We start from the raw sequence: 72,089 nt of genomic DNA on the forward strand, positions 1-72,089 counted from the left end.
CCATCTCCTAATCTTGAAGTCCTTGTATCTGAGGCAGAGGAAGATGATGTTGAGGGGATTCCTGACGAGATTACCCGCCTTCTTGAACACCAAAGAAGCTCATTCAGCTGTATATTGAGAATCAGCTAAACAGTCAAACTGGGACATTAAAAAAAAAAAAAAAAAAAAAAAAAAAAAAAAAAAAAAAAAAAAAAAAGAAAAGAAGAGGGTGAAAAAAAAGAAGAAGAAAAATAAAAAATCAGCAAATTTTTTTTTAAGATTTCTTCAAAAGAAAAAAAGAAAAGTATACCCTCCAGTCCCTAGTTGACTGATGCTGAATGGATTCAGAATCGTTATGACCAACTGAATTTGATTGAAGAAAAAGCGTTTAACTGCCATGTGCCATGGTCAGTTATATCAGCAAAGAATGAAAAAAGCATTCGATAAGAAGGTCAAGCCTCGTGTGTTCCGAGAAGGAGACCTCGTGCTCAAGAAAGTTCTGTCTTTCGCGCCCGATTCCAGGGGCAAGTGGACTCCAAACTATGAGGGTCCATATGTTGTTAAGAGAGCCTTTTCAGGCGGTGCTTTGATGCTTACAACAATGGATGGGGAGGATTTCACTCGTCCTGTGAATTCAGATGCAGTTAAGAGATACTTTGCCTAGAAAAAAAAGTATATGCAAATGAAAAAAAACAAATGAAAAAAACAGAATAGCTCGCTAAGTTGAAAACCCGAAAGGGCGGCTTAGGCAAAAATGAGCGTCTCGGTGGAGAATCCGCAAGGGTGATCCAGGCAAAAATTAGAGACTTGAAAAAAGATACATTTGCATCCCGCTAGATTGAGTACCTCACCCTGGGGCAATCTAGGCAAAAATTAGGGATTTGGCAAGTAACTGCATCCTGACAAGACTTTCTGTTCATCAGTCGTCATTTCGTCAGAAGATTCTCGATTCGTCGTCAACTAAAGCTTCTGATACATCGAGATTCAAATTGGTAGAGAAAGGATCATTATGTTCAATGTAGCCCTCTTCCAATATATATCACTGATTTCAAATTTGTACAGATCTATGGAGTCTTGCCATTTGCAGACTACCATTCCATCAAATCAATTTGAGCTTTTTATCCAATTATTTGCACTCTTATTTGTTTCAATTCAACAAATGTTTTGCATGTTTTAAATTGATAAAATGTCATTGTTTTAAACAAATCAAATTTTTCAAATTTTTTGTTTTAAGCAAAGTGAACATTCACAAGATTGAAAGGATACTCAAGAATATCTCAGTGCTCTCCCGAGGGTGGCATGATTCCCAACAGGTAAGACATTCGTTCATTTTCCTGGTTTGGTGGTATCTTCTTTCTTCAGACCTTTGTTGAGGTTGTTCCTCAGACAGAGTTGTTGTTGGGGTTGTTCCCCAGTACAGTCGCAAGTGATTTGTTGTTGAAGACTTTGTTTTCTCCAGCAGCAGTTTTCCCAGCATGGGTTTCCTTACAGAAGTTTCGGCGGTTGATGGTTTGTCATCTTGGTGCCCCGTCACTTTCTCCAGTGGGTCGTACGCCCTAGACTTTATTTGTCTCCTCAGCGCAGTCATGAGTATAACTGATTGATTGATACTCCCCTCGGAGTCGCGAGTAGAGCTGTTATTGATATCCCCACCAGGGTTGCAAGTGGAGTGGTTACCGCTTCCCCCCATGCAGTGTTGCCGGCGGAACTGTCTTTTCCTCAGCACGGTTGTTTTCTTTTTGAAGACTCGGTAAGTCAGCGGTTTGATACCCGATACTTTACCCTTTCCCCGGCGAAGTCGTCTGTGGAGTTATTGCTATCTCTCCGTCAGAGTTTTATCTCTTCAGCAGAGCAGGATTTATTTTCCTGAGCAGTTTTGATTTGGGTTGATATCCCAGTATTTCAATCATCTTTTCCTCAGCTTAGTCTGCAGAATGTTTGTTGTGGCAGTTTCGCCTGTTGAATACTCCTTCAATCCCCAGTATGGTCGGATGATGGCTTTGGCCTCCAGTGAACGGATTGATTTCCTGACTGTTTGTGATCCTCAGTAGAGTGACTTGTATTGCAGAAGCTACTTGTTGTGATCAGTTTGCTGTGTATATTCTCCCCAGGTGGAGTGGTTCGTTGCAGAATCTGCTTGTTTGATCTGTCCTCCCTCAGTGGTTTGTGCCCAAGAGAGTAGCCGACAGTTTTCCCCAGTAGAGTTGCTTATGCAGTTAGATTCTATTTGGATGATATCATTCTCCCTCAGTGGGTCTTCCCCCAGTGGAGTTGTGTGGATTTGCTTCTACAGCAGTTCGTGCTTATGCACCTTTTTGTTTCTCAGTTGACACTGGGATCCCCTGCAGATACTTTGGGACTTCTCTTGTTCCCTTACAGATTCGTCTTGGTGGCTGTTTTGCCCGTTGTGACTTTCTGTACCCTGATTGGTTTGTTTCCTGATACCTCTGATTCTCTGCTTCTTCAGCAGTACCTGCAGATCTTTGCTCTACAGCTTATAGATCTCCGCAGATTGGCTCTCCAGTGGGTTTTTCCCCTGGAAGTATAATACCGGACGTTTGTTCCTGAACCTGTTCGTGTCAGAATTGTCTGTTTTGTCAGCATTCATCAAACATAAATTACGCATATTCATGCATATTCATAAACATTCAGATATTCATGTTGCATTTCTTGCCATATATCTTTTGTTTGTCGTGTCTCCTGCTATGGTGATATAGATCTCTTTACAGATCTCCCCAAGCAGATGTCGGGTGTTATAAATCTCTCCATATAGAGTCAGCCCATAAGCAGAAAATGTTGTCTTTCCTTCTGCAGTTCCCCACTGAGATATATCCTCGTGGATGACGGTTTCTTCCGTTTCCTCCCAACACATATACTGGGATGGATTTTCCTATTTGAGTTATATCCTCATTAGGACGTGTCTTTATTCAGTCTGTCTTTTCGGATCATTCCCGAATTGGCTATTTGTCAGATATCTTGTACTTCCCAGTGGGTTGTTCCCCAGCGGAATGTTTTTGGGCCTCTACCCTCATAACCGGTAGTTGTAAGTCCTATCTTTCCTGGCTTCCTTAACAGAATTTGTGGTTATACACCTTTTATTCTCCAGCCAGAGTTTTGGTCTTCTACCCCGTATTCGGTAGATGTAAACCCTAATTTTGTGGTTGTCTTCATCTAGTCTTTGATGTTGATTTTCCTTTGCTTGGATAAGTTGCTCAGATCAGCACTTATATCCCTAGCAAGTCTTTTGTGGATAATTGCCGTATGCTAGCAATTCTATCCCCAGTGGGTCTTTTCACCGTATGCTCGTGATTTGTTCCCCGGATCATTGGTTGTTTACCAATGCATCCCCAGCTAGTCCCTGTCGATAATTGCCGGATGCTTGCAAATTATCCTCAGCAGTTCGCCTTTCATTTACCCTTTTGTTGGTAATGTCTGTTGCTCCTTTTGATTGGTCATCATTATATACCTATTCTGGTATCCCGATGCCTTTCTGTTCGGATTTTTATCCTTAAACAACCCAGTAACCGGTTCAGGATAATTTTCCTTGCGAGTGTATTATTCACGGTCTGCCGGTAATGAATAATATTTCTCATGCGCTCTTTAGTTGGAATCCTTTGTTGATTTTCCCCAACTGAGCAAGATTCGTATTCTTTGTAGAATCGAATATCCATCCTTTAACCAGTTTGCGTTTTGGATGATGAGTGTCTTGGAACACACACCAATTCACGTTTTTTCGGCCATCCTTTAACCAGTTTGCGTTTTGGATGATGAGTGTTTTGGAACACACACCAATTCACGTCTTTTTTATCCATCCTTTAAACAAGTCTGCTGTTCTAGCTTTCTTTCGGATGATGAGTGTTTTGGAACACACACCAATTCACGCTTTTTGCCCATCCTTTAACCAGTTTGCGTTTTGGATGATGAGTGTTTTGGAACACACACCAATTCACGTTTTTTGACCATCCTTTAAACAAGTCTGCTGTTCTAGCTTTCTTTCGGATGATGAGTGTTTTGGAACACACACCAATTCACGCTTTTTTGACCATCCTTTAAACAAGTCTGCTGTTCTAGCTTTCTTTCGGATGATGAGTGTTTTGGAACACACACCAATTCACGCTTTTTTGCCCATCCTTTAACCAGTTTGCGTTTTGGATGATGAGTGTCTTGGAACACACACCAATTCACGTTTTTTGACCATCCTTTAAACAAGTCTGCTGTTCTAGCTTTCTTTCGGATGATGAGTGTTTTGGAACACACACCAATTCACGCTTTTTTGTCCATCCTTTAAACAAGTCTGCTGTTCTAGCTTTCTTTCGGATGATGAGTGTTTTGGAACACACACCAATTCACGCTTTTTTGCCCTCCTTTCGGATGATGAGTGTCTTGGAACACAAACCAATTCACGATTTCGGATTTTATCCTTAAACAACCCAGTAACCGGTTCAGGATAATTTTCCTTTCGAATATATTATTCACGTTTTGACGGCTATGAATAATACATCTCATGCACTCTTGAGTCAATCTTTTTGATTGTTTTCCCCTCAGAGTAAGATTCATTTTCCTTGTGGAATTGAATGTCCATCCTATAAACAAGTTTGCTTTCGCTCTCTTCAGGATGATGAGTGTTTTGGAACACACACCAATTCACGTCTTTGGTCGGTCACCTGTTACATACCTACAACCCGGTATCTTTGGTGTTCCTTCCTGAGTTTGTTACCCTTATGCCGGTAACATCTCTTTTCTTTGTTGCTTCCCTCAGTGGAACTTTTTGTTGCTCCTCCCCAGGAGTCAGCTTGTGTCTCTCCAATGGATTTATTTTCCATTTGGAAGTTTCTTTTCCCCAGTGTGAGTCCTTCACTCCCCAGTGAGTTCTCCAGTCTTTTTCTGTTTTCCTTAATCAGAGTCGTGTTTTGATCACGTTATGTCAGTTTTGTTTTTCCCCAGTTTGGAGTTGTGTATTGTTTACACATTTCTTTTTCTTTTTTTATCCCCATAGAGTCTTGTCAGAATCTCTGTTCCTGGTGAGTGTATTACTCCGATGGATCGTCTTTTCTTCTGTGTGAATCATATTCCCCACAGAATTTGTGTCTTTTGCATGCATACATTTGCATCATGAGGTCTCTTAGGGACCAAAATTTGTCTCATTACTGTTATTTAAGTCCATTCTACCGCGTCGAGATGAAGATTTCTAAACTTCACTTCTCCGGCTAGAATGACCTTAAATAGGGGCATCTGTAAGACCCCAATTTTGGGCCCTAAGATCCCTCATGGCCCATATCATATCATATCATATCATGGCCTCAAGGATCATTGCATACCCTATCTTCCCTCCTAGTGGGTAGATTGCCTTGTGGTTTGTTTCTTGATCACCAAGCATACCTTGCATTTGTATATCTTTGCTTTTCATATGTTTATCATTCAAAAAGTACAAAAATATTGTCAGTCTAACCTTGTTGCTTGCAGTTGAAGCAATCATCAGCAATTAGATCAAAATCAGTCAACAGTCAGTCAAAGCAATGGATGTTGGCCATTCTTGCAGAATTTGGGCACCATGACCAATAATCAAAGGTTCATACAACTTGGGACATCATTTGAAATCAAGTTCTCAAGGAATTAGGGTTTGGAATTCATCAGAAGTGGTCCAGTCAGTGCAAAACCCTAGAAAAGTCAAACTTGGTCAACTGTTGATTTAATCAAGGATTTGATGGATAGAATTGATCTGAAGAAGCTCATTCATGCTTGTACAAGCCTCATCTATCATGTCAAACCTCATCATGGAAGAAAATCAAGTCAATCAGAAATTTTCCAGAAATAGAAAGTGGACCTGTAATTTCAACTGCCAAAAATGGAAACTTCTTGATCCTCAACTTACATCATGATACAAGCTTCAAATGAATTTTTGCCCAACATGAAAGTTGAAGATCTTGTCTTCCCATTTTCAAAAAGTCCAAGAACTCTCAAATCCCATGTGTGGTTGTCAAGATATGATCAAATCATTTTCATCAATTTTTGAACTTCAACAAGCCATATCTCTCAAACCATAAGGCCAAATTTGGTGGGGTTTTTTCCTACAAACCACATTTTTCATCCTCTTTCCAAAAATATAAATTTCATGACCTAAAACCTTACCATTCAAAATGGCATTTTTGGACCTTTTCATTTAAATTCAAAGTTTGACCAAACTTTGACTTTTTGATTTATGGACTTTTTCTTGATTTGGCCAATGGGGAAATGTTCCATATATCATTTGTGATTTGTTCCAAGCCTAAAATCATCATCATACCACCATTATGCTATCACTTTGGACCAAAATGCAAAAACTTGAAAATGTGCAAAATGGCTTCATTCAAACAAGGCAAGTACAGCAATTGTTAAGCAACCACAAAACAGCAATTGGCAAAGTCTGTATACAGCCTGTCCAAGCCCAAACCTGCGCAAATTTCACACCTCCACTTCATTTGTACAAGTTTGGCATTTTTGGCAAAAAGCCTCATGAGAATCAAACAAGTTAACCACTCATGTACAAACCACAAACAGCAAATGGGAATGTCCTGCTGCAGCCTTTCCAGCCCAATTCGTAGCAGCACACACCCTCCAATCTCCACTTACATGCCAATTAGCAAAATTGCAAAATGTGTCATTAAGCATAAACAAGTTTACCATTTGATTAAAGGGCTTTAAACAGACTACATAAGGAAAGTTTTCTGTCATTTGAACCCTAGGGAATCACAGCCACCAAACAGAAAAACTCCATTCTCTACTCTCTTGCAACTTTGCATTTTGGCTCGATTTGAAAGAAACCCTCAAAGACCACGAGTTCCCTTGCATCCTTCAACATCCTGCCAACCTTTGGAAACCTTTTGGGTCTTTAATCACCAGCTGGAGCTTCATTTTCTCACTCTGTTTTGTACCAAGCATCAGCCATGGCATTTGTGAACTCGAGCCGGATTTGAGCTGATTAAGTCAAGTTGCTTCAAACAATCATCATTACCAACTTGGACCTGCATCTTTTCAAGCACAGCAACATCATTCCATCACTATTTCCAGTTTTTCTTCAAAAACAAGTAAGCCCTCGACCTTCTCTTTTCATCAAAACATGCCATGTGTCTTGTAGTCCTTTCCATGCTTGTTCCATTGTAGCTTGAATCATGTTAAATGGTTGACTATATTGCTTTAAATCTGAAATCTCATTTTCATGTACAAATGCATTTTGGTTCGATTTGTTTAGTTTGCATGAAGTTGATGGAAATGAACACCATATTTGTGATGCTTGAAGTATGCTGGTGCTATTTGTATGCTTGTTTGTTATTTCTGGGATTTTTGTTCATGGTCGATTCTTGAAGATGATGTTGAATCCTGCTATGGTTTAAACCTACTCTGCCCAGAAATCCATATGACTCATGTTCAGTTTGTTTGTATTATGTTGCTACATGAGCATTAAGGCCATGACATTGTGTGTTTGTGTTTGAAACTTGTTTGATGTTGATGAACCATAAACATGAAATTGATGCTGCTAATGCCCTGCTGTTATGCTTGAATCATGAATCTGTCCAGAATTTCTCCCATGATTATGCTTATGTTTGTTGTTGGTTAATGATGTTTTGATGTTGGTGTTTTTGAGTTAGTGCTCATTTTGACTGATAATGCTATGCTTTTGTTCTTGGTCGAATTTTGTTCTGATAACATGAACCTTGCTGCTGTTTTGAACCTCATAAATATGCCTATAAAATCCATGTGAAATATGTGGTGTGCTGCTGTTTGGTTGTTGTTTGCACATTGATGCCATGCTAATGCCTGCTGCTGTTTTAAATCATTTTAACCTGACCAGAAGTGCCCTTGTTTAGTGATTGGTTTATTGTTGTGTGAATGGTGCACGAACATTATTGTCCCATTACCTAGCTGTTTGCATAATGTTGCTTGAGATTGGTCTTTCCCTGATGACTGAATGCTGTTTGTTTAAACCTAGCTCTGTTCAGAAAATCTCATGAATATGCCCTGCTGTTTGAAAAACCAGAACTTGCATTTTTGTTGTGTTGTTGTTATGTCATGAAGAACTTTGTTTTACCATGCTGTTTACTTAATGTTTGCATGATAATTACATGATGTTGTTGTTGGGGGCTTGGTCGAATTTTGTATGAATGCTGAATGCCATGGCCATTGCACATGCTGTAAACCCTAGGGTTTCTAAAAAACAGAAAAAAATTGAAGTTTCATTGGTGTTTACTGTTCCATTGGCTGGGAGCCAATGGGAACATTTCGTTTCCCTCATCAAAACGCAGCACTTCAATAAGTGACTGCGCTATTTACACAAATGCCATCGTTGACCTTGGTTTGACCCCATATGCCATGCTTATTTGCTCATGTTTCATCCAAATATCACTCAACTTCCATAATTCATTTCTAATTCATTTTAACTCCAAAAATTGTGGGATTTTTTGCATTAAACTCATGAATGTGTCCTCTATTTTATTGTGAATTTTAATCAATTTTTCATTGGCTGGATTTTTTTTTAGGATAATTATTTTCCCAACATGTATGCCAAAATGACACATTGTGCCATTCCTTTTGTGAAATTGTCATGTTGTATCCAATGAGCCTGAAATTTTTTGTGATGAAACTAGACACATGGACCTTCATTTCCATATAAAGTTTGTGCATTTATCATTTGTGGATTGAGAGTTATGATTTTCTGAAGTTATGTGTTACATTTGGTGCTATACCATGATCATGTATTTTCCCAATTTTTGTTCACATGCTTCCTCTTATCCAATTGACCCCAAATTTTGCATTAATGATCTCTTACATGTCTAGTTTGTGTATGAATTTTCTTGGAATTTATCATGCTGTTTTCCATTTGATTGTGAATTTTCTTCCATGCTTAGTCATTTGTTGACTTTTTGTGATACATGTTGCCAAATCTTTTGTGAAATTCTCAAATCTTATTGTATGACCATGAAATTTCATATGTGATAACTAGACATCTCAAGCTTTGCATTGGTGTTCATCTCATTCATTTCTCTTCTGTTTTCAAATTGATATGATTTTTTGAAGTTGACCCATGTTTGTTGACTTTCACCATGCTTACTTGAATTTGGTTTGACTTCATGATTTTACTTGACTGCCTTCCTCTCATCCAAATGCCATGAAAGTTTACATGTATACCATGTTAGATGTTAGGATTGAGTGTGATTTATTTCATAATTTTTGAGATTGTTGGAGTTGACTTTTGGATGAAGTCTTGCTGTTGACTTATTTGTGCTTCCTATTGCCATGTTTTGACTTCTTTGGTTTACAAAATGACAATGATGCATGATATAATTATGAATCCAATTGAGAATGCTTCTTGAATGTTTAGACTTGGTTTGGGTTGACTTTTCCTTGCTGCCTTGACTTTTTCTTTCATCTTTGACCCTAGGCTAGTCCTAGTGGTCTTCTAAGCTTATGTTGAGTTCATCTGTTTCAGGTTAAGCACCAATGCCTTGAGGATCATTCAAATGTGTTTTAGTTTGATTGTTTCATGTGCTAACCTTTTTTTTGTAGGTGACTCATATGCTTGAGTCTTTGTGCCTTGCACAATTGATCCCTCTGTGGTTGACTATTGGTTCATTTTCTTTTGATTTTGATTGTTGACTTGTTTACTAATAAGTTTGACTTTTTCAGGTACTTTAGTTGCCTAAGTTCTTTGAACTTGCTTGCTTTGCTTTTTAGCGTTTGCTTTGAGGTATATATACTTCTTCTTCATGTAGTCTGGAGACCCGGTCTGTTATTTGACCGGGCAAACTGTCTGAAGTCCTCCTTAAGAGGCAATGCTTGTGTGTGTTTATATTTGTCCCAAGCAGGAAAAGTCCTTCAAGTAAGGCAATTGGTGGAAGGTAGGGATAAGTAATCTATCCCCCACTATTCAGTGTGTCCTCTCTTTGCTCCCATTACATGGTTGAAGCATTGAGATAAATACCCAAGATCTATAGAGTCAATAATGGGGAAAGAGTTCCATCTTTCTGAACTCCCCCACTTTCTATTATTTGATGCTCTCCCTGATTAGGGATAGAAGCAATGAGGCACACCCCTCATTCTCCTTTTCATCTGCTTCACCTTAGCCTCTCAATGGCAAGGTTAAGAGCGACCTTCACCCATTACAGTGGACTTTCATAGTCAAACCCTCTTGTGTGAGCCCCCTTGTTTGGCTATAGAGTGTGCTGTCTGATTCTCATTGATTGATTGATTGCTTCATATGCACTTGCTTGCCTGTATGTTATGCATTTATCATCATCAATTGCCATTAATGCATGATCATCTCATTTGTCTTTGTGATGCTATCATTGTTGCTTGCCCATTGAGGACAATTGTAAGTCCATTGCTTTGGCCTTTGTTCCTGTGATATGGAAGGATAGAGTGTAAGACCTCATTGGTCACTCATATCTTCTGTTTATCTGTTTGTATGTGAGGATACAGTTATAAGTCCCTGTAAGTTGGCATCTGCTTTCCTGTGATCATAAGTTTGTTTTATCTGTTTATGTGAGGAAGCAACTGTAAGTCCCTGCAAGTTGGCATTTGCTCTCCTATGATCACATGTTGTTTTGTTTGTTTGTATGTGAGGATACAACTGTAAGTCCCTGCAAGTTGGCATTTGTATTCCTAGGACCATACAGTGGAGGTTAGAGTAAGCCCAGACAGATTGGCATCTGACTTCCATGTTTTGTTTTTCTTTGTTTATGTGAGGTTGCAACTGTAAGTCCCTGCTAGTTGGCATTTGCTTTCCTATGATCATATGTGGGATATTGGTATAAGTCCAGACAGATTGGCATCCTGTATCCAAGTTTCATTTTGTTTTAGGAGATTAGTGTAAGACCATTGAGTGGCATCTGATATCCATTTCTGTTTTAGGAGACTGGTGTAAATCCATCTATTGGTATCCGGTATCCGCCTTTTATTTCTTTGTTTTAGGAGATTAGTGTAAGACCATTGAGTGGCATCTGATATCCCGTTTCATTTTAGGAGATTGGTATAAGCCCAGTGATTGGCATCCGATATCCGCTTTTGTTGACTTTCTTTGTTTGTTTATTATTATCCATTGCTATTCCAAAGGACACACTTGAATCATCTGCTATATGATTTCAAGAAGTGAACCTTCTAAGAAGTTTTACGATCCATCTTCATCCATTCATCATTCATTGTGTCCTAAACCTTTTCACACTTTGATTTCAAACTTGACATAAGTGTTGTGCAAACATCTTCATGTTTTCAAATTAAAAACCTGGACTCAAGTCCTTGACTTTTTTCAAACTCCATTTCATAATACTTCTTTTGAATCAATCTTAATCATACTTTGACTCCATTTTCATAATCACAATCAATTAACTTCACTCATTCACTTGTTTTGGCTCTGTCCATTGTTAATCTTTTCACATTAGCCATAGGTTTCAATTATCATTGTGGTTGATGTAAATCTTGCCTATCCTTAGTGAGTCGACAGTAAGACTTCCGTACTGAAAACAGGGCTAACCCCTCTAGTACGTCGAAGCTATCCTCGCATGGTGGATGTTGTTTTTGGTTGAGTGTTCTCCCATTGATAATGAAAAGCCTCAGTGCTTGTGTTTAAAACTGAATCCACCAACTTTTGGAAATCTTTTAGCCGAACTACGGTGTTCTGATCCTTACCTTTGATGGAAGGTACGTAGGCAACGGGTTCATCCGTTCGAACCCAATACCCAATAACCCAATAAAAATTGTATATTCTTTTCTCATCATCCCAATCATGTTTGCACAATCTTTATGTCATAACAAATAATAATTTTGCATAACAAGTGTGAAAAGGGCTCCCTAGGAGTACCTAGGACGTAGTGGGTGCCTAACACCTTCCCATTGCGTAATTTACCCCTTACCCAGAATCTCTGATCTTTTTATTAGTTTTCTACGTGTAAAACTTCTTAGGCTTTTGTTCGCTTTTTAGCCAATCCTTTGGATAAATAAAAGTGCGGTGGCGACTCGAAATTTCAATGTATCTCATAGCTTATGATTTAGTCGATAGATCATAGCAATTACTACACGACTTCAGGATCGAGGAGAAGGTCTAATCACGCTTCCCAATGAATCCGTTGCTAATTCGATTCCCCGGCAACGCCAGTTATCCCCCGGAAGAAAGTGGCATCACTAGACTGGTCATCTCTTCTACCCCCAGTCAGGCTCTGTTGAATATCTCTGCCATCGGATAAAAGTCAAATACCCCTAGCTAAGGAAGGGTCACCAATATGAATATCTCCGACCAGAAGACTGAGATTTATTTTCCCAGTAGAGTCCCCTGGAAGAACGTTTCAGACACATAGTGCATTCATTACATCATTTCACATCACATACCTACATACAATTTTCATTCCGCATCATATACATTACATCATTTCATAACATACACATGTATACAATGCTCTCATTTATTCCAGACGCATAATTCACTCATTACATCATTTCACAGCACACGCATGCACACAACATTTGCATCTCATGCATCATGACATGGCATGAAGCTAACTTTATTTAGCAGGTCAATTATCCTCCTGACACAGTCAAAACAAAGGTCCATTCAGACGGGCATCTTTACCTATTACATTCAAGATTTAACTATATCCCCCAGATACTGCCTAGCGCACGACACATTCCGAGGTGTAGTCTAGCGCACGACTACTTTCTTCTTCAGATACATCTTTCAGATATACTCCATGTCAACATTCATTCTGACATCCTCCTAACGATGGCATTTATAAGTACATCCCAGACATTCATTGCAAATACAACATATACAAATACTAGCAGATATAGCCTAGCGTACGGTTCATTCTGATTCAGCTCAACATATGACTCCTTCAACAACTCAGATACGATCTAGCATACGATCCATTCTGACCTTCAACAACTCCAATACAGTCTAATGTACGACCAAGTTAGACCCTTAAGTCAGATTCTGCAAATACAGTCTAATGTACGACCAAGTTAGGCCCTCAAGTCAGATTCTGCAAATACAGTCTAATGTACGACCAAGTTAGACCCTCAAGTCAGATTCTGCAAATACAGTCTAATGTACGACCAAGTTAGACCCTCAAGTCAGATTCTGCAAATACAGTCTAATGTACGACCAAGTTAGACCTTCAAATCCTCAGATTCTTCTCAGTGACAGTCTAATGTACAACCAAGTTAGACCTTCAAATCAGATTCTATTCAGTGACAGTCTAATGTACGACCAAGTTAGACCTTCAAGTCAGATTCTATTCAGTGACAGTCTAATGTACGACCAAGTTAGACCAGATGCGGCTCGAATACAGTCTAATGTACGACCAAGTTAGACCAGATGCGGCTCGAATACAGTCTAATGTACGACCAAGTTAGACCAGATGCTGCTCAAATACAGTCTAATGTACGACCAAGTTAGACCAGATGCCGCTCAAATACCGTCTAATGTACGACCAAGTTAGACCTTCAACGGCTCAAATATAGTCTAATGTACGACCAAGTTAGACCAGATGCTGCTCAGATACGGTTTGAGGTACGACCAAGTTAGACCTTCATCTGCTCAGATGCTACCTAGTGACAGGTACATCTCTGAATTGTAGTCTAGTATACGACTGCTCCCTTTTCGTCAGATTCAGCCTAATGGACGGCTCATTCTGCTCAGATACGGTTTAATGTACGACCAAGTTAGACCTTCATCTGCTCAGATGCTACCTAGTGACAGGTACATCTCTGAATTGTAGTCTAGTATACGACTGCTCCCTTTTCGTCAGATTCAGCCTAATGGACGGCTCATTCTGCTCAGATACGGTTTAATGTACGACCAAGTTAGACCTTCATCTGCTCAGATGCTACCTAGTAACAGGTACATTTCTGAATTGTAGTCTAGCGTACGACTACCCCCTTTCATCATCAGACACAGCCTAACGGACGACTCATCCTGCAACTCCAATACAGGCTAGCATAAGACCCATTTGGATCTTCAACTCAGATACGATCTAGCATACGATCCGGTCTGATCTTCTATCCCCAATGAAATCACCCGCTTAATGGAGGTGTCATTCTGCAACTCAGAGACAATCTAGCGTACGATCCATTCTGATTTTTCATCCTCGGCGAAGTCATCCGCCCAATGAACAACTCACTCTGGTATTCAGATGCGGTCTAGCGTATGATCCATTCTGATCCCTTATCCCCAGCAGCGTATAACACACTCTGACTCTCCAGCGAAGGCGACAGCATAATGGATGACTCACTATCCGGTCTATCGTATGACTCGGTACGACGTCCATGTTTTCAGATATCGTCTAATGAACGACGCACCCTGAAGTTCTCATCATCAAATTCCCTGGATGGCATCTTTAAGCCCATCTCCATCAAGACTAGCTCCTCATTGACAAGCGCAAATTTTTGGGCATTTAGTGTTCAATAATCTTCCACCTCCAGACCACGAATGGTGCACATACCATTCTACTCTCTCGGTTCAAGAATATTGAACAGGGGCAGCTGTCATACCCCAAAATTTGCCCATTAATATTTTAAGACATTCTTCAGGACATTCCGACTCATTTTTATGACACTGATCTCAAAGGAACGAAGGCCCAGCTCACGAATGGCCCAATCCAGAAAATGGCCCAAACTGGCCTGTTCGCTACGCGTTCGCTACACGCTCGCCTAGCGAACGTTCGCTACACGTTCGCCAGCTCGCCTAGCGAAGCTGACAGACAACAGAAAATTTCGGGCTTCATTCTGAGCCCATTAGGTCATGAAAAAGAGCATTATAAATACCAGCACTTCAGTAATGAAAAGGGAGGACGAAAAACGGAGGAAAAAGGACGAAAGGAGAACCCTAGCAAGCAAACCCTCGCGCTCACAGACGGAAAACCCTGGAGGCTAACCCTGAGAATTCCGAGAAACCCTGAAGGAAAAGCCGGCGGCAGCAAGGTCATTTCCGCTCAATTCGATCCGGTCGGCCAATTCAAGGTTACAATTGCTATTACTACCTTATGTTCTTAATTTGCATATGGCATTATGATTAAATTTATGAAAATATCTTAAGTTTGTCATGTGAATTGTAGTGTGCACTTGAATACCTTAAATGATTAACCATATAATTGCTGTAATGAAAGTCATAAGGCATAAAATTGGTTGAAATTGTACTGATATCAAAACCAGAATCCGCAGTCGCTCGCTAGCACGTCGCTAAGCGAGCATGAAGCGAGTATTCGCTAAGCCTTCGCTAGGCGAGGCAGGCGCGAACCTGACAGTAGCCGACTTTTCTATTCTGATTTTTCATTCATGTTTTACCATAGCCAGGCATTATTTATCTGATCATATTACTGTTGTGATTTCTTTTGCGGTGTAATCCTCGATTGCACCCTGATTTGGTATTCTAACCCGTTTGCTGAATGTTGCAAAGGTTCACACACCCCAGGAAAAGATTGTTGTTTAAGTCTTCCACTTTATTTGTGGGATACCCTTGTGAAGAGCTGCCCTAAATTGCTTAATTAATTTTAATGTAATTAATTTTAATGTATTATTTTTAATGTATTGATTTTAATGTGGAGATTCACCCTAATTACCTAATTAACTTTAAAACATGGCCTCTAAATATGTGATCTTGGACCTCTCTTTTGCCCTACGGTATTACGGTATAACGGTCATGTCCCGCGAATGTAGGGATACACTTAGCAACGGCCCTTCGGTTAAATCATCATAAAATAAATCATGGTCCCTCGGATGTTGCCTTCGAAAATACGATTTTGTCCCTCGATGACCCTTCGGTGTAGCCTACGGTTAAATGATGATCGTCCCTTCGAATGCTAAGGTATCCTTATAACTGTTGCCTTCAATGACCTATCGATGACCCTACGATGACCCTTTTACATCCAAAGGATAAAACTACTTACTTCTCAATAGTAAGGACAGTTTTACCCTCATAAGGATAGGAAATGCCCGGAAAGACCTCGGACAGGTATAACCCTTAATTGCTCATTCATAACCTAAAATACTTTCAACACCTCACACCTTTCAAAACCTCTTTTAGAAAATCACCACTTGGCATACAGTCATACTAGAATCATTGCCGAGTTATATTTTTTCTAAACTATTTTCAAAACTAAATGAGATAACCACTTTGTATACATTCATACAAGAATCATTACAAAGTTAAATTCTCCTCTTCAACACATTTCCTACACATTTCTCAAACACTTTTTCAAACTAGAAAAACATAAATGATTGAGCAATTAAGAGCCCATGGATAACCATGGATACAAAGGGTGCTAACACCTTCCCTTTGTATAATGTACCTCCCGAACCTAAGAATCTAAATTAAGGTCTTTCCTGTTCTTTTCCACCTTTCCTTATTGGATAAAAGAAAAGTCGGTGGCGACTCTTGCTAACCGCGACATTGCGATTAAAAAACACAAAAAGTCAGTTCACCGTATGACACACACAAATCATTAATCCACTTTCCATTTTCGATTTCATCCGCCGGATTTTGTAAAAATCCAACCTTTTCACCAACCACTTTATCTTCTTCATCCACATTTCAAGAGCATTCAAATGGAGTTCAACGGATTCGTTCTTCGAGGAGGGAAACCAGGGGAGAGACAAAGAAAAATCATTGAACGATTGCAAAATCGGGAACTTCTCCCGACAATGTATGTTGACGAAGATTGTCTATATACTTTGGGCATCTACCATAGCATTTTCCATTTATTAGACTTCTTAGGTTTGCATAATTTCTTTATCAACAAAGAACCCACCTATGAGCGGCTGACAATTGAATTTTTAAGTTCTTTAATTTATGTTGTCCGCCCTAACACTGCTAGCACAGTCGGTACTGTTCAATTTAGAATGTTTGCTGTTGAATACCAATTCAGTACCGATGAACTAGCCAGTCTGTTAGGGATCCCTCATGGGGAGGGTGCTATTTGTGAGGCCCCTTTGGATTCCGAATGGGCTGTTGAGGTATTTTCCTTCTGGGAGCGTCTATCAAACACTTCCATTAACTCTTTTGAAGGAGTTCTTGCCTCAACCATCCATAACCCGACCATCAGAGTTTTAGATATCTGTTGGCATGCACTGTTTTTGGCCGGGAGAATCCAAATAAGGTTAACGCTAGAGAGCTTCTATTTTTGCAAGGAAGCCTCACAAATAGGAAAATTAATTCGGTTCCGTTCATGCTCACCCATATGATTTTAACTCTGAATAAGGCGGGACCGATTTCTTTTGGTGGATTAATCACGTCTATTGCTCGGGCACTTAACCTGAACAATGAGTTGGCTACCCTAAACCCCTTACCTCCTTGCACAATTAACTTAAAATTTCTGAGAGACATGAAATTGTGCCGTTCAAGGAGAGAAGGAGGTTATACACTTATGATTCATGGTGTGGCCATCCCATCTGTTATTCTACCTTGCACTAGACGTACAGATATACGTGATGAGAGGAATTGGACCTACGATTTAGATGCTCCACCTGTTTTGGGTCCTCTTCCTCCTAACATTCCTGATGAGGCGGGACCAGACACTGATGATGAATATGATCGGAGAGAGAGATCTCCCGTACCACATGTGTCCCCCCATCATCCTTCACCACCGCACACCGCACCATCTTCTTCTTCTGTGGGCACCACTCCTGGCTTCTATATTACAGAGGAGATGTGGCGTGACCACCTGGCCAGAGAGCAAAGGCGTGACGACCTACTCTCCCCACTCCAGCAACAAATAACGAGTACTATGAACTTCATGCAAGAATCGCAGCGGAGGACAGACAGGTCCTACGAGACCGTTCTACTGTCTATGCTTACGATAACAAATACACAAGCCCGTCAACAACAATACCACCAGCAACACATGGCACTCGTCGAAAACACTCAAGGTACCATTTAGGTCACCTTCGAGACGTGAGGACCGCTCAGGATGCCCTGCAGGCGAGGATGGATCAGAGAGACTGTCGTCGTACCCGTTCCCGTCGTCCACCTCAGGATGGCGAGGGCACTAGTGGTCAGCAATAGGTTGCCAGGTAACTCTTCCCTTATCTTATTTCGAAACATTGGGGACAATGTTCGATTTAAGTGTGGGAGGAGCATTTATCGTTTTCCTTTTATTTTCATTTTATTTGCTGTTTTTAGACTGTTTATTTCCTTTTAGTTGTTCAATTTCCCTTTTAGTTGTTTATTTTGCTTTTTAGTATAATGCATGAGTCTGACGAGTCACCAAATATAGTAGATCCTTAGTACAATCTTACCTCCCCATACCTTTAGCCCCACCAAAAATTTTTTTTTGCAAAAAGAAAATAGTGTTATTTCGAAAGTTTTCAGGTTTTAAGGACATGTTTTGAGTAAGGATGCGGTGACTTGGGAGAACTTTGCGAAACATCAGTATTGTTTTAGCACCATAAGCTTCGTAAATATAGGAATCATTCCCGAAACCCCATATACCATGGCCTTAATCATCATTTCCGTATAAGTCATTAGTAGTTTATCTCAGCAGTCTGCTCCGGCCTACGCATCCTCTACGTAGGGGACCGATGCAAATAAGTGAATGATCCAGAAGAACAAAAAAATAAAAGAAAGCAAAAAGGCAACTCCGGTATAGGTGACCCTCACAAAGTCATTTAAACCAAAGAATTGTAAAAAATTGCTACAAAAAGAAAAAGAAAAAGAAAAAGAAAAGCAATACTCACTGTTAGTTGGTTCAGAGGTATCTGGCACTGAACTCGATAGGGCGGATTACGATCCGATCCCCCACAACTACAGTTGGGTCTAGAAAAGGATTTACACATATTTATGTGCCAGAAATCCCATGCTCTGATCATAATCACTAACAGGCCACTCTACTATGAAGTATGTACGGATAACGGGCTTAATGTGATTGCGCCTGAATGAAAAGGACACAAAAAGAGATGAAGAGGCAGGCCTAGGCATTGTGGGATAATATGGGTTGGTTAATATAGGAATGAAGTTTATGTCCCTATTTGCGGATTAGTGTCATCATGATACCCTTAGTTCACTCAGTTAGTACCTATCACTGCATCCCGACTTGAACTTAGAATTTTTACCTGAAGCACTCGTTTTTCACAAATTTTCTTTTATGAGCTTTTCAATGTTTTGCTTGAGGACAAGCAAAGGTTTAAGTGTGGGAGAGTTTGATCACACTAAAATTTACGTATTTTCGACTCCGATTTCGCATGCATTCTAGTTATTTTATTATCGTTTTGTTGTGTTATTACTGTGTTTTCCTTTGTTTTCAGGTTTTTACCTTAATAGGAGCCCCGATCGAGAAAAGGAGCGAAAAAGAGCCAAAAACCCTAAAAATCAGCATTTTGCTCTTATGGCTTACCCCATGGCGGGCGCCACAGCCCAAGCCATGACGTGTCCAATTCAAACTTCCATCAACTCCCACGTTTTCCCACCACTTCCACTAAGGCGCCCCACTTTGTGCTTGTGGCGGGCGCCATGGCCTTGTGGCGGGCGCCACAAGAGGAAAACGGTTTCCCCTATTTTCAAGTTGAAGGGCATCCAAGTAAATTCCACCTTTTTTATTTGCCTATAAATAGAAACGCGAATTCAGTTTTACAATCACCCAAACTTAGAGCAGACGAAGATCCGAACGTTGGAACAAGGCGATATCAGAAGCAACTTTGTTTCACTTAGGCATATATTCAGTTTTATAAAGTGGTAATCGCTTCACATTGGAGTGTTACCACAATTGTGTAATTGAGTCTATGATAGAGTCTGTATTCGAGTTTGGAGCACTTTGGAAGGAAGTTAATCCTGCCACCATTTTCTTTTCCGCATTGCAATTTACTCAGCCCTCCGATTGGAGCAGGTTTTTATTACTCGCCTTTACTTTATTTATTTCCCGCACTCGCCTTTACTTTATTTATTTCCCGCACTCGCACTACTTTATTTATTTCTCGCACTCGCTTTTACTTTATTTATTTCTCGCACTCGCTTTTACTTTATTTATTTCCCGCACTCGCTTTTACTTTATTTATTTCCCGCACTCGCTTTAAATTATTTATTTTTCGCACTCGCACTACTTTCATTTATTTTTCGCACTCGCTTTAAATTATTTACTTTCCGCACTCGCACTACTTTTATTTATTTTAATGCACTTTTACTTTACCATGTCTAGCTAAATTTATAAGGCTAGAATGTAAGGATCGTAATTAAACCAGTAATCCGTACAATTGTTCGTAGAAACACTTAAAGGGCTATTTTAACTTTCAAATTAAGTTTTCCCGCACTTCAATTCCGTTGGGTAAGATCGAAAGCCGTCCAACGTCTTTTTAAACTTAATTGTTTTTAACTATTTCAAAAACAACGAAAGCGCTTTGTCTAGTTCATTAGGAGTTTTTAACATAAAAAAGAAAAGAGATTTTGAAACTATTTTCGGACGCGTTTATAAGTTTAGAGTCTGGTTCGTGAGAACCTCTTTTGGTTAACAAATCCAGGTTATAATACTTTTCAACTTAGTCAAGATACTATATTTCTTAAAAATAGGTTTACTACTCTAACGCAATGCGCGTCTTTTTATAAGTGACAATAAGAGGGTTTGATTAGGGAGTACAACTCGGTTCTGAATACGCGAAAGCGACAGTTCCCGTTAAATTAGTTCTTTTCAAAGTAGGAAGCATTGTCCATAAGTAGTTCTATTAGCAAGTACTTGGATTATCATTTAATTATGTGAATTACATTCGACCCTGTCTTTATTAATTAAATTTATTTTAAAACTTTAATTTTCAATTGCACACTACAAAAACACCTATTTTAATTGCCTTTGATAAACACCATAATAATAGATAACGATAGATTGACACTTGGTCTCTGTGGTTCGATAATCTTTTATATTACTCTGACGCGTTCGTACACTTGCGAACAACAAGATTTACAACGCATCACCCGCGTGTTTTAAAAAAAACGGAAAACGAAAGAAAATAAAAAAAAATAAAAAAATAAAATAAATAAATAAATAAAAAATCTTGGACTTGGACCTCTCTCATTTGAGCCCACAGGTCCACAAAAATCAGGTTATAAATTCAGAGTTTCAGTGAAACAAAAGGCCATTCTATTCCTATTACCCTGTCTGGGAAAAAGATAGTGAGAGAAGAACCCTGGGGAAAAAGATAGTGAGAGAAGAGCTAACAGAGTTCAGAGCAACCTCCAGACAACTCTGAAATGTTCATTCTGACTCACACACTTTCAACTCAAGCAAACCCTAACATTGGTTTGCAAATCCAGCCGTGCCATTTGATTTCAACCGATCTCTCCAATCAGGTTTGCCCTATATCCATCATCTTTATGCCTTTAATTTGAATGCTCTAAATGTATGAGGTATTATGGTTGAATTTGATACCCTTTTGATGCATGTGTTTGACAAGAGGTTTAGGCCTCCTACCCTTGGTTGCTTTTTGTGAGCTTTTTTGTGAATTTTAATGGCATGATTCACGTGGTTACATTTTGATTTGGGGGCAACTCTTGGTTACCCTATTTTGTTTCTCTAACATGTTTGTTGAGTTTTGTTTTGTGAGGGCTCATATGACTCTTGCAGAGATGGTTTGCCTGGTGTTCCACTTTGTTTATGGGATACCACCTGGAGGTTTCATTCCGATTACCTGTACTGACTCACTTTCTTTGATGGTGTTAGCTTGGAAGGATCTCAGGGTTTCCTTGTTCCGTTAATTACTGTTACTTCGGATCTTTATCCCTGTGGTACTTTTACATTTTCCCGTATTTTTACCGCTTTCCTAGCTGGAAGACCTCGATAGGAGGCAATGTTTTTGTGTGTTTATTTTTTTTACAGGTTCCTTCGTCCAGGACTGCCTTTTTGCATGAGCAACCCTAACCCTTCATTGATTTTTCTTCTCCTAAACACACGTTTACTCCTTCTACTATAGGTGAGTAAGTCTCCAAAGGTCGAGCATCCGGTAGATTGCGTAGTAACGTCGTTCGTCCAAAACCCAATCCATAACCCCGTAGTCAGCCGAACTACGACTTGCTATGATTCTCATTCCAGATGAGATACGTAGGCGGCATAAGACACGATGTCTTAGCGAGCACACATCCCCCCAACCCATAGGTCAGCCGAGCTACGAAGACTCTGATTCTCATATTCAGATGAGATACGTATGCAGTGGATGCGACATCCGCGCGAGTCATTTTCATTTAACCCCTTTTTTAGTAAACAACACAGGATAAACTCACACCCTTTAGACAAGAACTACAAAAGTGGATCTCGTAGAGTACTACGGATGCGTAGGGGTGCTAATACCTTCCCTTCGCATAACCGGCTCCCGAGCCCAAGATTTGGTTGCGAGACCTTGTCTTTTCCTTTCCTCTTTTCAGGTTTACTTCGAGCGTTTCCTTTCCCTCCTTTGGGATAAATAACGCACGGTGGCGACTCTTCTGTCATTTTCTTTCGCCGGTTGTTTTTTCGCACACTGTATTTTTCAGGTTGCGACAATATGCAATACGAATTATTAGGTGGCAAGGTGAGGCTTTTCTCTAGTGAAAGGTAGACTTCAACTCGTCGGTATCCACACTAGAGAACCTGCAATGAAAAGCTTCTTGCTACTACAGCTTCTGGGAAATTCCAATTGGCTGAGGACTTCCATCTGACTCTGCTTGGGGAAAAAGATGCCTCATCTAACCGCGCGGTTATGTGTTCATGCGAAAAATGCTTACTCTAGACCACCGATTATCCATTGGGGAACTTTCAATAGTCAAAGCAATGCATAAAATGTTTCTCTTGATTTAGCTTTTGTCATTCTCAAAGTTTTATAGCCTTATGTAATCAAGATTGACAGTTATTTTGCAAACAAAATATGAAAAATAAAAGAAGTAACTGAATAACCACTGAATTTCAATGATCGTGAAAAAATTGTACATATGAGGTATGTACAAGGATACAAAAATCCTTAAAGAGGAGATTGCAAAAAATTAAAAAACAAATTAAATGGAAATGGGAAATTTGTTTGATTTTCCACTAATTACAACATTGATTGTTACTCATTGTAGCACTGGGCTCTAACACTTTGCTTCGGTTGACGATGATTGGATTGATCCGATAGTGTCTGAGGTCAAGGTGATGGTGAGACAGGCTCAAGACACATAGTCAAATGCCTTTATCACTAACTTTTGCATGGAATTTTTATTCTTTTGTCCACCGGGATGCCCATTTTATCCCTAACTTTTGCATGAACATTTTTTTTAGTCCATCGGGATAACCATTTTTGTCTGGATTGGTTCTTACAGATGCCAATTTAGCGGGTTTTGTATGCATCATTTTTTCTAGGCATAATATTTTTTGACTGTGTCTGGATTCACCGAAATCGGCAAGTCATCCCTATCCATTGTGGTGAGAATGAGCGCCCCTTGTGAGAAGGCCTTTTTGACAACGAATGACCCTTCGTAGTTGAGAGTCCACTTGCCTCGAGGATCCAAGTGAATAGGAGAGTATCTCTTGAGCACGCGTTCACCTGCTTGGTACACGTGTGGGTGAACCTTCTTATAGAAAGCTCTTTGAGGCGTCTTTGGTATAGATGACCACGACAAACGATTGTAAAACGTTTCTTTTCAATGAGATTCAACTGATCACATCTGGATTGCACCCATTCTGCTTCATCGAGATCTGCTTCCATGATGACTCTTAGAGAGGGAATTTCAACTTCAATAGGTAAAACAACCTCCATTCCATATACAAAAGAATAAGGAGTTGCCCTAATAGAAGTGCGCACTAAAGTTCTATAGCCATGCAAAGAAAAAGGAAGCATATCATGCCAGTGTTCAGACATCTTGACCATCTTATGGACAATATTATTGATGTTCTTGTTAGCTGATTCGACGTTATCATTCATCTTGGGCCGATATGGTGAATCGCTATGATGCTTGATCTTGAATTCTTGGCACAACTCACTCATCATTTTGTTGTTGAGGTGACTGGAATTGTTTGTAATAATCTTGCTAGGAAAACCATAACGGCATATTATTTCTTTCGTTATGAAACGTGTAACCATTTGTCTTGTGATATTCGCATAGGAAGTAACTTTAACCCACTTTGTGAAGTAGTCAATGGAAACTAAGATGAAACAATGACCATTAGAAGCTTTCGGTTCGATCATACCAATCATGTCAATACCCCACATGTAGAAGGGCCAAGGAGAAGTCAAAAAATTCAATGGAGTCAGAGGAACATGAATCTTGTCACAAAATATCTGACATTTCTGACATCTCTTGACAAAGTTGTAACAGTCGACCTTCATGGTTGTCCAATAAGAACAACCCAAAGGATCTTTTTGGCCATGGCGGGCCCCTTAGCATGTACACCTTTCCCAACCCTCATGGATGGACCTTATGATAGTGCTTGCTTCATGTCTATCCACGCATCTGAGCAACACAAAATCATAATTCCTCTTGTACAACACACCCTTATTCAGGAAGAACTTAGCAGAAAATTTTCTCAAAGCCTTCTTATCAGTGATGGATGATTTCTCGAGATACTCCTGTTTTTCCATAATTCTCTTAATGTCATATAACCAAGGCTTATCTTCATATTTAGCCTCCATTGCTAGACAATGCGCTGGTTCATCCAAGTGGTCAATGTGGATGACATGTGCTTCATTCTTCCATTGACTTTAAACATGGATGCCAGATTAGCTAGAGCATCAGATAACTGATTCTCTTCCCTTGGGATATAATGAAAAGTGATTTCATTAAAATAGGGAATCAGTTTCGCCATATGTTCTCTGTATACAATCAACTTCTTATCCCGAGTTTCCCAGTCTCCTCTAACTTGACTAATCACTAAAGCAGGGTTTTCATACACCTTAAGAATCTTGATTCTTAAGTCAATAGTTGCTTCAATATCATAGATACATACCTCATATTGTAAGACCCTAATTTTGACCCTAAGATCCCTCATGGCATCATGTTATTGCACAAGTGCATTGCCTCAAGGATCATAGCATGTTTGGCTCCTTAACCCTAGGGTTGGGACTTGTTTGAGTGTTTTGAGACCACCAAGCATGCTTGTATTGTATATTGTTGCTTTTCTTATTTGATTACTAACCAAAAGCACAAAAATATGTCACTAACTCTTTTTGTTTTGAAGCTCAAGTGATCATGTGCTCCAATGCTCCTAGGAGGCTCCTAAGCCCATGCAATGGCTAGATGAAGATGAGAAAAAACATGAAAATGGTCCACAAAGCTCCTAATCATCATATATGTCTCCCAAGTATCTCAATTTGCCAATTTTATCAAGATAACCTAAAGGGCTTGAAGATTGTTTCCCAAGGAAACCCTAATTTCACTGTGCTTTGCCTGTTCCTTGCCCATGAAGCAATCTCAACCTCTGATCAAGTTTAATCAAGGTAAGTTCTTTCATTTATCATTTTATGCATATATGAGCCTATTTGAGCCCCCTCAATCGTTTATTCATCAAGATTGGAAGTTTGGCCTTGAAAAGTTGACCAATCAAGTCATCTGACTAAGCTGAGGATAAATGAGATATAACTTTTGATGTGTTTGGAAAATGAAGATGACCTCAAAATCAAAATTGTTCCTAAGAGCCATATGAACAATTTTCATGTTCATCAAAAATCCATTTGAGGTTTTGAATATCATCATTCATTTCAAAACATTATAGGTCATTTTGACTGAAACCCTAATTTTGGGTCAACTTACCAAGGGCATAACTTCCTTAATTTTTATGATTTTGAGGTGAGACTAAAGGAATTGGAAATATTGAGATGTCTAATTCAAATTTTATTTTTTACAAAATTTCATAATCCTAAAAGAAATACATGTGATAATGCAAAACATTATAGGTCATATTGGACCTAATTCATTGAATTTGAAAAAGTACCCAACTTAAAATTCCCATAACTTGTCATAGAAAATCCAAATGATGCAAACTTTGAGTCTAGATTGACCATCTTGAAAAGATCTACAACTTTAATGTTGGAGATTTGTTCATTTGAACTTGCATCATGAAAACATGAGGGTTTGATTAAGCTTGTTTTTGGGTGAAATTTTTCAAAGTGATTTGAACATGTTTGGTACTTGAATTTTCACAGCCAGTTTTGATCAATTTGCACATGCCAAATGATTTTTTCCCAACATGACTTTTGTTCCTCATTTAAAAAGCTTTCCAACCATTACTCACAATAGTCCATGGGGTTTACCATTGGTGAGTTTCGAATTCATTTCCATTTATGTGCATTTTGGTATTTTATGATGAAACTTGAATATGCAAGCTATTTCATTCCAATGTGCACGTCCAAATTCATTTCATGTGAACTCAGCAAGTTGTTTCAGCCATCATTGGGCCTTCCACACACCTACACAGGCCCATGCAATGCAAATTCAAATTCTCATGCACATGAAAGAAGCGTGTGATCAACCACATTCAACTATAAATAACACCTTGATGAGCTTCATTTGCTAACCTTTTGGAGATCCCAAGTGCTGCAGAAGTGAAACCATAGCCATTACTAAAGGAATTAATCACTTTTCTTCAATTTTTCGAGCTTGAAATTCAGCATCATTAGCTAAGTTTTAAAGCCAAATTCCTTAGCCTATCACTTCCATTACATTCATAGATCAAAGAGGAGTAAGGATCTTGGTAGATTCGTGGCCAGAAGTTCATCAATTCAGAGGTATAATCTCAAACTTTTTGGATCTAGAACTCTTAATTCAATGTAGCATTCTTGTGTTTCTGTGGTTTTCTAAAGTCCTCACACTTGAGGCAAGCTGTTGATGCTTTCAATTCTTCATTTCATGAGCAATCCGTGTGGACACCATGATTTTCCCCTTCATCTTTCTCTCAATATAGGAAGAGTGAGGGAAATCCATTGGTACAATGATGATCTACATCACACGAGCTTCATTTCCATGTCCTTGTTTTCCATTTTCATTGAAGTTTATTTTTCTGCAAATGTGGTCGGATTCTGTTGCTTCGCCGGAGAAGACGGTGGTTTCCACCACCATCACCACGTGTCTTGCTCCTTAGCCATTGGATCTCCATTTCAGGATCTAATCGTGTGCATCCGGTTTAATTACTTCATTTAATTCATGATGTAGCGTGTTTGACTTGTGTGCACCATGCTTCCTCAGGTCTCAGCCATTGCCTTGTGCCACGTCAATTAATGAAACGCATCTGATGGCTGTGCATTTTCCGTTTATTCCATTTTCTTTTTATTTTCTGTTAATTCCTTTTATTTTCAAAAATTCATTTGAAGTCAGAAAAATATGAGACCAATTCCAAAAAATTTCTTGAAAAATCTAGTTTCATATTATGATTTTTAATTATTTTTGTGACTTCATTTGATTTTTTTATGAATTACTTGGTTTTTAATGCTTTTAATTCATTTTAAAATACTTTTTGACTTTTAAAAAATACAAAAATATTTTCATAGCATCTATGGATCATGATAAATCAATGAAAAATAGTCTCACCAATTTCTTGTTTGTTTTGAGATTATTTGAGATTTTAATTCATATTATGTTATTTTTGGTTGTTTTTAATTGATTTTAAATACTTTCTGGTTTCAAAAATTTGTGAGAAAATTAGTCAAAGCTTGTTTGACTGTGTTGAACCTATGAGAATTTAATTGGACTTTTTGAAGTTGCTTTGAATTGAATTTGTGGTTCAACCTTATTTGTTTATTTTTTATTTGTATTTTCTTTTAATTCAAAAATACCAAAAAAATATTGTTGACTTCTTGACTTGTTATTTTCATTTCTCTTCTGTTTGGTGTTGATCCATGTGGATTTGATTCAAATTTGATCAATTGGAATTGGTTATTGTCTTCTTTACCCCTTCCTTTTCATCTTCATCCCTTTCTTTCCATCAATGGCCAATGAGTTAAAGTCTTGAGGTTGGTCTTGACAAATGAGAAGTTTAACCTTCTTTGATCCAAACCAAACTCAACTTGATCCATGATCAAGTGAGTTATTTTGTGTCAAAGATAGGTTGCTTTTTGGTCAAGCAAATAACCAAAAGTCAATACAAGACCCTTCCCCTTTTGTTTGGCATGGCAAGTTTATGGAGCTTGGCTTACTAGTCATGATCTCTAACTTATGTTCTTTGCCAATATTCTTATTGATCGGTCTCAGATAGGTGTGACTACTACATTAGTCCACTTACGATTGCTTAACATAGCGCTACATTGTCTTATGACAAGCTAACATAACCTTACTAACTACTAACTTTAATTTGAGCCTTTAAATTCTTGTCATTTACTTTTAATACCATTTATTTCTTGCTCATTATTCATCTTAATTTTCATCTTTGCTCACTTGAGCACATATTTTATGTTTATGTCATTTTTCTTTTGCTCATTTGAGTCCATTATTGTATATAAATATATTGCTATCTTGTGTTGTTTGCGTTTGTTTTGATGTGAGCCAAATGCAAAAGGAGAAAGGACTTAGAATTAGGACTTATCCATGCTTAAAGGAGTTCAAGAGAAACTAGGCCTCATGCCTTTAGAATGCAAAATTTGTTGAAGAGCAACTAGGCCTCATGCCTTTATAATGCTAAAATTCAAAGTTGACTTCAAAGGACTTCTCCTCAAACTTATTCTTTGTCCATTACCTTTATTGTGTTGTGAACTTTTTGATGTGTGCTTTTTATGTGATAGGGATCCCACCTTGAGATTGTGAAAAGAGGACCATTGTCATGAGTAGCCAAGTTAAGAGCCAAACCAAATGGAAATCCTAGGAGATTGAATTCAATTATTGATTGCTTGTTTGTGTGCTAAGTCCAAAGGAAATGAGCATCTTGAGTCATCTATATAACTTCAAGAAAAGGAACTCCAAAGGTTTTTCTTCCCCCTCTTATCTTTGTTTGCTTTAGGAATAACCCTTCTCTTCTTCTCCCCACTCTAACCAAGCCAAAAATCATTTTCAAAACTTTGACTTTGTTTCAAGTTAGAAACCTAGGCCTTAAGCCTTTTACTTTTCAAAACCATTTTCACAAATACTCAATAAACTTTAATCCAACTTTGACTTCATTTTGTAAATAACTTTAACTTGTAAATATAACCCATTTCAAGTTGTTTTTATGGTTCCAATGGCCACTTGTTAAAACCTTTTCAAAACATTAGTCATAGGTTTGAGTTAACATAGTGGTTGATGTAAATCTCACCTCATCCTTAGTGATTGGATTATAAGACTTCCATGCTCATTCTAGGGTTAACCGTTCACTAGTATGTTGAGCCTTCCTCACATGGTGGATTGTTGGTTTAGGTTGAGTTTTCTCCCTTTGATAACAAAAGACCTCAAGGATTTTGATCAAATCAATTCATCAATCTTTGAGATTTTTACCCCGAACTACGAGGTTTTGATCCTCCTTTGTGATGGTACGTAGGCAATGGGTTCATCCATTCAAACAACAAAACTTGTAAATATAATCCATTCTCTTCTAATCCCTTCAATCTTTTGCACAAATCTTTTCACAAATACCAACCTACAACACATATTTGCAAAAAGGGTTCCCTTAGAGTAGTAAGGATGTTTTGGGTGCGTAAAACCTTCCCATTTTATAACCAACCCCCTTACCTAGATCTCTGAAATTTTTATTAGTTTTTGATTTGAAAAACTTCTTACTTGGCTTTTGTTCGCTTTTTAGCCTTTCCTTTGGACAAATAAAAGTGCAGTGGCAACTCGAATTGTATGTTGACTTTTGGTTTGGTCAATAAACCTAAAAGTAACGAAAACCCCGCTACAGAAAAGTGGCGACTCCGCTGGGGAATGACTTAGCCCCGTGGGTTTAGCCTACTTTTTGCTTGCATGTGTTGTATGTTTATATTTATTTGTGGCATATTTTTGTGCAAATTTGGGATGAATGTATTGTTTGTAATGTATGAATTGTTTGACATATTAATTTTTTGTATGCTTGGTGGTTTCTTGTGAGATGAGTTCTATACCCGAACTCGAGTGCACTTATGATAGGAGAATGGCATAGTCTTATTGACTTGTGTGGAGTTACTCCTTAACAAGTTAACTTGAAAGCCCATTCACTTGATGGAGGTCTTGTCGGGATCACTAATGTCACACGAGTAGTCGTGGTTAGGCATTACTCTTTCCAATAGGAACCTTAGAAACCAAGGATCTTAGATACCTAGCCCATCTTGGCCTATTTTAGGACGTAGTGCGAAGGTCGTTCAAGTGTAAGACTTGAGGCGATTGTTACGCGATACTACACTCATAAGAGTCCCTCTTGAGAATATTTTTGGAGGACAAGTAGTCGTTTTATCTGATAATATCCAAAAGACAGGATTATGACTATGGGAACCTTTTGGAACATGATTGTCAGGTTTAACCATAGTACACTCCCATTGGGTGGTTCTTAACTGAGACTCCATGCTCGTGACTCACAATAAACCCGTGATTCGCGGTCGATCCGTTCTCGTATATCCTCAAAATCAATGGAACTTGGGTGTTGATAAGGTGTAAACCATAATCCACCAAAATGGATGATTGATATTGACGATGACTTGAGCCATCCTGTGACCTTTGTGTGGTGTGGCTTGCTTGACCCTTGAGTGTGTTTGTTGCATTCATGCATTCATCCGCATTCATGTCATCAACAATAAGATTTTACAAGGAACTTAAGAGGTCTATTTGCAAATTTTCAGACATGGATAAGCAAAGAAGGAATACGAAGAAGTACAGTTTTAGACAACCCGACTTGAAAAAGTTAAGGCGTCTGACATCTTATGTATTAGAGCCCTTGGAGTTCAAAGCTCGCCATGGGAAGCTTCTATCTATTCTTTCTACCAAGGTGGATGAGGGTCTGATGAGTGTGTTGGTGCAGTTCTACGATCATTTGTATCGGTGCTTCACTTTTCCGGATTTTCGACTTTTGCCTACACTAGAGGAGTATGATGATCATGTGGGTATACCTATTCTTGACCAATTACCGTTCAGTGGTTTGGAGAAGATTCCGTCTTCTCAAGAGATTGTTGACATGCTTCATGTGAAGGTATCCGACATTGTTGCCAATATGACTACCAAGGGTGGAATTCAAGGTCTCCCGTCTGATTTTCTGATTGCCAAAGCTACTTTGTTTGGGAAGGCCATGAGTAAGGAAGCTTTTGAAGCCATATTTGTACTCCTCATCTATGGGCTAATGTTATTTCCCAACATCGACAACTTCGTGGATGTGAACGCTATTAGGATTTTATCTTCTCTTAATCTCGTTCCGACTCTGTTGGGTGACACTTATTTCTCTTTGCATATGAGGAATGCGAAGGGTGGTGGTTCCATTGTGTGATGTCTGCCTCTGTTGTACAAGTGGTTTATTTCGCACTTGCCTCAGACGCTTGCCTTCAAGGAGAACAAGGGATGTCTACGGCGGTCCACGAGACTTATGTCTCTCACTAATGATGATATCTCTTGGTATAATCGTGTTTATGATGGCATTCCGATTATTGATTCTTGTGGTGAGTTCTCCAATGTACCTCTTCTTGGTACATGTGGTGGAATTAACTACAACCCTGCTTTGGCTCGCCGTCAGCTTGGGTTCCCCTTAAAGGATAAACCTAACAACATTTTGTTGGAAGGTTTATTCTTTCAAGAGGGTAAAGATCCCCAAAACTTGAAGGATATGATGGTCCGCGCCTGGCGCAAGGTTCATAGGAAATGAAGGAATGAGCTCGGTCCGAAGAATTGTGTTGCTTTGGAACCTTACACCTCTTGGGTAAGGAAGAGAGCCCTCGAGTACCGCATGCCGTATGAGTATCCGAGACATACCCCTATGGTTATGGTTGGGCCTTCAACCCTCCCTAATCAAGGAGTTGAGGAGTTGAGAGACGAAGACCGTTCGCGTGCTTGGGTTCGTGAGCGTGAGGAGCTTCTTCAGCAGCTCAAGGATAAGGATGTTATGATCAAGTTTCTAGAGCATCAGGTTATTGATGAGCCCGATGATGTGGTTACTTCTCTCCTACCTCACTCATCTAGGTTTTGGAAGAAGAGATATGATCAGCTTGCCAAGGAGAAGACCGACATGGAAGCAGCTTATGAGAGAGAGGTAAAAAGGCTTCATGCGACGTATCTTCCGATCTCGAAGGCTTTGGACGACTGCTTCTAGGGCTCCATAGGATGTTTATTCTCATTTTCTCTTGTATTGTATTTGGTTACCGAGACTATACTACTTCTTTGGTGTAAAAAGTTTCCAAATATTATATTGCTATGAGTATTCCACATATGTCTTATAAAGTTCAATATTTTCAAAACATTTGCAAATAGATCCTTATAAAGTTCCTCTGATAAAAAACAAATCATATGCACGAGCATTGCATGCATCATATGCATAAGCAGGTTTTGGTTCCGAACTCTTGATGCAGTGGTCTAACTCTTTGCTCTTCATTTATTTTGAAGACAAGCTGACGCACCGGTACAATACTAGAGCTAATCGTCCAAAGATCATGGAACACGTTGAGCAAGAGAACAAAGATCTGAAAGAGGAGATTGTCTGACTGGCTGCCATGATGGAGTCAGTTCTTGCTGTGCAGAGTCAAGCTTCTCCAACTCCTGCAACTCCTCCCACGAGGACAGTCATTTCCGAAGTGGTTACCTCAACAGTGCCTGCTGCCATCGCTCACTTTGCTCCTAGTCTGCCTGCTGGATTCCCTTGGGGAATGCCACCTAATTTTGTGCCAGAGGGTTTCGCTCCCACTCTTGCTTCTATACCGGTATCTAGCCCGGTCCTATCCGTGCCACCTCCCGTTGTGAATACTTTTCCGCGAGTAGAAGACACCATCTATCATTCTGAGTCATCTGAGGGCCCAAACGTTTATGAAAAGATGGATGAGATGAAGGATCAATTCCTTGAGCTGCGCAAGAAACTGAAAACGCTGGGAGACCAAGATTTGTTTGGGAAGAGTGCTGTTGAATTGTGCTTGGTACCCAACCTGAAAATCCCAGTCAAATTCAAAGTGCCTGACTTTGAGAAGTATAAGGGAAACACGTGCCCACTCAGTCATCTTGTGATGTATGCCCGCAAGATGTCGACTCAGACAAATAATGATCAACTGTTGATTCACTACTTTCAGGATAGCCTGACAGGTGATGCGCTCTGTTGGTATATGGGGCTAGAGAGTGCAAGCATATGGACTTTCAATGATCTTGGAGAGGCTTTTGTGAAATATTATAAATACAACGTGGATATGGCTCCAGACAGAGATCAGTTGAGGGAGATGTCCCAGAAAGACAAAGAAACCTTCAAGGAATACACTCAGAGGTGGAGAGAATTGGCAGCTCAGGTAGTGCTACCCTTGGAGGAGAAGGAGATGACAAAGCTCTTTTTGAAGACTTTGAGCTCTTTCTACTATGAGCGCATGATTGCTAGTGCTCCCTCAGACTTTACCGAAATGGTAAATATGGGGATGAGGCTAGAAGAGGGAGTCTATAAAGGACGTCTGTCCCATGAGGATAATTTGGTAAAGAAATATGGAGGATTTGCCAGGAAGAAAGAAGGGGAGATTAATGATGTTTCTTCCCATAATAAGAGAAGGCCCTCTGTGATGAGGAAGGAAGTGCGACTTGTCGTCAACCAACACCAGGTGGCTCATATAGCACCTGCTTTCAGAGAAGCTCAACAACCACAACAACAACATCGTCAACAACAACAGGCTTACCAGCCTCACAATAATAATAACAACAACACCAGCAACTATGAGAGGAAGAGGGTGACTTTTGACCCGATTCTTATGAACTATGCTGAACTTTATCCTTCCTTAATCGATAGGAAGTTGATAACTCCACGAGATCCTCCTGCTGTGCCAGCCAATCCTCAATGGTGGTACAAGCTTGAACTTCATTGTGTGTATCATTCCGGCGCTCCCGGACATGATGTGGAGAATTTTTTTTCGTTGAAGACCAAGGTGCAAGACCTTGTGAGGAGTGGGATACTATTCTTTGAGGATGTAGGCCCGAATGTCAAGAAGAACCCATTGCCCGAGCATGGGAAGGCAACTGTCAACATGGTTTAGGGTTGCCCTGGCCAATATAAAGTCCTTTATGTGAATGACATAAGGCAGTCCTTGGTAGAGATGCATAGGCTGTTGTGTGAGCACAGTCATTATGAGCATGATCATGATAGATGCCATGTGTGCACTGTCAATGAGAGAGGATGCCGCAAGGTAAGAAGGGACATCCAAGAGATGCTAGACCAAGGGATGATTGAGATACTTCAAAATCGTAATGAGGATGAAGTTGACGTTATCACTCCTGTATTCAAAATTCCTGATCCGGTTGTCATTAAGTATGATGGTAGCAAGAAGAAGGTGGTTTTTACTCTTGTGATCAAGCCAGCGGGCCCTGTCCCATATGTGTCAGATAAGGCGGTCCCGTACCGTGCAATGTTGTTATGTTGGAAGATGGGAAGGAGGTGTCGTTGCCCTAAACCTCTGTTGTAAGCATTTCTGATGTTAGTGGAGTGACTCGTAGCAGTTGCTTCAAACTCCATCAAAGATATCTGTCCTATCTTTGTTGATGAATTCAGAGCCACACCGTGAAGCGTTGCAAAGGGTGTTAGACGTGGCATATGTGCATCATGATGTTACAATTGAACAGTTTGGTAGCATTGTTGCAAATATAATTGCCCGCAACAATTTGAGCTTCTATGATGATGATCTTCCCGAGGAGGGAAAAGACCACAATTTGGCCTTACATATATCTATGAATTGTAAAGATGATGCCCTGTCCAATGTGTTGGTGGACACATGGTCATCACTTAATGTATTTCCAAAGTCCACTCTTGCCAAACTTTCATATCAGGGGCCTCCCATGAGGCAGAGTGGAGCGGTAGTAAAAGCTTCTGATGGATCGCGTAAGACCGTGGTCGGTGAATTAGACCTCCCGATCAAGATTGGACATACATCCATCATACAGCTGTTTACTTGGTAGACCATGGATTCACGAGGCAGGTGCCGTGACATCCACCCTGCACCAAAAGTTGAAGTTCGTCAAGAACAAGAAGTTGGTGGTGATAGGGGGAGAGAAGGCTCTATTGGTCAGCCATCTATCTTCCTTTTCCTACATTGATGTTGAGGATGAGGTTGGAACTCCATTCCAAGCCTTATCTATTGCTGAGCCTTCTAGGAAAGGAGTTTCTTCATTTGTCTCCTATAATGACGCGAAGTTGGCCATCGAGCACGGTGCAACTAATGGTTTGGGGAAAATGATAAAGTTGGAAGATAATAAGTCCCGGGCTGGTATAGGGTATTCTCCCGGTGTCTCTAATGATCTTGGGCTGTTTCAGAGTGGAGGTTTCATCCACACCGTTGAAGATCAAGAAGCTGCTGCCATCGTTGAAGAAGATGAAGAGGAAGACCTTGACAACTTTGTCATACCTGGAGGAATCTGCAATAATTGGGTCGCTGTTGATGTTCCAACAGTTATCCATAAGTCAACGTAATGTGTTCATTTTGTTTAAAAACCTTTCTCTCATGCCAAAAGGAGAAGTGAAGACATTGTTGGCATAATTGATTAATACAATGATATTCATTCAATAATCGCATGTTAAATGTTTGTTTTTCAAATTATTTTTCATTTTTGCTTTTCACATGAAATTGGTGATCACCATAAAACCCTAAAAAAGAGAATAAAATCAATTTTTCATCTGCATAATGATTTTCCTTGTTTGAATTCTGAAATCTCTTTTACACTCAAAATCATTATGCAGGTTAATCAAACCCATTGAACATAATGATCCAACACCATGTCCAAACTTTGAGTTCCCTATATTTGAGGTAGAAGAAGATGATGTTGAAGAGATTCCTGATGAGATTACTCGTCTGCTTGAGTACGAGGAGAAGACCATTCAGCCACATCTTGAGAATCTGGAAACAACGAACTTGGGGTCTGAAGACTGCATTCGTGAAGTGAAGATTGGGGCACTCCTTGAAGAGTCTGTTAAAAAGGGGTTGATTGAGTTGCTACGAGAATATGTCGACGTCTTTGCCTGGTCGTATGAAGACATGCCTGGTATAGATACTGATATCGTGCAACATTTCTTGTCGTTGAAGCCTGAGTGTGTGCATGTGAAGCAAAAGCTCAGAAGAACTCATCCTGATATGGCAGTGAAGATTAAAGAAGAAGTTCAGAAGCAAATTGATGCGGGGTTTCTGGTGACTTCTACATATCCTCAATGGGTGGCCAATATTGTGCCTGTACCTAAGAAAGACGGAAAAGTCCGAATGTGTGTGGATTACCGTGACTTGAATAAATCTAGTCCGAAAGATGATTTTCCTCTACCACACATTGATATGTTGGTAGACAATACGGCTAAATTCAATGTCTTTTCATTTATGGACGGATTTTCCGGTTACAATCAGATTAAAATGGCACCCGAGGATATGGAGAAGACAATATTCATCACACCTTAGGGAACATTCTGTTATCGAGTGATGCCCTTCGGTTTGAAGAACGCCGGAGCCACGTATCAACGTGCTATGACTACCTTGTGTCATGACATGATGCACAAGGAGATCGAGGTGTATGTTGATGATATGATTGCAAAGATGAAAACGGAAGTTGAACATGTAGAACACTTGTTAAAGCTTTTCCAGCGTCTGAGGAAGTACAAACTCTGCTTAAACCCGAACAAGTGTACATTTGGAGTCCGTTCCGGCAAGTTATTGGGCTTTATTGTCAGCGAGAGAGGTATTGAAGTTGATCCTGCCAAGGTCAAAGCAATACAAGAGATGCATGCGCCCAAAACTGAGAAGCAAGTCCGAGGTTTTCTTGGCCGCTTGAATAACATTTTGAGATTTATATCCCACATGACTACCACATGTGCGCCTATGTTCAAGCTCCTCCGGAAAGATCAGCGTCATGATTGGACCAAGGATTGCCAAAAGGCCTTCGACAGTATCAAAGAGTATTTGTCCGAGCCTCCGATTCTGTCTCCGCCTGTTGACGGGAGACCATTGATTATGTACTTAACTGTGCTTGATGATTCCATGGGTTATGTCCTTGGTCAGCAAGATGAATCAGGAAAGAAAGAATATGCAATATACTACTTGAGTAAGAAGTTCACCGACTGTGAGTCTCGATACTCAATGCTTGAGAAGACATGTTGTGCTTTGGCTTGGGCTGCTAAGCCTTTACGCCAGTATATGTTGAATCATACAACTTGGTTGATATCCAAAATGGATCCGATCAAGTATATCTTTGAGAAGCCTGCTTTAACTGGGAGAATTGCCCGTTGGCAGATGCTGTTATCTGAGTATGATATTGAGTATCGAGTTCAAAAGACTATTAAAGGTAGTATCTTGGCTGACCATTTGGCGCATCAACCAATTGAAGATTATCAGTCCGTGCGATATGACTTCCTTGATGAGGAGATCCTGTATTTGAAGATGAAAGATTGTGATGAGCCTACACTCGATGAAGGGCCAGAGCCTGGTTCCCGTTGGTGTATTGTGTTCGATGGCACTGTCAATCAGTATGGAAATGGTATTGGGGCAGTGATTATTACTCCTCAAGGCACACATTTTCCTTTTACAGCAAGGCTAACTTTCAAATGCACGAATAATATGGCGGAGTATGAGGCTTGTATTATGGGTTTGGAAGAATGTATTGATCTTAGGATAAAATATCTGGATGTTTATGGCGATTCAGCCCTTGTTGTTAATTAGATTAAGGGTGAATGGGAGACGAATCAGCCTGGCCTCATCCCATATAGAGATTATGCAAGGAGGATTTCAAATTTCTTTACTAAGGTTGACTTCCATCATATTCCTCGAGATGAGAATCAGATTGCGGATGCTCTCGCTACGCTTGCTTCAGTGATTGCTGTCAATTATTGGAATGAAGTCCCAAATATTACCGTGATGCGCTTGGGTAGACCAGCTCATGTATTTGCAGTTGAGGAGATGAAAGAGGATAAGCTGTGGTATTATGATATCAAGTGTTTTCTTCAAAGTCAGACTTACCCGCCTGGGGCATCTGTTAAAGATAAGAAGACTTTGAGGAGATTATCTGGCAGTTTCTACCTTAATGGTGATGTGCTTTACAAGAGGAATTTTGACATGGTTCTGCTCAGATGCGTGGATAGACACGAAGCAAACCTGTTGATGACTGAAGTCCATGAGGGTTCATTTGGTACTCATTCCAATGGACATGTTATGGCAAAGAAGATATTAAGAGCAGGCTACTATTGGCTGACAATGGGTCTGACTGCTGCAAGTTTGTGAAGAAATGCCATAAGTGTCAGATTTATGCGGATAAGATTCATATTCCCCCGACACTTCTGAATGTTATTTCCTTACCATGGACCTTCTACATTTGGGGAATTGACATGATTGGCATGATTGAACCCAAGGCGTCGAACGGTCACTGTTTTATTCTCGTAGCCATTGATTACTTCACCAAGTGGGTTGAAGAGGCATCATATGCAAATGTGACCAGGCAGGTGGTTGCGAGGTTTTTCAAGAACCCACTCATATGCCGATATGGTGTGCCAGACAAGATCATTACCGATAATGGATCTAATTTGAACAACAAGATAATGAAAGATCTGTGTAGCGAATTCAAGATTGCACATCACAATTCTTCTCCCTACAGACTCAAGATGAATGGGGTTGTTGAAGCTGCTAACAAGAACATCAAGAATATTATTCAGAAGATGGTAGTTACATACAAAGATTGGCATAAGATGTTGCCATTTGCCTTTCATGGCTATCGTACATCTGTCCACACTTCAACAGGGGAAACCCCTTTCTCTCTTGTATATGGCATGAAGGTTGTGCTCCCCGTAGAGGTCGAAATCCCATCAATGAGAGTCTTGATGGAAGCCAAGTTGACTGAGGCTGAATGGGTTCAGAGTCGTTATGACCAATTGAATTTGATTGAAGAGAAGAGATCAACTGCCATGTGCCATGGTCAGTTGTATCAAAGGATGAAGAAAGCTTTTGATAAGAAGGTCAAGCCTCGTGTTTTCCGAGAAGGTGACCTCGTGCTCAAGAAAGTCTTGTCTTTCGCGCCCGATTCCAGGGGCAAGTGGACTCCAAACTATGAAGGTCCACACATTGTTAAGAGAGCCTTTTCAGGCGGTGCTTTGTTGCTCACAACTATGGATGGGTAGGACTTCACTCGTCCTGTGAATTCAGATGCAGTCAAGAAATACTTCGCCTAAAAAGTAAAAACAGAATAGCTCGCTAAGTTGAAAACCCGAAAGGGCGGCTTAGGCAAAAATGAGCATCTTGGTGGACTGAAAACCCGAAAGGGCGATCCAGGCGAAAGATAGAGACATGAAAAAAGTGATGAATATATATATATCCTACTAGATTGAGTACCTCACCCTGGGGCAATCTAGGGAAAAATTAGGGATTTGGCAAGTAACTGCATCCTGACAAGACTTTGTTCTACAACTGTCATCTGTCAAAGATTCTCGCTCAGTCGTCATCAACTGAAGTTTCGAATACAGTGGATTCAGAGTTGGTGGAGAAGCGGTCATTATGTTCAATGTAGCCCTTTTTCCATGTATATCACCAATTTCAAATTAGTAAAGATCCATGGAGTCTCGCCATTTGCGGACTACCATTCTCTTAAATAAATTTGAGCCTTTATCCAATTCTTTGCAGTCTTATTTGTTTCTGTTTAACAAATGTTTGCATGTTTTAATTGATGAATATCATTGTTTTAAACAAATAAAGTTTTCATGAATAAATTGTTTAAACAAAATGAATATTCACAATGACTGAAAGGATAAGTGGGATGTCCTCAGTGCTTTCCCAAGAATAGTATGCTTACCAAAAGGTAAGACATTTATTCATATGCTGGCATTCTTATATCCTCTTCATCAGCTTTCAATTGTCTCCCCAGCGAGCGCAGAAAGAATGATACATCATCAACTTCCTAGAGAGTTTGGCGCTAGCATTTATGTTTTATCAATTATATGGTTGTCATCCCTTGTGTGGACTGGCCTAAAATCCCTTATAGATTGATAAAAGTTGATATGCTTTGAGTTGAGAACATTCCTTGTTCTGACTGTTTACTCATGAGGAAAGTTGTCGTTCCCCAGCCTGAGTAAGAATCTCCAGCGTAGTAAGCATGTGTTCCATGTAGAGCTATCTTTCCAGATAACTGTTTTCTCAGCAGGAAGTTGCCAAGTGCAATTGGTATGGCTTGTTTCCCTTTTCATTTATTTTGAAGAGAGGTATCCCTGGTATATTGCTTGATGATGAGGAATTCATTTCCAGTTTCCCCAGCCAAGGTAGCTTTTTTCGAGAGCGTTTGCAGCTTGTCCCCAGTAGGGTTTCTAGATAAGAGTTTGATGTTTGTATCTCCTCCGAGTCTGAAGATTTCTTCTAGCATTGAGAGCTAGTGGTGAAGATATTTATTTCCTTCCCCAGTGGAGCAAAATGTTGTTTTTCCCCTTTGTAGAGTTTCTTTTCCGGCAGATAGAAGGGAGTGTTTTGATTGGTGTACATCTAGTTGGTGGTTGTTCCCCATGGAGTTTTTACATCATTCCTTGATAAGTTTCCCCAGTAGAGTTTCTTCTCCGGCAGATCTTATTTAACCACCTGTCCCCGAGAGAGTTGATGGAAACTCCCCGACAGATTTTCTGCGTCTTCTGCATGTCAGGATTGTTTGTTCCAGGAAGACTTCTCCCGTGCAGAGTGTTATTTCTTGCAGTTGGAAGCTTTGACTTTGCTTATTCCCATATATGGTTAAAGTTTTCCCTTGTTTATTCTTATTCCAGAGATGATCCCCATCAGAGTTGAGTTCTCTGTTTGATTCTCTTTTTTCGCTGCTCTTGAATACATCTTCTTTGTATCCTCAGCGAGTGTAGCTTTGGGATAGGGTTTGATATCCCCGATGATTTATTTTCATCCTTCTCGGTTTGTTCCCTAGATGAGTTCTCCAGTGGGCTTCGCCCTTCTTGTCGAGATGTTTTCCGAATGTCTGTCCGTGATTCTTGGACTTGTTTGTGTTAGACATGTCTGTTCGTCAGCATTAATCATACACAAATCATGCATATACATGCATAATCATAGCATTGAAATATTCATGATTGCATTCTTTGCCATATATTGTTGCTTGTTATCTCCTGCTATTGGTGAAATTTTATTCCCTAAGCAGATGCTTGTGTCTGATCTCTCTATATAGATTCAGCCCCATAGGCAAAAAGTGTCTATCTTTTCTTCTTTTTTCCCCACTGAGTTATGTCCTCGTGGATGATTATTGTTTCAGTTTCCTCCCCAGTTGTATATCGGGATGGAATTACTCCCCTGAGTTATATCCTCATCGGGTTGAGTCTTGTTTGATTGTGTCTTCCTAGTTTGTTCCTAGATTGATTCCTTTCTTGTTATCCCCTGTAGTTCCCTGTGATTCAGTTGTTCAATTGCTCAATAACCAGTAATTGTTCATCCTTTCCCCAACGGATCTTGTGGCCTTCTACCCAGTAACCGGTAGTTGTAAGTCCTATTTCTATGGTTTTCTACCCAGTAACCGGTAGATGTAATCCCCTCTTTGTTGGTTATCTTTACTCAGTAACCGGTATTGATATTCTGTCGTTTTTGAGTATACCACCCAGTAACCGGTGATATATCTCTTGGATGATTGCTTTTGTCAGGTAATGTATCCCTAACGAGTCATCTTTCATTTACCCTTGTTTGGTAATGATTGTTTCTCCTTTTGATTGGTCATCATTTTTATACCCAGTAACCGGTATCTCGATGTCCTTTCTTTTCGGTCGATTTATCCTTTATTAACCCAGTAACCGATTGTGGATAATCTTCCATGCGAGTATGTTATCTACGTTTATAACGGTAATAGATAATATATCTCATGTGCTCTTCAGTCGAAGTCTTTTTCTTCCCCAGTCGAGTAAGATTTGTATTTCCTTGAGAAATCGAATGTTCATCCTGTAAATCGAGCTTGCTTTTTCAACCCTCATTTCGGATGATGAGTGTCTTAGATATGTTCCCAATTCACGCCTGGTTGGTCACCTATTATATACCCAGTAACCGGTATCCCTCGTGTTCCTTCCTTCTGCTCCCTATTATGACTTTTTGTCCCCTATGGAGTCAGATTTTCCTGAGTTGAGATGTGCCTTTTGGGTCCTCCTCAGATGTTTCAAATGATTGATATATTTCACCCTTATACCGGTCTTAGATATTCTTTCTCCCTGAGCGTGTTGTTCTCTCACCCAATAACCGATGTTTTGATAACATGTCTCTCTTTGAGTTTATTACTCAGTAGTCAGTAATATCTCGTTGTTTCTTCCTCAGTTGAGTCCTCTGTGGACATCTCCGTTTGAGTCCGGATTTTTATCCGATGTATCCTTTATGGATAGTTTTGTTGTATTGACATATTCCCCAATACATGCATCTTTGCGTCAGCTCGAGTATTTCCATTGATTTGTGTTACTCCTATGGATCTTCAGTTTCTCCCGATTTCATTTCCTTTGTGGCAATTATTCACCATGAAGATTTTATTTTGCATGCATACATTTGCATCATGAGGTCTCTTAGAGACCAAAATTCGTCTCTTTGTTATTATTTAAGCTCATTCTATCTCGTCGAGACGAAGATTTTTACCTTCATATCTCTGGCTAGAACGACCTTAAATAGGGGCATCTGTAAGACCCTAATTTTGACCCTAAGATCCCTCATGGCATCATGTTATTGCACAAGTGCATTGCCTCAAGGATCAGAGCATGTTTGGCTCCTTAACCCTAGGGTTGGGACTTGTTTGAGTGTTTTGAGACCACCAAGCATGCTTGTATTGTATATTGTTGCTTTTCTTATTTGATTACTAACCAAAAGCACAAAAATATGTCACTAACTCTTTTTGTTTTGAAGCTCAAGTGATCATGTGCTCCAATGCTCCTAGGAGGCTCCTAAGCCCAATGCAATGGCTAGATGAAGATGAGAAAAAGCATCACAATGGTCCAAAAAGCTCCTAATCATCATATATGTCTCCCAATTATCTCAATTTTCCAATTTGATCAAGATAACCCAAAGGGCTTGAAGATTGTTTCCCAAGGAAACCCTAATTTCACTGTGCTTTGACCGTGCCTTGCCCATGAAGCAATATCAACCTCTGATCAAATTTAATCAAGGGAAGTTCTTTCATTTATCATTTTATGCATATATGGGCCTATTTGAGGCCCCTCAATCGTTTATTCATCAAGATTGGATGTTTGGCCTTGAAAAGTTGACCAGTCAAGTCATCTGACTAAGTTGAGGATCAATGGGATATAACTTTTGATGTGTTTGTAAAATGAAGATGACCCCAAAATAAAAAATGTTCCGAAGAACCATATGAACAATTTTTATGTTCATCAAAAATCCATTTTAAGCTTGGAAGGTCATTATTAATTTCAAAACATTATAGGTCATTTTGAATGAAACCCTAATTTTGGGTCAACTTACCAAGGGCATAACTTCCTTAGTTTTTATGATTTTGAGGTAAGACCAAAGGAATTGGAAATCTTGAGATGTCTACTTCAAATTTTATTTTGGACAAAATTTCATAATCCTAAAATAAATACATGTGATAATGCAAAACATTATAGGCCATCTTGGACCTAATTCATTGAATTTGAAAAAGTACCCAACTTCAAATGCCCATAAATTTGTCATAGAAAATCTAAATGATTCAAACTTTGAGTATAGATTTACCATCTTGAAAAGATATACAACTTTGATGTTGGAGATGTTTTCATTTGAAGCTTTCATCAAGAAAACAGGAGGGTTTGATTAAGCTTGTTTTTGGGTGAAATTTTTCAAAGTGATTCGAACATGTTTTGTACTTGAATTTTCACAGCCATTTTTGATCAATTTTCACATGCCAAATGATTTTTTTCCCAACATGACCTTTGTTCCTCATTTCAAGAGCTTTCTAACCATTACTGACAATAGTCCATGGGGTTTACCATTGGTGAGTTTCAAATTCATTTCCATTTATGTGCATTTTGGTATTTTATGATGAAACTTGAATATGCAAGCTGTTTCATTCCAATGTGCACGTCCAAATGCATTTCATGTGAACTCAGCAAGTTGTTTCAGCCATCATTGGGCCTTCCACACGCCTACACAGGCCCATGCAATGCAAATTCAAATTCTCATGCACATGAAAGAAGCGTGTGATCAACCACATTCAACTATAAATAACACCTTCATGAGATTCATTTGCTAACCTTTTGGAGATCCCAAGTGCTGCAGAAGTGAAACCATAGCCATTACTAAAGGAATTAATCACTTTTCTTCAATTTTTCGAGCTTGAAATTCAGCATCATTAGCTGAGTTTTAAAGCCAAATTCCTTAGCCTATCACTTCCATTACATTCATAGATCAAAGAGGAGCAAGGATCTTGGAGGATTCGTGGCCAGAAGTTCATCAATTCAGAGGTATAATCTCATACTTTTTGGATCTAGAACTCTTAATTCAATGTAGCATTCTTGTGTTTCTGTGGTTTTCAAAAGTCCTCACACTTGAGGCAAGCTGTTGATGCTTTCAATTCTTCATTTCATGAGCAATCCGTGTGGACACCATGATTTTCCCCTTCATATTTCTCTCAATATAGGAAGAGTGAGGGAAATCCATTGGTACAATGATGATCTACATCACACGATCTTCATTTCCATGTCCTTGTTTTCCATTTTCATTAAAGTTTATTTTTCTGCAAATGTGGCCGGATTCTGTTGCTTCACCGAAGAAGACGGTGGTTTCCACAACCACCACCATGTGTCTTGCTCCTTGGCCATTGGATCTCCATTTCAGGATCTAATCGTGTGCATCCGTTTTGATTACTTCATTAATTCATGATGTAGCGCGTTTGACTTGTGTGCACCGTGTTTCCTCAGATCTCAGCCATTGCCTTGTGCCACGTCAATTAATGAAACGCATTTGAAGGGTGTGCATTTTCCGTTTATTCCATTTTCTTTTTATTTTTTGTTAATTCCTTTTATTTTCAAAAATTCATTAAAAATTCATTTGAAGTCAGAAAAATATGAGACCAATTCCAAAAAAATTCTTGAAAAATCTAGTTTCATATTATGATTTTTAATTATTTTTGTGATTTCATTTGATATTTTTTTTATGAATTACTTGGTTTGTAATGCTTTTAATTCATTTTAAAATACTTTGACTTTTAAAAAATACAAAAATATTTTCATAGCATCTATGGATCATGATAAATCAATGAAAAATAATCTCACCAATTTCTTGTTTGTTTTGAGATTATTTGAGATTTTAATTCATATTATGCTATTTTTGGTTGTTTTTAATTGATTTTAAATACTTTCTGGTTTCAAAAATTTGTGAGAAAATTAGTCAAAGCTTGTTTGACTATGTTGAACCTATGAGAATTTAATTGGAATTTTTGAAGTTGCTTTGAATTGAATTTGAGGTTCAACCTTATTTGTTTATTTTTTATTTGTATTTTCTTTTAATTCAAAAAATACCAAAAAAATATTGTTGACTTCTTGATTTGTTATTTTCATTTCTCTTCTGTTTGGTGTTAATCCATGTCGATTTGATTCAAATTTGATCAATTGGAATTGGTTATTATCTTCGTTACTCCTTGTCACACCCCAATTTTGACCCTGAATCGTTGATTCAATAAATTCATATTAGTTATTGCATCTTTGCATAACATACCATGCATTCCATACCGCATAGTGCCTAGAATATCAGTAGAAATATTTTTTTTTATTTACAAGCAAACCGGTTGAATTAATTGACAAAGATCCGTCAAAACAGTAGACGAAAAAATTTCTAAATAAGGCATGCAGACATCAGTTTTATTAATCTACGTTTCTCATAGTTTAATCTGACGTGCTCAATTTAGTTTTTGGCTAATTTTTAACCGGTCAGAATTTATTTCGAAATTAAAAGAAACGCTGTATTTTTCCAATAAGTTTATTTCACACTGATCATTTTGGTGCATTCATTTTATTTTTTCAGGGCATTTTCGCGCTTAAATTTTATTCCATTTTGAGCCGATTTATTTCTTTCTTTATCAAAACGTTTAGAAAAATAAATAGAGTTAATCCTCTTGCCATTTTTTATTTTAATTTTATTTGTTTAAATTTATTGCATTTATTTGTTGTAAAAATTATATTAATAATATGTTGTACTTGCCATTTTTTTAATTTAATTTAATTTGTTTAACTTTATTGCATTTATTTGTTGTAAGAATCATATTAATAATATGTTGTACTTTTTTATTGTGTAAAAAGAGGGATGAGGCATACAAAAATACTATACATGGTACCTTACTTTTGGGGGATAGAGAAAATCAGTCCATAAAATTGGAAGTTTATGTGACCCTAGAAGAGATTTGGGACCTTGTGATCAGGAATCAAAAAAAGGTGCTATTGACTTGTTTTCAAAATAAGAATAAAAAATTTGAATTTTTAAAAGGACTCTTGCAATTCATGAAGAAAGGGACGACAACACAGTAGGGAGTCCAACATATATATGGCTTTTTCTCAAACAGTGTGGGGGGATAAAAAAAACCATTTTTTACTCATTGTTTTGTCTAAGGAATTCAGACTCCCTCCTGTGAGAAAAGAAGAATTGTATTCATTTATACTCCAGGTTTGGTCTTCACACAACAGCCGGGTATTATCTCTATTCATTCTTTTTTATATATACTCTTTTTCAACTTTTCGTTTGTGAGGAGAGGGCACTTTCCAAACACCCTCATGTATGTTTTTTTCTTGCACATAACAACACTTGAGCACAACAAAAACACCACCCTCGAAATCATGATTTCACCGCTTTCTATTTACTTTATCTCCATGTCGGTATGCAAACAAAATCAGAAGCACCAAAGCCAATGGTAATTGGATATGGAACACATCCGTTTTCTTCTTTTTATTTCATTGAGTCTCTTGAAAACCACTCACTCTACATACATCTTCACAGCCACCAAACAACATCTTTACACCAGAAAAACCCAAGCTTTGCACTACTACCGTGTGACCATCAGCCATGACTACAATGGACATTAAACTCTCACAAAAATGCAACCCTCAAACCTGCATGAACTCCACCGCTCCCTTCCATTTTTTTGACCTTAACACACCTTAACCACCTTGCGTCCCCCCGACAATGTTAACAGTCATCCACAACTTCGCTCCACCGTGACAGCCTCTTCAATAATGATCACACATCTCTGTTCTAAACCGCCACCGAAATCCAACAACTCACACTACCCGACAGCGATGTGTCACCATCATCATTTTCTTCAAACTGACCGCAAGCCGCTCATCCAAACTTAATTCACCATACGACCAAACTCTTCACGCCGCATTGAGAGAACCTGAGAACCCTAATCACAAAAACCCAGTACATCAGTAACAAACCTGAGAAACCAAATCGTCAAAAACCCAGTACATCAGTAACAAAACTGAGAAACCAAATCGTCAAAAAATAGTACGTCAGTAACCAACCTGAGAAACCAAATCGCAAAAAAAAACAGTACATCAGTAACAAACCTTAGAAACCAAATCGCAAAAAACCAGTTCACCAGTAACCAATATCCTTCGAAATCGCTAAGGGCCACGCCGTACCAGTCAACATCGCGTATGAGCCTTCCTCTAAAACTTTCTAAACCGCGTGATACCGTTCCTCCACCACCGCTACGATCTTTCGAAAACGAACAGTAACGCGTCGCCGTCGTTGCCTTCCTCGAATCGATTGCGAGCCACCCGTTGGAACCTATGCCATAGCCTCCACCACCGTAAACCTCCCTTCATCGCCGCTAGTTCATCGTCGGTTTAAACAAAGTGAGAAAGAGTGTATTTGTGTGTGAGAAAAGGGTTTGAGGCTTCTATCGTTCACCCAATCTGCTTTGGATGCATTTCATTTTTATCTTAATAATTTTTCCACGTGTCAACGAGCCATTAGTCCACTTTGAAATTTGAAATTGTATTGGTCTCTTTAGCGATGCAACCTACCACTCTCTCAGCATATTTGTTTCAAATATTTATTTATCTTTTTTTTCATTTATTTGATTTTATTTTACTATGATTTAGAAGTTTGTTTGGGCCTTGGGCTAGTATTTTGTGATGTTGATACCTACTTGTTTCTAATTATACCCCTTACTTGTTTTCCCCTTTTATTTTATTTTCACCTTTTGTTGTTGATTTAGATTAGTAATTAGTTAATTGTTTTTGTTTAATTGATTAATCGATTATGATTTTAATTTACTATTTGCGTTTTTGAATGGGTTTATTTGATTGTTCATTTAAGCGATTTCAGCGTGTTTAATTAATTAATTAGGTAGTCCATGTTCATACTTTCACATACGTAAATAATCATGCTCAACATCTTACTAACATTTTAACTTCGCTAACACTCCAAATCATTTCCAACTTTTCTTCATTTCAAACCATTTTCGGTGTAAATATTCAAGCGTATTTTTCTAAATAAAATCTGAAGGAAAAGATTACCTGGATGGGATACTCAGTTGTAATTCCGAATATTAGGCTCAAGCTGTAAGAGTTTGTATGCCAAAAAATATTCGTCCTCCCTTCAAAATACTCCAATATTCAAACCATTTTCGTAAGCAAGTTGGAAGAAAAAGATACTCTGGATGGAATATCCAGTCGTAATCCCGAATGCTAGGCCCAAGTTGTAAGAGCTTGTAAGCCATAAGTGTTCGTCTTCCCTCCAAAGCACTTGTAAATATTTAAAACATTTTCTTAATAAGATTGGAAGAAAAAGATTACTTGGGTGAAATATCCAGACGTAGTCTCGAGTATTAGACCCAAGCTGTAAGAGCTTGCAGGTCATAAGTACTCGTCTTTCAAACTCAAAATACTTAATTCCCATCTAAACACTTTTCAATAAAGATGGAAATGGAACATGGTGGATACCATGCACTCCTGAGAATCAGATTCGAGGTGGATGCCTCGCTTATCTTAGCTCTCGCCATCATTTAAAATTGTCAATGCGGTTTCTTCAAACCCTTCCTCAATCAAACCTCAAAACACTTAATTCTTATTAAATATTTTTGCAAATAAGATGGAAATGGAACGTGGCGGATACCACGCCCTCCTGAGACTAGGATTCGAGATGGATATCTCGCTCATCCAAGTTCTCGCCATTACTCAAAATACATTCAATCAATCAAACTCTTTTTCACCGCCGTGCGATTAATAAAAAAAACCTTTTTATAAACGAAAGACATCTTGTCTTGAGATGATGCAAAGCAATGCTTCGGCCACAATTGTTGAGTTGAGATAAGTGACGTTTTTCCGAATGTTGATTTGTAAATCCATTCGATGTGTGGTACACGTCCGCTCCTCATCTGTTTTGGGTAAAACAATGTTTTCGTCGATTAATACAATATAGCTTTCGCTAAAATCGACCAACAAACAAACATTTTCTACCCAGAACTACGTAAGCCTTGACTTCTCGATTGAGATACGTAGGAGCAGGATTTGTAAATCTTGTCAGGCCCATTAATAAAAAACTTAGATTTAGTCCTTCGTTAAAAAATCCAAAAATATTCTCCTCTCTTCTATTCTTTCCCACTTAATAACTTGAAAAGCCTAATATTTCAAACTAACATTAATGCGCACAACTGACCTAATGGTTCCCGTTGAGTACAACAGACGTGAGGGGTGCTAATACCTTCCCCTTGCGTAATCGACTCCCGAACCCTGATTTGGTTGCGACGACCATAATCATTGTCGTTCTTTCTTGGGTTTTATCGATATTTTCCCTTTTCTTTTTAGGAATAAATAAAGTTCGGTGGCGACTCTGTTCAGTCCATCATTGCGAGCGTGCGATTGCGCTTCGCTAAGTCGTGTTCTCATTTTTCGAGGTGCGACAGATGGCGACTCTGCTGGGGAATACTTCTTCCCTAAGTGAGTCAAGCCTAGTTAGGTCGTTTGTGTGCCTTTGTTTGTTTACTTGTGTGGATTTTCTTTCTTGCTTTTGCTATCTTTATTGTCATATTGATATAAATCTGTTGTATTGGTTCCATTATGCTTTGGTACTTGGATACTCTGACTGCAAACCATGTGGGAAAGACTTTTTACCCGAGTCTCGAGGAAAAACATAAGATAGGACGAGGTTGAGTAGTGCGGGTCCGCGAGATGAATTTCTCGTTAGATCAGTGCGAGAGCCTTACTTAGAGTAGATTCTTGAGAGGATGTTGTCGCTCGGCAAGTAAGTTGTCGTAAGCTTCGATATTTTCTTTAGGATCCATGACTCTGAGAACCATTTGTAGAACATTAATCCTTTGTTCGACTAGGAAAGATGGTTGCGTAGCATGGGTCTGCGAGTTAAATTTCTCGTTGGATCGATGCGAGAACCTCACTTAGAGTAGATTCTTTAGATGGAGTTGATGCTCGACAAGTAAGTTGTTACAGGTAGCAAACAATCTAATGGATCCATGACTCTAGGAACCTTTTTTGAAACCCTAGATCATACCTGGTGAGAACCATGTTCTATACGAAGCAATCAGACTTATCTATGCCTTAAGCCTATTGAACTTATACAAAAAAATGCATCACATTCATCCATATACATTGCATCAACATCATAAAAAGCAAGCTCTTAGTTGTCTCTTATTTGTTTCAAGAATTGAGAACTTTAAAATGACGACTCCAAGGAGAAACACTTTTTCACACTTAAGTACAAGGAACCTAAGCTGGACAGTCTGAAGGGTTTGATCTCTGATTTGACTCTCAGTAAACGTGATGACTTCGGAAAAAACTATGGGAAAATTTTGAGCCTTATGACTAAGAAAGTTGACTATGGGATTATCAGCTCTTTGGCACAATATTATGACCCACCTTTACGCTGTTTTACGTTCGCTGATTTCCAACTAGCTCCTACTTTGGAAGAAGTTGAGAGAATCGTGGGTCTCAAATTGAAAGATTTCAATACATTTCCAAAGCTCGAAGAAGAAGTGGGCCCAAAGAAGATAGCTTCAGCCCTAAGTATCAATGTCCCGACTGTTCTAGACAATTGGGTTGAGAAAGGGGGTTGTGAAGGTTTTGCCATGACGTTTTTGGAAGATTTAGCTCTGAAATTCAAGAAAAAGGGGAATTGGAATGCATTCTATGCTGTGTTGGCTTTGTTGATCCATGGGATTGTGCTCTTCCCAAACTTTGAAAAATTTGTGGATCAGGTATCCATATAAGTCTTTCTCTCTGGCAATCCCGTGCCATTTCTATTAGCTGACATTTACCATGCCCTTCACGCTCGACATGAAAAGAGGGGTGGAACTTTGTTGTGTTGTGCTCCTTTGCTTTATACTTGGTTCATGCAACATATGCCCGAAGAAGGCCCTTTTATGGCAAAGGAACTCAAATCTCCTCAAAGATTAGCGTCTCTCACTGCAAGTTGCATCCAATGGTATATTCGAGAGTGGGAAACCCTAGACATTATAGTCAGCTGTAGGGAATTTCCTAATGTACCGTTGTTGGGTACTAAAGGTTGCATCAATTATAACCCTATGTTATCTCAAATGCAACACGGCTACTCCATGGATGGTCCTCCTGACGCAAAGGACTTACAGCCATTTGTGCTCTTTAACATCCAAGCAAGTAATCCTGATGTAAGAGCGATACGAAAGGCTTGGTTAAAGGTTGTGAGGAAGGGTAAAGAGTTTGGAAAAAGAAACCTTTTTGCCAAAGAACCTTACACCCGATGGGTGAGAGAAAAAGTTGGGGAAATCCATTTGCCATTTATCTTAAAGGCTTCAGCTTTTCCCGAAACTCCTGAGCCCAAACCCATACTACCTAAGGACATGGAGAAACTCACTACTAAGGTTAAGGAGCTCAAATTGGAGAATACTGAATTACGGATTCAGATGAACCGAGTTATCTTGGAAAATCAGAATTTGAAGGAGGAACGTAAGGGGAAAGCCCAGGAACTTGAGGATAGTAACAAGAGAGCCAGGCTATTGGAAGACCAGAAGGACGATCTTGACCATATCCTTATAGGTTCCACCTCAGTGATTCGAACCAGGAAGGAAGAGCTCAAGAAAGCTGAATATAGAATCTGTGAGTTAGGGAGAATGTTGGATAAATCTCTTATGGATAAGAAAGAAATTAAGCTCGACTTTGAGGCCCAGATCCATGAACTGAGGGACACTCTGAAGAAATGCAAGGAAAAGTTGTCTCGCGAGATACTCCATAAGGAAGAAGCTGAAAGAAACTGTCACCATCTCAAGTACCAGTTGGAAGAAGCTAATAGGAGGTTTGCAGTTTTGGAGAGCCAATAAGGGGATGCAGCTTACTTGCTCCTAAAGAATGATTGTGTGTATTGGAAAAGGTTGTATAGAGAGGCTAGAGCAACCTTAGATGAAGATCAACAGGTCATCAAGAAACTCCAAGAGCTCTATGTTGAATGGAATGGCAAGTTCCGCAACTTAGCTAGATTTGTTAACCTCAATATGCTGGAACTCCCAGAAAAACTCCAAGAAGCGGATTGGTGTATGTGTCCAGAACACACGCCTCCTCAAGTTTTCAATTTCGTCAAGTTTTGCAAGAAAATGATGAAAGAACTCACCACAGATCTTGCTACAATCATACGAGCTGAGACAGAGCTTAAGTTTACTTGTACTTGAATTTGAATTGTTGGTGTTTAAATCTTTTGTATTTGAATCATTTGTACTTGAAGTTAAATCCTTTTGTATTCGAATCTGATTTTGATTAATGGAAGTTGTCATTTTGGGCCTAAATTATTACATGTTATTCTTATTTAATATATTCTAACATTGCTGGAATAAATAATAAAGATAACTAAGAGCTTTGCACAAAATGCACCCATAACATACACTCATGTTATTCTTCAAACAAAAAAAACTCATTTTTGTGTCTTCCACAGTTCCACACTGAGTCCTCAACACCACTACAACACCAGAGCCAGCGTTCGTCAAAGAATGGCAGATCAAGAACAAGAATTGGAGAGAGTAAGCTCAGAACTTGAAGACCTACGAGGAAACATGGGTCAAGTCATGGAAATACTACAAGTCATTAAGGCCAAGTTGGACACTCAAACGACGGTCGTTTCAGAAATCACCGGTCCTACGATTGAACCCTAACCTGCAAGGACAATGCTGACCACTTGGCCAGCCTATGGTTTACCTCCCGGTTTCACACCTCCAGTTGAAGGCGCCCTTGGTTTGGTACAATCCACTCAGCAGACAGTTCCTCTACCAACTATCAATGAAACTCATCCCGTGGTCCACACGTTCGCACCACCCCTTGTCCATGCACACGTGCAACCTTACTTTGAAGATCAACAACATGCTTCGGATTTTTCGGACGAAGATGATGAAAGGAATGAAGACATAAGAGGAATGAAAGAGAATTTCCAGATTCTTGAGAAAAGGTTAAGGGCTATGGAAGGTGTCGCAGCCTAAAAAATATATAGTATGCGAAAAAACAATTGGCGAAAGAGAAATGACAGAAGAGTCGCCACCGTACGTTATTTATCCCAAAGGAGGGAAAGGAAACGCTCGAAGTAAACCGGGAGAAAGGAAAGGAAAATACAAGGTCTCGCAACCAAATCTTGGGTTCGGGAGTCGATTATGCGAAGGGAAGGTATTAGCACCCCTACGCATCCGTAGTACTCTACGGGATCCACTCTTGTTGTTCTTGTCTAAAGGGTGTGTGTTTATCTAATGTACTATTTACTAAAAGAAAAGGGTCAAAAGAAAATGACTCGCACGGATGTCGCATCCACTGCATATGTATCTCATCTGGAATGAGAATCAGAGTCTTCGTAGCTCGGCTACCTATGGGTTAAAGAGATGTGTGCTCGCTAAGATATCGCGCCTTATGCATACGTGTCTCATCTGGAATGAGAATCAGAGCAGAACGTAGTTCAGCTACATAGGGATTGCCATCTGAACATGGACTTATAAATGACGACACTAGTTGTGTCAAAGGAAAGTGGGCAATGTGTTCACGTCCTAGCAGCAGGTGTCGCAGCTCGCTGAATCGAGTCTTAGGCAGTTACCTCTTTGCAATAGAACAGACTACATGCCACAGGATCGGAGACGCACGGAAGGTCTAAAAAATGGGGAAGCTATGCCCTATAGTTGTCATGCAATATGGACCTAAGTGCTAGGATTTACAAATGGGAACATCTACCTAATGTTAGCATGCAAAGAATAAGGGAATTCTACCTATGTTATCATACAAAAGAATAAGGGAATTCTACCTATGTTATCATACAAAAGAATAAGGGAATTCTACCTATGTTAACATACAAAAGAATAAGGGAATTCTACCTATGTTAACATACAAAAGAATATGGGAATTCTACCTAATGGGTGCTACCTAAACGGAACAAGAAACGACGAATGGAGCAAGGTGAGGGTAAGGGTAGATGGTGATGCGTGAAGCAATCGACTTACAGGTGGTAGATGGCGATGCATGAAGCAATCGACTTACAAGAGAAATGGCGATGCATGAAGCAATCGACTTACAAAAGGATGGATGAATACGTGTTGGTTATGTTAAGTTTGGAAAATAATTACTCGACGTTGGATCGAGGTTTTGATCTTGTTTTGAAATGATTATCGGATGTTTGTTTTAGTTCTTGTATTAACAGATGAATAAAGAATGAAAGAATAAACATTATACACTTCATGGGAGAGGGGTACATTTGTTATGAATGGGGATTGTTCATGGTAATCAAACAATAATAATATGTGCCTCATACAAGATACAAGTAGGCAACAGTTTAATCGAGTCAGATAAATAAACAAGTATATGGTCAAATCAAATAATCAAAGAATGAAATGAATGAGAATTAGACAATGCATGATAAGTGTAAACATGTTAATCAATCAAACAAATAGAAGCATGGATGAAAGAAACAAGTATAAAAAATATCAAATGAATTAGACAAGTGAAACTATGCACACAAAGGATCAATGAATAATTTAATCGGGAAATGATGCAAAGATCAAATAAAATCAAGATTAAAGGCCTCTAATATGTGGCATATGAGATGAACAAGGGAGGTTCAAAAGATCTCTTCAATTTCTCTAAGCAATCCCTATGTCAAACATCAATCATAAAAAAGTCAACTGTAAAGTCAAGTCAACTTAAAAATTATCAAATAAATAGTAAATTAATTCAATAAATTATGAAAAATAAATTAAATGAGGTGGGGTCAGGACATCATCATCCCCCAAAAAGATTTCAAAAATAATGAAAATTAGTGTACAAATTAATTGAAATATAATAGAAGTCAAATGAAAAGCCAACCAAGCAAACTAGGTCAAAAATAAATCCAAAATAATTTAAAAATGGGAAATAAAATTCCAATAAAAGGTCAGGTTGACCATGAGACATTGGTCAACCCTCATCCCAAAAATCAAGAATTAAAAATTATTTGAAGTCATGAAAATAAAATAAATGAAAAAATGTGTACCAAAATGAACCATTTGAAATAAATAATTGAAATAAAATATTAACATTAAATAAAATACAAAAATAAAAATTAAATAAATTAAATAAAACATTAAGGAAAGTAAAAAATATTTTTTGGTATTTTTATGAATAAATAAACTATTTTTATTAATTAAAGACAAAATAGAATAATAATAAAAAAAGAATAAAAAATGGAATGGAAAATACAATGTGAATAACGATGGGCCTAACACAGGGGGGCGGATAGCAGTATGATACAAGGCCTAGTCCAGCGAAAATAGGCATGTGACAGCCAAATAAAACGTTTCATAAAAAAAAATTATGTAAACAAACATCAACTGGTCATGGCCATTTTAAACGCAAGAAGACAAAACAGCAGTGGGCGGTGGAGATTACATGCCTGGCGCGGGATCGAGCGGTCCAGGCGACGACACGTCTCGTCCTTCATGAAATAAAAGAAAAACAACAGCCATGCATGCAAGGGCTCACGAATATGCAGAAAATTTCTCTCATCTTCCACAACGAATTACTCTCGCTACAGTGCTCCAAATAAGATGATGTAAAAAGCAAAGTTCGAGTTTGGAACATGTAGAACACAATGGTGCTTTGTTTCATTAAAAATAACGGCTTTATCATGTAGAAAATTGAACAACAAGATAGGCTCATGCAAGGATACGGCAAAAATTCAATGCTACAAAATTAAAGTTTAATGAACATGCTTCAATGAAGGGTCCATAAGACAAACATAACATGATATTAATAACAAAAATTTGCATGAAACAAACATGGCATAGTGGAAAATAGCATGAAGTAAACATGAATAAATATGACAATAGCATGAACAACATGGTGGACAAACATGGAATATGGTCATGGAAGATGGGATAGAGAACTTACCTAGTGGAAAACAGTCCATTGCTTCTTGATAGTGGAGGAAAGGAAAGAGAGGGAAGATGTTCTTTTGATGCTTTGAGATTTCAAGAACTTGTGCCAATGGAAAGGGAATGGAACTTGGTCTTTCTCTCCTTGCCTTGCTTAACTCAAAATATCATAGCCACCATCTTTCAGATTAGGGTTTTAGAAGCTTTAAATATGTAGGTCTAATGTGTCTTAATGGGCTTGGAATGTTGGTTTGGATTATGACAAAATGATGCAAAAAGTGGTGCAAAAGGTGAGGTGTATTAGAAGATCTAATTGTGGCAAAGCTTAAGTGGGTGAACCAAAAGCAAATGGCCAAATGAGGTAAAAAGTGGTGTGTTGGTTGTTTTTTGGTTTGTGCAGCATGACATGGAAATAAGTCCAACAGGGTAACTTTAAGACTTTGTAACTTGATGAATACACGTCCAAATGGCAAGGCAATGCAAACAGTAGAAAGAGAGAATGAAGTTTAACATCTTTCATGTTGAACACAAGTTGAAATGATGAGTGGAAAGAGGTGAAAAATGACCATAAAGTTCAGGTCCCATAGCTGCAAAATGGTTGGGCCAGTTTGGCCTAAATGCTGTCAAAATATTCAGCCTATGATACCAATTTTAGATGAGTGTATCTTCCATACCAATTATCCAAATGGGGTGGTTTTAAAAAGGTGTGAAAGAGGACATATCAAGGTACAACTGTCGTGAAGAAAGTGTTTTCAAAAGATTCCTTGAAATGCAAGAAATCTGGCCCATAAGTCTTGACAAATTTTGCAAATTTTGGACTTAGAAAATTTTCTAAGTGTCCTAAAATAAGGTCTTACTTTGACCAAGCATAACTTTCTCAATTTTAATCAAAACGAAACAAACTTTATATCTCTAGAAAGCTTGGAACAAGAGGGACAACTTTCATGTTGGAGAAATTTTCAAATGGAGCTTGAATCTTGATGGAATATAGGCTTCAAGTGGGTGCAAAAACCATAAAAACTTGCCTTAAATGGAAAGTCAATTATTTCCAAATTTGGTAATTTTTCCAACTCCTGATTAAATGATGAATCCATGATCCAACCTTGATCAAATTTCACATGTAGGCTTCCTTAGGCATGAATTTTGAGATTCCACTTTCAAAATGTCGGGAGTTGACTTTTCTGGCCCCACAGTTGACTTTTCCCAATCTGTCTGGTTTCCGATTCCATTGATCAATTGAAGCACCTCTGGCTCAAATAAAGAGCTGATTTTTTTGCATGTAGATCCTTGTGGACATGTGGAGGGCCATGGAAATGAGTTTCACTCAAGGAATCAGAAATAAACCGATTTTATACCAAACCCTAGTTTTAGGGCAAAAATGACTAGGAATTGATTACACTGATTGCCAATGGATCTTGCTGTGATAATTGTGGATCTTCTTAGGCCAAGATGCCTCTATAATCATGACATGAATGAGCCCCTTCACTTCCAACCAAACCTTGCTTGTTGCAGATAGCCATGAAACCCCTAATTTCTGATTTGAATGCAGATGCACACTCTGAGAGCTCTGAATCCTCCACTGATGAACTGGGGACCATAAGACATATGGGACCCCTTGAGACTTGTATATTTAGAGAATGAAGTTCAATTCTCAGTCTTGTTTTGTGTGGGCTCCTTCTGGTTAAGGAGTGGTCAATCAAACCCTGATTTCCCAAGTCACTGATGTAGTATGCAATGAGTACGACCTAATATGATGATAATGCAATGGGAAACAATCCAATGCTTCCACAAAAATGAAGGGTAAATTTTGGGGTATTACAGTTGCCCCTATTCAATCAACTGGAGACCCGAAAGGAAGATAGCAGCGGCTTTCGTACTTTCGAGGTATCAAGGGATTGAATACAATAAAAACCCGGAAATTTACACTGAAGTGAAAAATGAAGTAACTATGCCTGTCAGAAACGGCAAAGAGGTGGTCTTGAAAAAAAGGAATTCGTCTGGTACGGTAGGAGTCGGTCTAAACACCGAAAAAGAATGTTAGCTTGAATACCAAAATAAATGGTAACACAGAAATAAACATGGCCTGAATGCCGCTCATCAGTCTGAATACTGGGAATGACTTCGATCTGAGCATCGAGATACTGGATTCCCAAACACCGGTCTGAACACCGGGAAGTTGGCCTGAATGCCACTTCGGTCTGAATACCGGAAACTGGCCTGAATGCCACAAGTTGCATCGACCTGAACGTCGGAAACTTCTTCGATCTGAACATCGGAAAATTGGCTTGAATGCCACTTCGGTATGAATACCGGAAACTGGCCTGAATGCCACAAGTTGCGTCGACCTGAACGTCGGAAACTTCTTCGATCTGAACATCGGAAAATTGGCCTGAATGCCACTTCGGTCTGAATACCGGAAAATTGGCCTGAATGCCACTTCGGTCTGAATACCGGAAACTGGCCTGAATGCCACTTCGGTCTGAATACCGGAAAACTTTCATGCCTGTCAGCATCGGCAGAAATAGGGAACATGATAATTGAGGCGGCACGTGGGCCAACGACCTATGCTGGGGATAATAAGTCATGAACAACCTTCAGTCTGAGTACTGGAAACAAGCTTCTGGTTTATCACTTGGGATACCGAGAATGTTTTATGTTTCACGTGCGTATGTTTGAATTTTTCGATGGCGTAATGCTCCATGAAAATGGAAATGCTACGCGATTTGGGAAGATGCAATATGATTCTACATGCAAGGATGTGAAATGCTGGGGAGAATGCCAAGCCGAGGCATGGAATTCTGCAAGGGAAATGATCATAATCTTCTGGACCCCGACACTGTTATTGGAAATACACAGCATAGTGAACTCTGTGGGGAAATGACCGACCACGCGGTGTTCTGACAATAACAAAATACCGAGACTCTGACTGGAGAGAGAATGGCACTGAGAGTTCGCTGCTGAGGAAAGTGACAGTGGTTCTGGCAACCAAAATCTGCGAGAGGGACGACTCAGTAGGGGAGGCAAACACTGGTACGGTACCAAGATTCTGCTTCAAGGAAATAGACCGTGGCTCTGGCGTCGAGATTATCGATCTGGCATCGAACTCTGAGGAGCAGCTGCCTCTGCTGGAAAGATACAGTCTGGCACTGTCAACTCCGCTGGGGATATATAGTCTGGCACTGTCAACTCTACTAGGGAGCGTATAGTCTGAAACACCTGCTTGGGGAAGTACGACAGTGATAACCTGCTGGGGATTGAAGAATCCAATGCTCGGATCAGCTCTGCAGGGATAAGATACCAAGTACCAACAGCTGAAGCAAAACATCCGCGATCATCTGCTGAGAACTTTAAGGAAATGCCCCGAGTGTACCTGCTCTGAATAGACAATCCAAAGTACTTAAATTTTTTAGCAATTTTAAATGTTTATTGAGCATGTACCTGTAAAGCTCTCATGTTTCATAATGCAATGTTTATCAAAAATTCGGACGTCATTTTTGCAAACAAAACAGTAAAAATAAAAATGAAAACAACGATATACTGAATAACATGATTTTATTGATTGAATGGCCTCTGAATAGGCATTTACATCAGGAAGCAATCCCTGGGAAGAGGTAATCGCACAAAAGATAAAAACATAAATTAATCTAATGGCAATATGAAATGGATTTCTATCGGGTTCCAATTCTGCTATGACTCGCTCGTCTTCTGTCAGCAAATTCTTTACTTTGAATAAATTTTGAATGATAGCAAATTGTGTGATCATCATCCAAGTGTTGGTTGTGCATTATTTTACATGACTCGTTTGTGTTTTATCCCATACTATTGTTTCATGACTGTACATAAATATCCACATTAATACATCTCTTAAAAAGAACTCATAAAAACTATTTTGTATCAGTATGTATCAATACATACTCCTATGCATCGATCTATAACATATGTTGAAAACCACAAAACACTTTTGTTCAGTATGTATCGATCCATACGACTCATGTATCGATACATGGACAGGCAAAATGCTCTATGGATCGATCCATACGAGCCTTACATCGATCCATGTTAGTTGAAATGATCCATGTATCAATACATACGCATTTTGTATCGATTCATGCTTACATAAATTCTCCACAAATTCATCAAACTTACAGTATGTATCGATACATAACTTCATGTATCAATACATAAGTCTGTTTTATCTACTAACAACTTATGTTTTTCATATATAAGTAGTATTTGTGACAGCAGTGAAAGGTACGAATTCTGAGAGGGAAAAACAGTTGAGACACCAATCAAAGGAGTGTGTAGCAGCAATTGTTTGAGCAATTAGAAACCTGAAAGAGACTTCATCTTCTCCATCTTCTCAAACTCTTTTCTTCAAGAACATCAACACATAATCATTCTTGTTCTTCGGATTAAAGGATCAAAGAGATAACGTTCAGTGGTAACGATCAAGGATCTAGCTGAGTTGAAGATTGAAGGGGGTTTCGAGGAAAAACCAATTGGTTTGTCCTTCAAGAACTGGAGTGTTCTTGCGGGTTTGTCAGTCACGTTTGCAGAACAGATTCAGCCGCAGCGTTGCGTTTGGAGATCGGGGGATTTCGCAAATAGGTCGTGGAACCGGTGAATTGTTTCCAATTTTGTGCAGGAAATTCTTGATCGTGCTCAGATCAAGTGGAGGTTTCATACAAGAAGAAGTTCTTGGGATTTAGAATTTTGTCTTTGTATCGTAACCTTGTATCAACGAATTCGGCATTATTGATAATCAAAGTTCTCAATTTCATTTGAAATTGAGAGGGAGACGTACCCACACGCGAGGACGACGTGGGGAACTTCCTTACCAAATCTCTGCGTATCATATTCTTTCCTTACTTCTCTTTACGATTCCAACAGATTCGCAATTTTAGTTAGTGTGTTGTGGCTGTACTTTTTGCGATACAGCAGTGGCAAGAAAACTTCTTTAACTAAACTCCACTGTTGTTCATCATTGATCACATACACACCAACTGTTTGACAAAATTGTTAGCTGAGTTTTATTCATTGGAATTAGGATTTAGTGATAAGTGCATTCAATTTGATAAGATTCTAGTGTTAATTTTTTCTGTCATTCTAATTCAAAATCAAGCAATAAATTCGCGTGTCCGGTTTTCTAGTAGCGGTTCAGAATAGACGGAAGTCGATTCGGGACTGAAATTTTCCGCTAAGTATCAATAGCTCTGATAAAATTTTAAATCCGTTTATTTTCAAAGAGGTGATCTATTCACCCCCCCCCCCCCCTCTCGATCACTAGCCACACCGTCTAACATCTTCAAGATCCTCCAGATGACCAGCTTTCTGAAAAAGGTGATTGGACTGTTTCCTATCCTTCAAAAGTTTCCAGTTATCGACACGAGATGAGATTCAAAACTACTCAGAACGCAGTCATTCGCTTAATCCCTAACTTTTTCCTGGATCGCCCTTTCGGGTTTTCAATCCACCGGGATACCCATTTTTGCTTAAGTTGCCTTTTCAGGTTTTCAACTTACCGGGTGTACAATCTTTTCATTTTTAATCCCTAACTTTTGCCCGAACCTTTTTTCATTTTCTTGGTTCGTCGGGATGCCCATTTTTGCCTGGACTATTCTTTTTGTCCAGCGGGTCTATTTTATGCGAAGTATTTTTTAACTGCGTCTGAATTCACCGGGGAAGTGAAGTCTTCACCATCCATAGTTGCAAGCATTAAGGCTCCACCATCAAAAATCTTGGTGACGATATATGGTCCCTCATAGTTAGAAGTCCACTTTCCCCTGTGATCTGTCTGAGGAGGAAGGATCCTTTTCAACACTAAATCCCCGACTTGGAAACACCGAGGACGCACTTTCTAATCAAAGGCTCTCTTCATCCGACTCTGATACAACTGCCCATGACAAATGGCTGCCATTCGCTTCTCTTCGATAAAACTCAACTCATTGAACCTTGTTCGAATCCATTCAGCTTCGTCTAGCTTGACATCCAACAGGACTCTTAGAGAAGGAATCTCCACTTCAACAGGTAGAACTGCTTCCATACCATACACAAGGGAGTAAGGGGTTGCCCCGATCGATGTACGTACTGAAGTGCGGTACCCATGCAAGGAGAAAGGTAGCATCTCATGCCAATCTCTGTACGTAACGACCATCTTCTGCACAATCTTCTTTATGTTCTTATTTGCTGCCTCAACAGCACCGTTCATCTTAGGACGATAAGGGGAAGAATTGTGATGTTGAATGTTGAAGTTCTGGCACAACTCCTTCATCATTTTGTTATTGAGATTAGAACCATTATCAGTAATGATTCTTTCTGGAATCCCATAGCGACAAATGATTTCTTTCTTGATGAATCGGGCAACCACATGTCTGGTGACATTCGCAAACGATGCTGCTTCGACCCACTTGGTGAAATAGTCGATGGCAACAAGGATGAAGCGATGCCCATTGGAAGCAGTCGGTTCAATCTTTCCAATCATATCAATGCCCCACATAGCAAATGGACACGGCGAAAACATCACATTCAGAGGATTGGGCGGCACATGCACCTTATCAGCATAAATTTGGCATTTATGACATTTCCGAGCATATTTGAAACAATCAGATTCCATGGTCATCCAGTAATAACCCGCTCTTAACAATTTCTTAGCCATTGCATGTCCGCCGGCATGAGTACCGAAGGAGCCTTCATGAACTTCTTGCATTAACATGTCTGCTTCGTGTCTATCCACGCATTTGAGCAAAACCATGTCAAAGTTCCTCTTATACAACACATCGTCTTTGTTCAAGAAGAAACTGCCTGCCAATCTTCTCAAAGTCTTTCTATCGCTGTTGGATGCCCCTGCAGGGTACTCTTAATTTTTCAGAAAGCACTTGATGTCGTGGTACCAGGGTTTGTCATCAACTACCAATTCAGCAGCAAACACGTATGCGGCCCTATCGAGGCGCATAACATCAATCCTGGGAGCGTGGTTCCACCGAATCATGTTGATCATGGAGGATAGAGTAGCAAGAGCATCTGCCATCTGGTTTTCATCACGAGGTTTATGATATAGCTTTACTGTTGTGAAGAAAGTCAACAGTCTTCTCGTATTATCTCTGTAAGGGACCAGAGTAGGCTGAAGAGTATTCTAATCACCGTTCACTTGATTGATCACCAGAGCTGAATCTCCGAAGATGTCCAAAGTCTTGATTCTCAAATCAATGGCTTGCTCAATTCCCAAGATGCAGGCCTCATATTCAGCTTCATTATTGGTGCACTTGAAAGTCAGACGAGCGGTGAGAGGCATGTGGGCACCTTTCAGAGTGGTAATGACAACACCAATTCCACTTCCTCTGGCATTGACGGCCCCATCAAACGTTAAAGTCCACTTCTCATCTGGATCAGGTCCCTCCTCAACAACTGGCTCTTCACAGTCTTTCATCCTGAGGAACATGATGTCTTCATCTGGAAAATCAAACTTCAACGGCTCATAGTCTTCAATCGGTTGTTGAGCAAGATAGTCTGACAGAATACTCCCCTTGATGGATTTCTGGGATGTATACTGGATTTCGTACTCTGTCAGTACCATTTGCCAACTAGCAACCCTTCCGGTGAGGGCTGGCTTCTCAAATATGTACTTGACTGGATCCATCTTGGATATCAGTAAGGTTGTGTGAGTCAGCATGTATTGTCTCAATCGCTTAGCAGCCCATGCAAGTTCACAACATGTCTTCTCAAGCATTGAGTATCTCGACTCGCAATTTGTGAACTTCTTACTCAGGTAATAGATGGCATGCTCTTTCCTACCTGTCTCGTCGTGTTGGTCGAGAACACAACCCATGGAATTGTCAAGTACTGTCAAGTACATAATCAGCGGTCTCCCTGGGACTGGAGGCATAAGGATTGGAGGATTCTGCAAGTACTCCTTTATTTTTTCGAAAGCCCTTTGATAGTCATCATTCCACCTGATAGCCTGATATTTTCTTAGCAACTCGAAAATTGGCTCACACGTGGCTGTTAGGTGAGAGATGAACCTTGCAATGTAGTTCAACCTCCCTAAGAAACCACAGACTTGTTTCTCTGTTCTTGGCTCAGGCATTTCCTGTATCGCTTTTACTTTGTCAGGATCCACCTCAATCCCTTTTCCGCTAACAATGAAACCCATCAGTTTTCCAGATCTCACCCCGAAAGTACACTTGTTCGGATTAAGCCTCAGCTTGAATTTTCTCAAACGCTCAAACAATTTCTGCAGATTCACCAAATGTTCTTCTTCTGTCTGAGATTTGGCAATCATATCATCAACATAAACCTCGATTTCATGATGAATCATATCATGGAAAAGAGTTACCATAGCTCGTTGATATGTTGCCCCTGCATTTTTCAAACCAAATGGCATCACCTTGTAACAGAAGGTGCCCCATGGGGTTATGAAAGTTGTCTTCTCCATCTCTTCTGGTGCCATCTTGATTTGGTTATAGCCAGAAAAACCATCCATGAAGGAGAAGACCGAGAACTGAGCCGTGTTATCCACCAAAACGTCGATGTGAGGTAATGGGAAATCATCTTTAGGACTAGCTCTGTTCAGATCCCGGTAGTCGACACACATCCGTACCTTTCCATCCTTCTTAGGTACTGGAACAATGTTTGCAACCCATGGCGGATAGTTGGTAACTGCTAGAAACCTTGCATCCAACTGCTTCTGCACTTCTTCCTTTATCTTGACAACCATCTCTGGTCTTGTTCTTCTAAGCTTCTGCTTGACCGAAGGACAACCCTCTTTGAGAGGCAAACGGTGTACCACGATGTCTGTGTCAAGCCCTGGCATATCCTGATAAGACCAAGCGAAGATGTCGACATACTCTCGCAGCAATTCAATCAACCCCTTCTTCACATCATCTTCCAAAGCAGCCCCTATCTTGATTTCTTTCTTGACGTCCTCGGTGCCAAGATTAATCACTTCATTAGATTCTTGATGCGGTTGAATGACCCTTTCCTCCTGTTTTAACAACCTGGAAAGCTCTTCAGGGAGTTCACAATCTTCATCACCCTCTTCTTCAGCTTGAAAGATCGGATTTTCAAAGTCGAAGCGAGCCATAGAAGAACCGTTATTAATAAGATTCGGTGATGTGCATCTGCATGAGTGATGGTATGTGCTTATGAGTGTGAAAAAAGTGAAAACTAAACAAGACATTGCCAAAAAAAATTGATTTTTTTTTTGGTTTTTGAAAACTGCAAAAATTGAAAGACAATGAACAAAATATTTGAATGCAAAAAGACGTCCTTTATTTATGACAAAAATGCAGGTAAACACACAGAAGAACCCTACAATGAGTCATTACGCCCTGGGCGGAGCGTAATACTTGGACACGCATGAACAAACAAGGAAAATTACTTTTCAAGAAGAGTGAGTTGGACAATCTCTTCAGAATTCCAATTGTTGATGACTTCACCCGGGATCCTCGGATGCACCCAGTTGTCGATGTCGCAATCACTATCCCCTTCTTCATCGTTGATTGCATAGATCTGGCCATACTAAATGATGCCAGCGCTGGAGAAAGTAATCGGCCCCTGTCGAGTCTGAGGCGCTGAAGTTGTAGAAGTCAGAGTTGGCTGGTATCCAATCCCGAACTTGTCTTCTTTCATCGGTAACTCCAACAGACGTCCCCAACCGGGGGCAACACCCGAATCTACCAAGGCTTGTGCCTGCTTGAAGGACGAGATAGAGGCACCCGCTTTAACTTCTTCCACCGGAGTTGCATCCTTGATCTGAACTGCCTCAAAGGCCTGACACAGGGTCTCATGAAATTCACCTTCTACCTCTACATATTTGAATGTAGACAGGTTACTGACCAGAATGTCCTCCTCACCACAGACAGTGATAATTCGTCCGTTGACTGGGAATTTGATGTTCTGATGCAAAGTTGAGGAGACTGCCCCAGCATTGTGGATCCAAGGACGACCCAGCAGGCAACTATACGAGGGACTGATATCCATCACATAGAAGACAGTGTTAAAGGTTTGTGATCCAATAAGAATTGGACATTCTACCTCTCCAAACACCGACCTCTTAGAACCATCGAAGGCTTCAAGACCAAACCTTCTACTTCCAACCTTGGCAGGGCTCTCTTGGGTAGCACATTGAGAGAGGAACCTGTATCCACCAGAACATGTGATAACATGGTGTCTCTGCATTCCATTGAGATGTGTAGAGCCTTGTTATGATTGCGTCCGGCTGGTGTCAAGTCAGAATCGGTAAAACCCAACCCGTTGCTTGCATGAACATTGGCAACGATCCCTTCTAGTTGGTTTACCGAGATTTCTTGAGGTACATAAGCAGCATTAAGAACCTTCAGAAGTGCCTCCTTGTGTGCCTCCGAACACAACAGGAGTGAGAGAATAGATATCTTGGACGGCGTCTGAATCAACTGATCAACTACCTTGTAGTCGCTTTTCTTTATGATTCTTAGAAGATCGTCCACGTCCTTTGCAAAAGTAGGCTCAAAACCATCCTGGGGTGCAGAGGTACCCTCATTCACAACTTGTTTGCCTTTGGTCTTCGTCGCGGCGTCAGCATTGTCAGTTTGGGTAACCGGTGGTGAGAACAGTCTACCACTCCTGGTGAATCGCCCGATTCCACCAACGTTATCCACTGCGGGATCTACTATCTGAACTTCAGATTCGGAATTCTCCTCTATTTTCAATGGCTGCTACACTCCATGATCGTGCGTGTATACACTCCCCCCATAGTGCCAAGGAATGGCCCTTTCGCTGGTGAAGGGTAAAGGACCAGGGGTCGTGATGGTCATAGTGGATGGTCGCACTGGTTGCGCTTTTGGCACACTGATCTGAGCAGTTGGATAGAAAATGGTGATAGTAGCAACATACCAGTCGTACTCAGAAATCTCATTCATTGAAACATAAACATCTGAAACATCGGAATCAAGTTCAATTACATCAGAATCAACCACATTGTTTGGGATATCAGCAACAACATCAGCAAAATTAAATACATTATCAGGAATTACACAATCAACAAGATCATTGCTTGTGAACTTTTCAGCAGCATCTTCAAATACCTCTTCATCAACCCCTTCAATGGATTCTTGGATAGACAAGTCTTCAGCCTGGAGGATACCATTGTCAAGCAAGGCCTGGATACCTTGCTGCAGCTTCAAACAACCTCCACTCTTAGTAGCACAATCCAAACAACCCTTCCCACAACCGGGGAAAACATCGGCCTTCAGCAAGTGTTCTTTAATCTCCAACAGCGAAGTCTTCAACCTCAACACATCCTTAATGGACTTGGCTTCTCCTTCCAGCATATTAACATTTTCACCACCATGCTGCGGCATGGGATTGTTGACGACATTAGGAGCGGGCGCAAAGTTGATGGCCTTCGAATCAATGAAGTCCTGAACTACGTGCTTAAAAGCTTTGCAGTTCTCAATATTGTGGCCAGGTGCCCCAGAGTGGAAGTTACACCTAGCGTTGGCGTCATAACCCACCGGAAGCCTACCAACGGGAGGAGCTAGAGTGCATAACTGCACAAGTTGTGGTTGTTGAAGGCTAGGAAGCAACTGAGCGTACGACATTGGAAGAGTGTCGAAACGCTTGTCCATCATCCTTTGCCTCTGTTGATAGGCGGGTCTGTTACCCTGTTGCTGTTGTTGGTACTGAGTTGGTTGACGATGTGGTTGTTGCTGTTGTAGTGGTGCTGCAGCCGGAATGGTCACAGCCGCAACATACGGTTGTTGATGGTAGTTCTGAAAACTGTTCCTTCTGATACCCTTGCTTTGATATGAAGACAAAGAATTCACACCCCCCTCTCTCTGCTTTTGTCCTCCAATAAATGGCTTTTTCACCCTTGATGAAGATCCACCTCCACTCTGGATCTTGCATGTCTTCAGGTAGTTCTCCACCCTCTCACCGGTAGAGACTACATCAGTAAAGTTGGAGGCATTGTAACCCACCAGGCGCTCCAAGTAAGGTCCGAGCAGAGTGTTCATGAACATGTTAGCCATTTCCTTCTCCAACATAGGAGGTTGAACACGGGAAGCTGTCTCCCTTCAGCGTTGAGCGTATTCCCTGAAGCACTTATTGCTTTTAAGAGACAGATTCTGAAGTTGGGTTCTGTCTGGCGCCTTATCTACGTTGTATTGGTATTTCTTCATGAAAGCCTCAGCCAAATCCCTCCAGCAACGGATGTGGGCTCTGTCCAGCCTCATGTACCATTCCAGGGATGCCCCAGCTAGGCTATCCTGGAAAAAGTACATAAGCAACTTTTCATCGTCAAAGTATGCAACAATTTTACGGAAGTAGGCTTGCACATGAGTCTTTGGGCAAGAGCTACCATTGTATTTGTCAAAGACTGGGACTTTGAATTTCGGTGGCACCCTCACGCCTGGGACCAATCCCAAGTCAGCAACGTCTACTCCCAGAGGATTTTGTCCTTCCACTACCTTCAACCTCTCCTCCAACCTTCTAAACATGGGGTCCATGCCATGGCCCATGCCAAAGTCTTCCTGCATCTGGGTGAACTGATCGTCCTGATCATCATGGACGGGTTGTTGACCGGAGTTGACATGTGGGATCGGGGTAGGCCCCGGTCCACTGGGTCCGTTGACCTCTCCGGCTGGAGGATCAGTCGACGTCTCTGGTGGAGTAGTGGAGGGATTCCTTTGCATCATCTGTCTGAGCTCTTGCTGTCCTTGAGCTACTCCATGAACCACATCCATGAATTGGTTCATGCGGATTCTCATCTCGGCGAGTTCTGCTTGTAAGCCCTCCATAGCTCTCTATTGGTTTCTGCGGGTATCGTACCGGTGAATTCCTGAATCAGCTATCCTGCTAGTGGAACACCAAACAAAATGAGAACCACTGCGGTGGTACCTGTTATGCAAGACATGCAAATGAATATGCAAATGCAAGGACATGTTTATCAATTCCAAAGGGTATTCTAACCCCTTGATTCCAGTCTCGCGAGAAGATCGAGCCATAGATAAAATTCGGAGATCAAGATGCAACAGAGAGAAAACCTTCATACAGATAAGTTCAAAGAGAAAGGCCTTAGCCAACAGTACATCAAAGAGGATCTCCACAACAAGTCTGTGGATCATCACTACAACATAATAAGTAAAGAGAGGAACAACAATCAGGAATCAGCCTCCTGTATGCAACCCATAAGGACTGCTCCTCAACTCAGCCAGCAATGCCACCGTGTCAGGATGATCTGGAGATTCTGTCAAACGCCGGATAAGTAGATTCCTCTTGTGAATAACTCCATCCAACTCGTTGATGTGCTCTTTGTAGTAATTCCCATCATCTTCTCTGAATACCTCTTCAAGTCTAGACCTCTTCAAACCCGTCAGCACCTTGAGTTCTTCAATCTGTTCTTGAGCTTTGTTGAGTTGATTTGTGATATAACCATTGGTTGAACGGGCGCACAGAAGCTCATTGTTCTTCTCCTTCAGCAAAGTCTTCAATTTCTCCATCTGATCAGTCAATTGAGCCACCATCTCCTCCTCCTTCGCCTTCCGAGAAGCTGAAAACGCATCCCATTGCTCTTACCACCCAGCTAACTTGCCATGAGCATCAATTAACTGCTGCTTGACTCGTCTCAACTCAGAACTGGAGGACCCCAAGGCTTTGTCAGTCTTCCTGAAGAAGTCCACCTCCACATCCAATTTCTTCTCTGCTTCCTCTTGCAATCTGACGGCTTCCCCCTTCTGATATTCCGCCTCATGGTGTTGATGCATACAGTCTTGCAACTTCGCACTTAACTCCTAGTTTTTAGTTTGAAGCTCCTCCATGGCATTCTTCAATTTGTCATACTCCTCTCGGCTCACCATTGTTGATTGCTCAGGAGTAGGTGGATACAAAGGTTCTTCAATAGGAAACGGCAGACCAAACTCTTCGACTCTTCCTTGAAGCCACTCTTCATACTGAGGGTAAGTTCTACAATCTCCTTTTCCAAGCACAATTCTTCCTCTCTTGATCACCTTGAGCCAGGCCTCTGCTGCTTTACGGGATACAGTCAAATCAGGCGAAGAATGGAAAAATAGAGATTCTTCCACATCCTTTTCCAAAGGTGGAGTTCTTAAAGCATATCCAAACTGTCTAACTGCTAGAGAAGGATTATAGTTGATTCCTCCTCTTCTTCCTACCAACGGTACATTTGGGAAGTTCCCACAACTGTGAATAATATCCGCCCGAAGCAAGCTCCGGTCAGACCACCAAGAAATATCTTCAGCTCTCAACCCCATCAATCTCTTCGACCAACTCAACGAGTCCTCGACATCAATGAACGCTCCTGATTTGGGTAGGTGAGAACTGAACCACTTATAAAACAAAGGCGCACAACAATTCAACAATCCTCCTTTCCTATTCTCATTCCTGTGGTGCACCGAATGAAAGAAATCTCCTAGCAAGGTCGGCACTGGATTTCCCAACACGAAGAGGCATATTGCATCCATGTCCACAAATTTGGCAACATTAGGGAACAGGACAATCCCATACACACAAAGAGCCAACACAGGATTGAAACCCCTCTGGTCACCATCTTCAAGCTTCTTCTTTACTTCTCCCAGTAAGAAACTCAAATGAAAACCACTGACTCCTCCCTTCTGACACATATTAGACTTCAAGACTGATTTCCCCAAATACGTGGCTGAAGCAACCATGCTGAGATCGGGAAGAAACTCGGAACTGTAGAATAGCAATTGCGGCTTGATAGGAACTCTAAGAAAACTGGAAACCTCCTCCAAAGTAGGGACCAAGATATAATCCGGGAATGTGAAGCACCTCAATGGAGGGTCATAGAACTGTAGCAGTGTAAAGAGAGCATCATGTTGATCTTTGGAGAGAACCGTGACGAAACTTAGAATCAAACCGTACTCCTTCCGAAATCCTTCTATAGAATCGTGATCCATTGACTTCATCAATTGTTGAATGGGATCCAAACAAACCATATGAAACTTATAGGCGATGTGTCTCTTTCTACCAATATCCATCTTAGGAGAACCAGAGAACCCCGACCGGAATCAAGAAGAAGATGTAAACCCCTAGAAATAGATAAATATGTATTAAATGATATGAATGCAAATGATGTGATGCAATGCAGTGACATGGAAATCAGGACTGTTGTATCTGCTTGGTCAACTGTCGGGTTGCACTGTCTGAAGAGAAACCCACTGAGGAATATAATACAAGATCAAAACTCTGCTCCAGAGAACCGGGTAGGTTGAAGGTTAAGGTTTCCTGAATTTAGCCCGCCCCTCACTGGTAGGTTCTAAGAACAGAAGTTCGTCAGCTTCAGCCCTTCAGTCGAATAATACGTTTACCACTGAAGGTTTGGCATTATTACGAGACAAAGACATCCACTGCTCCCCTCAACAGGATATCCTAAAGAAAGTTCCCAGCCTCGGGGTCCTTGGATTGAGCAGCGAGAATGCGCCCACCAGAGCTAACATAAACGCGTCTCGGAGGAGAGGCCTTGGCTGAGTCCTCGGGAAATGGTCACTAGAGTCGACGATTTCTAAAGGAATATCTGTCGTTATGGAACACCCATAGGACAAAATATATCCAAAAGAAACCTCGTCTGGATGTGGGTCTCATGAACGACTTAACGTAGCAACATGCCACGCAAGCCTCATGACTATCCACTCTAACACCTGTGTGTACACTCAAGCCTGGGTAGTGGGCTTATCTCTCATAGAACATCCCACCCCAACAAACAAACAACCCAACAGCAGAGCCAACAGATACGAGCAAACATATGTACATGAATGCAATAAGGTAAAACAAATAAATGCTGAAAAAATAAATAACTGTGCAAAAGAATAAACACCCAATAAAC

The 72,089-nt window shown here is 39.9% G+C and overlaps 1 long non-coding RNA gene across 1 annotated transcript; it reads right to left on the reverse strand.

The window, feature by feature from the left end:
* Positions 1-46,388: 46,388 nt before the first annotated feature.
* Positions 46,389-47,920, reverse strand: LOC127106762 (uncharacterized). Its single transcript, XR_007795484.1, has 2 exons — positions 47,457-47,920; positions 46,389-47,290 (listed from the first exon to the last, which is right to left on the reverse strand). It is a non-coding gene; the product is annotated as an uncharacterized LOC127106762 (long non-coding RNA).
* Between the last annotated feature and the right edge of the window lie 24,169 nt (positions 47,921-72,089).

Source organism: Lathyrus oleraceus, chromosome 7, assembly GCF_024323335.1.
Source record: "Lathyrus oleraceus cultivar Zhongwan6 chromosome 7, CAAS_Psat_ZW6_1.0, whole genome shotgun sequence".
Lineage (NCBI taxonomy): Eukaryota > Viridiplantae > Streptophyta > Magnoliopsida > Fabales > Fabaceae > Lathyrus > Lathyrus oleraceus.